Here is a 72,089-nt window from a genome sequence, read left to right as displayed (position 1 = left end):
CCTCATAATGTGCTATCAATTCTTCCGTAAAAATTGCCCAAGTGATAAATTGTTTACGAGAACAAAGCCATTGATACCATACAAACTGATTTGGTTCCAAATATAAAGTTGCCATACGTACCTTTTGTGTGTTTTGCACATTATTGAGATCGAAGAATTGCTCCATCTGTAATATCCATGTGGCGGGATCCTTGCCATCAAACTTCCTCATATCGATTTTTGGAACATGGTGAGTCTTCGATCCAACATTAGAGTCTATGGAATCATGATTAACATTTCTTTTGTTCTCATCATGAGTTTCCTTTAGTACTCTTTCACCTTAGTGACTATTTCTTGTAGCAACTTATCCATCTTATCATCCATGCCATCAATTTTAGCGTCCATGCCATTCACCTTAGCTTCCATGCCATCCATCTTAGCTTCTACACCTTTCTTTAAACCATCCATCTTAGCTTCTACATCTTTCCTTAAACCATCCATTTTAGATTCTGTTGCTTTTTGTGCAAGTGACACTCGTTGCACTTGTTCTTGTAATTTTGATATATCATATAGCATTTCTTCTTCTTCTTCATGAGTCATGCTAGAGCTTTCAGGCTCCTTACTAGGTGTTTGCATTTTCTTTCCTCGGGGCATCAGTTACCGATAATAATTCTCTAATATGCCCTTTGAATTCCTTCAAAATAAATTTTCAAACCAAGCTTAAGCAAAAATTAAAGAAAATCTACACACCTTTTTTCACTTTGTAGGAGCTCGATATTGCCTCCGATGTATCTCTGTACTTTCTAATTATCTAGTTCTGAATTTGTGACCTGTAGTATCCCTCTGTGTCCTCTTTCCAATGCCATAAGTCTGACCCAAATTGGATTCTCCAAGGAAGAGTCATGCGAAATCTCCCACAGTGACTTGATTATAGACTAGTTCAGTAGAGTGAACTTGTACGACGTGCCACGTGTCACTGTTTCAACCTTTGACTCTGAAAAATATATAAAAGAAAATTACAGTCCGTCCTCTTTCTGTACCTTCTTACGAAATTTCAATCCGATGCTCAGAAATAAAGTTATGACGATTTTCCCTAGGTCACCTGTTTTAAGTGTAATTCAGGAGTTTGCAAAAAGACCAACTTCCTCAGATCATATCTCCGAAAATATCGCGCGAAAAACTCTGACATTCGGACCCAAAGTTCAGCGCGATTTCTTCTAAAATGGGTTTTTTTTTCAACTTCTGAAACGTCACAGAAAAAAAGTTATAGCGAAAATGCCACGATGACCTATTTGGAGCAGCGAAACCCTAGAATCCAAAGCTCTAATACCAAATGTTATGAAACCAGCTCAAGAAAAGATAGAAAAGAAAGATCAACGCCTTAGAATTCAGCCTCTTCGAGGGGGCAACCTCCTTTACATTACATAAATGAACAATTCTTGGATGATACAAATGACAAAACCTCCTTTCTATATATAGGAGTCTAAGGAGTCACAATATAATCCAGCCGACCTAACAATAATAATATAAAGCCACAAAAATAATAATAGAGGGATTCTATGGGGCACAGAAATAACAATATGTGGGTAATAGGGGCACAACAATATAAATAAGGGGTATAACTACAATAGTAATGGGGTAATCACTAGTATTATAGGGACCCAACAGAACTATGGCACTTCTTTATCCCTTTCCTGTGGTAGTGTGGTCCATTTTATGTACTTGTCTTCATATCTCCTAATAGGGTAATATTTTTCGTAAGCAGCATCTCGGAAACAGTCCCAAGAAGGTGTGGATAAAAATAGTGAGGATTTCTCCTCCGCCCTTTACTAAAAATAAGTTTCCCACTAGTCCTTGACATGGGGGGTAGCCTTAAGGAGTACAAAAGTAATATTTTCTCTATCGGAAAAATTATGGATCGAAAAATATCCTTCCAACAGATTTAACCATTTATCTAGAGCATTTGCATCTATCTAGCCTTCAAATATAGGAATGTCAAAATTAACTTGTACCTTAAATGGGGGACCACCTCTGAAATGACTATTCGATGAAGATGTGTCACCCATTATAATCCGCTGAAGGATCTGGGAAAAATTATCCATCATCTCATTCCTTTGTTGCTCAAGGGCTTCTTCAAGCAACAATTTGATAGGATCTCCTTCTCCCTCATATTTATTTTCTTCTTCCATGGGAGGTTGTCGGGGTCAGCGAGGCCAGTCTTGCAAGGGCTTAAGCAATTTGAGTCCCAAATCCTTATACCCCGACCTCGTTAGGGACATGTACAAAGAAACAGAGAAAGAGAAGATGACTTTGATACCACTAATCCGGATTTATGAAGGACTGAAATGAAATACATATTTAAACAAAAACACCATGATATAGAAAAATAAAACTTCAATTAATACTTAGCAAATACTAAAAATTATCTACATGCAGAATGAAAGCAAACTAGCTCGGCTAATGGTAGCATATCTCTAAGAAGAGATGTGACGGCTACATGCCTTTTGAACTATGTCACAATGAGGCTCAGAGGTTATTTTATCATCAAGAAACAATAGGAAACCCTCAACATCCAAAAACCTTACCCTAGGAGATGAAGCGCCTAAAGTTTGTGGGCCCCGATGTGGTTAGTTGGAATGTCAACTTTCTGGGTTGTAAATTTGGCATACGATCTTTGCTTAGCATGCACAATAACCTGTTAGAAAGTTATATCCAAAGACAACAACTTTTGACTACAAATGTAGTATTTAGCTCATGTTTTCTTGTTCCCCAAAAAAATGCCATTTAGGGCCTCAAAACAGCTCTAGAAGTTCAAGGCATGAAAACTACAAAAAATAAAAAATTGTCCAAATAGGAAAATTGTGTTGAAAAATAAGAGACTAATGGGAAATAATGTTGGGGTTGCAAGTGGAATAGGTGGGTGGCCACCAATATCAACCTATATAAAGCTCCATTCAATGGTAGTTGATAAAACTAGGGGTAATAGCTCCATTTAGTGGTAGTTGATAAATTGAGGAGTGGTAGATTCCTTCAACTGACAGCCTAAGAACCTGCAAGTAGAATGTTGTAGGAAGTGATGTAATAGTAAGTTGTAGCTTGTCTTTGCAAAAGGAATAAAGAAGAATATCAGTGTCTTTATATGTTGCATATGTGCATGATTTACATGTTGATTTATGATGTTTCTTACATGAATGATTACTAAGTAGATTGAAAATCTTAATTTGTAAATAGTTGTATAATTTGATCACACTATTGATTCACCCCTCCCTCAGTAATGTCTTGGTTTCTAACAAACATAACACAAGATTTACCCTGGGAAAACCCACTTGGGGGAAAATCCAGCAGCCTTTTCCTTAGAGAAATTATTAACTTCAACAAGAGATACAATGTGATCCTTACAGTCAAAATAATGTCAACTTGACCAATAGAAAAACCCCAGGTCAAACCTGGTCAAACTACCTACCTAGAAATCCAGTCTGCCCAGAAACTCATCTTTCTGTGTTTGCTTCAGAAACTCGGCTTTCTGCCCAGAGATGTGGTTTCTTTAGAAACTCAACTTTTTATGTCTTATCTTCTTTGCTTAGATGAGAAAAAGATCTCTTGTCTTGTGAGATCTGATTTGTACCAAGAAGAGGAGGTTGAGTTCATGATATAGATACTTTTTGGGAAGTCGAATGAGCACCACTTTAACTAGGACCAACTTGGCTTAATGGAGGGCTGACTTGATCATCTTGGAGCCAAAAGTTCAAAAATTTCTCTTTTCGAAATTGACATGAAGAACATGTCTTATGTTTATTATTACATATATTTCAAGAGATAAAATATTAATTATGAAGATCGATCATAGCTACAAAATTCAACATCTCCCACCTTAAAGGACCTTTTGTTTTATGTTGATTATTCCTAGCCTTTTCTTTTTCCTTTGACTTCTAAAATGTCTCATGTGCTTGTAGATGGATCTAACTAATCTTCTCAACAATTTTTTTTACCCTTAAGGAATTCCCTATAAGATCCTCCCTCACTCCTCACTGCCCTGATATGCAATACCCAAATGTAAATATGGCAAATATCCAAAATGAGCTTCAAATGGGGACTTACTAGTAGAATTATAGATTACTCTATTATAAGAGTGTTGTATATATACCATATTTCCATCCCAAGTCTTTGGATGCTTCCTATTGTAACCCTTCAAAAGCTGCAAGAAATTCCTATTGATTACTTATGTTTTCCCATCTATCTATGGATGGAATGTTGTAGACCTCTTCAACTTTGTGTTCATATTCTCTCACAATGTTTTCCAAAATACATTGAGAAAACTTATTTCCCTTTTGTAAATGATGCTCCTCGGTATCCAAAAGTTCACCCAGACTTGTCTAAAGAACAAGTCTGCTACTTATTTCCCGATGATGGTCTTTTTACAAGGAATTATCACACATCTTACTAAACTTGTTAACTACCACAAATAGGTAGTCATGTCCCTTCCTAGATGTTGGTGAACCTCTCACAAATTCCATGTAAATGCTTTCCCAAGGATGAGTGGGAACAGGTAAGGGGCGATGTAGACCTTGTTTCCTATTACTAGGCTTCCTAGAACAACAAATCATGCATTCTCTTATGAACCTAGCTACATGTTTTTTCATCTTGGGCCAATACACATACCTTTGCAAGTTGGCCACTATCTTCCCCACACCAAATTTCCTTGCAACCTTGGAGGTATGAACCTCTTTAATCAGTTGCATTCACTCACCTTTAGGAACACGTAAATTATCCAGCCTATAGAGTAACATGTGCCAGAGATGGAAGTGAACTGATGTCACCATCATGCACATGACTCTAGCTCTGTAACTATTTAAACACCTCCTTGAAGCCCTCATCCTTTGAATATGCCTCTCTGTATGCATCATGGGTGAATGGGTCCATGTGCATCAAAGTTCCCAAAGCTATAATCTTTGATGTGGATGGCCTTGAAAGCATGTCATCCAACTCGTCTATGTTTCCCTTCTTGTACTTATCACTAAATGAAACTATTGTAGAAACTCCATCAACTTGTAATGTCTAGTTTGTTGTAGTTTACTTTAGGCTCGCAAGTACTATAGTTGTTGGTTATATATGTGGATTAATTTCTCCTTTCCCCTTAGATATTGTTTTCCACTTATTCATATCTTGCACCAGGGCGTAGAGCTCCTTGTTATAGGTAGGGTAGTTGAGAACCACCCCATGAAATACTTCAGAATGGTAGCATGCAATCCTTCCCCCTTGCATCAAGATCACTCCCATAGAATACCACTCACATCTGTCTCCACTTATAATGGTTGTTGCATGTTCAATAATGCTAGAAATAATGCTTAACCAATCTTCTTCTTTAATTGTTCAAAGGACCTCTACTAGTCCTTTTCCCATTGGAACCCCTCACTACTCATTGTTATGGCATGAAGTGGTGTTGTTATTGCTAAAAAAGAGGCTATGAATTTCCTCATGTATTGTGTTGCCCCATTGAAACTCTTGCCCTTAAAAACATTTGTAGGCATTGCCCACTTCATGATGGATTTCATCTTGATAATATCTATCTTTAGCTCTCCTCCACCTATCACATACAACAAATATTATTGTGAAAACTCACACTTCTTGATATATTCCAATAGGTCATGTTTTTTAATGTCTCTAACACTTGCATCAAATGTGAGATGTGCTCCCCCCAAGTAGAATTGTATGTAAGTATATCATCTAAATAATCAATAGTAAATGAACCTATAAAAGGTTGTAATATTGTTGGGTTGTGTTATATTCTTTCCACGACTAGTCGACCTAGTTAACCGGAGGTTTAGAGGGGGGGCGGAGCCCCCCCTTCGTTGCGCCAATTGTGCAGCGGGGGGGTCACAGGGGGTTTGAGGGCGTCAGGTAGCCCCCCCCTATGGGTTCTGGGGCAACACCCCATGGAAATGTTTTTTGGACCCTATATTAGGTTGGGTGGACCTACCTATGGTTTTGTGCATGGTTTTCGCACATGGTTTTGGGCGCGATGGTTTTCGGTCCATGGTATTGGATGCTTCGGCATGTATCTATATATATATTGTAACATTGAAAGGAAAATAATGAAAAATCAAGTTGGTAGTCTCTGTTTTTGGATCCAGGGGAAAATCTCTGTGTATATGTGTTTTATGTGTTATTCTCTTGCATTGTTTATTTTCTGTGTTTTAGAATTTGTATGCAGGTAATTTCTGTACGGGGTTAAAACCTACATTTGGTATCAGATATGTTTTGGCTTCAAGGGGATGCCTTTGTTTCTAAGGGATTTTTCTCGGGCCTGTGGTAGACCCTGTTCAGTGGGAGATCTGCGGGATCGATTCTGGTGGTGAAAGAAGATGGAAAGAAGTGGAAAAATAGAGATCAAGAAATTTAATGGTCAGAGTTTTGAGTTGTGGAAAATCAAGATGGAGGATCTATTGGTGGAAAAAGATCAATGGATCGTAGTAGATCCGGGTACTAAACCAACAGGAATGTTCGATTCAGTATTGTGTGTCTCAAATTCAATATTGTTGAATGTATTAGGGGAAGCTACGGCGAAGGATTTGTGGGACAAGATAGGGACTTTGTACCAATCTAAGTCTCTAGTGAATAAACTGTTCCTACGGAGAAAGTTTTTATAACCTGAGGATGAAAGATGGAGACTTAGTGACAGAGAAACTGAATGCATTTAATATTGTGGTAAGTCATTTATTATCTATTGATATTAAAATTTTCGGATGAAGATAAGTGCATCAGTTTGTTGTGTTCTCTACCAGATTCGTGGTATAGTCTCGTTATTGTAATAGGTAGCAATGCAACTGCCTTGAAGTTTGATGAAATTGTTGGGTTGTGTTATATTCTTTCCACGTAGTTAACAGGGGGTTTGAGGGGCACCTGTAAACCCACTTTATGGGGTTCGGGGCAACACCCCGGAAAATTTTGGTTTTGGACCCTATGTTAGGTTGGGCAGACCCACCTATGGTTTTGTGCATGATTTTCGCACATGTTTTTTGGATGCGATGGTTTTCAATCCATGGTATTAGATGCTTCGGCATGTATAATTATGTATCATAACATTGAAAGGAACATAATGAAAAATCAAGCTGGTAGTCTCGGTTTTGGGATCCAGGGGAAGATCTCTGTGTATATGTGTTTTATGTGTTATGATCTCACATTGTTTATTTTCTGTGTTTTAGAATTCGTATGCAGGTAATTTCTGTACGGGGTTAAAACCTACATTTGGTATCAGAGTTGTTTTGGCTTCAAGGGGACGCCTTTGTTGCTAAGGGGTTTCGCTCGGGCCTGTGGTAGACCCTGTTCAGTGGGAGATCTGTGAGATCGATTCTGGTGGTGAAAGAAGATGGCGAGAAGTGGAAAGATAGAGATCGAGAAATTTAATGGTCAGAGTTTTGAGTTGTGGAAACTCAAGATGGAGGATCTGTTGGTGGATAAAGACCAGTGAATCGTGGTAGATCCGGGTACTAAACCAACGGGAGTGTCTGATGAAGAATGGAAGAAGTTGGATCGGAAGGCAAAGAGCACAATATGATTGTGTGTCTCAGATTCAGTATTGTTGAATGTATCAGGGAAAGCTACGGTGAAGGCTTTGTGGGACAAGTTAGGGACTTTGTACCAATCCAAGTATCTAGTGAATAAATTGTTCTTGCGGAAAACGTTGTATAACCTAAGGATGAAAGATGGAGACTCAGTGACAAAGCATCTAAATGCATTTAATATTGTGGTAATTCAGTTAGCATCTGTTGATATTAAAATTTCAGATGAAGATGAGTGCATCAGTTTGTTGTGTTCTCTACCAGATTCGTCGGATAGTCTAGTTATTGCAATAGGTAGCGATGCAACTGCCTTGCATTTTGATGAAATAGTCTCATCCTTGCTGACGGAGGAGATGAGACGGAAAAATATGGAGAGCCAAAATGGTGATGCCTTATCTGTACGAGGGCGGACCTAGAAACGAAACAAAAATAAGTCATCGAGTGGGAGATCTAAATCTAAATGGAGATCTAAATATCCAGGAAAACCTGTAAAGGTGGTGTGTTCGAAATGTGAAAAGGAAGGGAACTACAGAAGGGACTGTAAATCTAAATCTCCTGACAAAGGAAAGGGATCTGATGAGGCTTCTTCTGCAGAGGCGAAAACCACCTCAGATGAAGGTGGGCATGTGTACTTGGCTTCTTCAAGTACACATGTAGATCATGAGGCATGGTCGATTGACTCAGGTGCATCCTTTCACTTCACTCCCCATAGAGAGTAGTTCTGTGAGTATGAGAAATATGATGATGGTGATGTCTTCTTGGGGGATGACAGGAAGGCTAGAATCATTGGTTGCGGAAAAATAAAGTTGAAGTTGCAAGGTGGAAGGATTAGAACGCTTCCAGGTGTTCTACATATTCCTGCATTAGCCAAAAATATGATTTTTGTAAGCAAGCTGGATGATGCAGATGTAAAAATAGTGTTCGAGAAGGATACCTACAAGATGGTTTGGGGAGCGTTGGTATTGATGCGGGAGTTCGGATTGGAACTCTGTACAAGCTGCAAGGTAGCACTATTGTTGATGGGTGCAATAGTTCTATGGTTCCTGAAAGTGGAGCAGAAAATCTAGTGGTCTCTGGAGAAAAGACCATGTTGTCGCATCAAAGGCTTGGACATATTGGAGAGAAGGGCCTTCGAATACTTCATGGTAAAGGTATGATAAACGGTATGAGTAATAGCTATCTGGATTTTGATTTCTATGAAAATTGTGTATACAGGAAGCAAAATTGGGTGAGTTTCCCCTCTGGTGGTAAGAGGGCGAAACATATATTAGAGCTTGTGCACAGTGATGTGTTTGGACCTGTGAAGGTTCCATCACTGGGTAAGTCTACGTACTATGTATCATTTATAGATGACTTCTCAAGGAATACATGGATATATTTCCTTAAGAAGAAATATGAAGTCTTTGATAGGTTTAAAGAATTTAAGGCTCTAGTGGAAAACCAGACAGAGAAGAAGATAAAGGTGTTGAGGACAGATAATGGTGGAGAGTTTTGCAGCAAGGAAGTTGAAGAATTCTGTAAGAAGTGTGGTATATCATGGCAGAAAACTACTCCATATACACCTCAGCAAAATGTAGTTGCAGAAAGAATGAACAAGACGTTGATGGAAAGGGCAAGAAGCATGCTCAGTGGTGCCGGGTTAGGACAGGAATTCTGGGCAGAGGCAGTGGATGTTTCATGTTACATGGTTAATAGGTCACCTTCATCAGCGTTGGAGGAAAAGACTCCACAAGAGGTATGGACTAGTAAAAAACCCTCTCTTTCACATCTGAGGGTATTTGGATGTGATGCATATGTACATTTTCCAAAGGAGAAACGAACCAAGTTGGATAGTAAATCTAAAAAGTGCATCTTTATTGGGTATAAGGATGGTTTAAAGGGTTATAAGCTTTGGAGCCCAGTCACATGAAAGGTTGTGTATAGTCGAGATGTGGTGTTTAGAGAGGTGAAAGATGTTGTTAAACATGAAGTCCAACAAAAGGAACCTGAGAAGATAGAGTTTGAGCTAAAGGAAGAAGAATCAGACTCTAAAACAGAGGAGGAATCAGAAGATGAAGAGCCACAAACTCTGGTTGTGAGAAGATCAATTCAAAAAAGAAGGCAGCCTGAAAGGTATAGTCCATCTGCTTTCTGTTCAAATTTTGCTTTATCTATTACTGACGATGATCCCAAAACTGTGAAGGAAGTAGTAGATTCAAAAGGATGGAAAACTCTGGAAGGAGGCCCTGGTTGATGAAATGGCATCTTTGCACAAAAATGAGGCTTGGAATCTAGTGGAGTTGCCGGCTGGAAGGAAACCCATTGGCAACAAATGTGTGTTCAAAAAGAAGACAAATGCAGAAGGAAAAGTGGAGAAATGCAAAGCTCGGTTGGTAGCAAAAGGTTATTCCCAAATGTCGGGAATTGATTTTGGTGATATTTTTTCTCCTGTTGCCAAGCTATTAGATTACTTTTATCTGTTGCTGCTACTTTTGATTTTGAGGTAGAACAGATGGATGTGAAGACAACATTTCTTCACGGCGATCTGGAAGAGGAAATCTACATGAAGCAACCTGAGGGCTTTGCAACGAAGGGTAAGAAAGAACTGGTATGCAAGTTAAAGAAGTCTTTGTATGGGTTAAAACAGTCACCAAGGATGTGGTATTAGAAATTTGATACATTTATACGGGGACTTCGCTTCACTAGAAGCAAAGCAGATCACTGTGTGTATTTTAAATTGATTGGTGACCGTGTTATTTATTTGGTCTTGTATGTGGATGACATGTTGTTGGTTGGAAATGACAAAGAAGTTATCCAGGATTTGAAGACCCAATTGTCCTCCAAATTCGACATGAAATATCTTGGTGCTGCAAACTATATTTTGGGCATGGAAATTAAAGGAGATCGGGCAAAGAGCAAGCTTTGGTTAAACCAGAGGAAGTATGTTGAGACAATACTGCAGAGGTTTAATATGCAGGATAGTAAATGGTGAAGGTTCCTATTCCTGTAGGTGTGAGGTTATCTGCTGAACAATGTCCCAAGACACAAGAAGAGGAAGAGGACATGTCCCATGTTCCATATGCAAGTGCAGTTGGTAGCCTGATGTATGCAATGGTCTGTACTAGACCAGATATTCCACATGCAGTGGGAGTATTGAGTAGGGTTATGTCAAAACCAGGGAAGGAGCACTGGACAGCAGTGAAGCGGGTTTTTAGGTATTTGCGTGGCACTAGTGATTATGGTTTGTGCTACCAAGGAAGACCATGATTGGACAGAGTGTTGGGTATTCATGGCTTTGTTGATGCAGACTGGGCTGGAGATCTAGATCAGAGAAGATCTACAAGTGGGTATGTGTTTAACCTATTTGGAGGTGTAGTCAGTTGGATGAGTAAGAAACAATCTGTAGTGGCACTGTCAACTGCAGAGGCAGAATACATGGAAGCCACTCATGCAAGCAAGGAAGCAGTTTGGTTGCAGAGATTGTGTTCAAGTATGGGGTTAGTACAGGAAACTATAAGGATAGACTGTGACAGCCAAAGTGCAATTTTCTTGGCAAAGAACCAAGCATATCATTCAAAGACAAAGCATATTGATGTTCAGTATCACTTTGTGAGGGATATGATAGAAGACAAAAAGTTGTTGCTGGTAAAGGTGGACACTTTGAAGAATACTGCAGATGCATTGACAAAATTTGTGAGCTTTGAGAAGTTCTCTTGGTGTAGAGAGACAATGGGCATTTCAGGGGTGGGAAAATGACTAAGCTCTCTTGCGGCCCACTGTGGAAAGAAAACAACAAGTGGGAGAATGTTGGGTTGTGTTATATTCTTTCCACGTAGTTAACAGGGGGTTTGAGGGGCACCCGTAACCTCACTTTATGGGGTTCGAGACAGCGCCCCGGAAAATTTTGGTTTTGGGCCCTATGTTAGGTTGGGCGGACCCACCTATGGTTTTGTGCATGATTTTCGCACATGTTTTTTGGACGTGATGGTTTTCGATCCATGGTATTGGACAAGATAGTTTTCAGTCCATGGTATTGGATTCTTCAGCATGTATAAATATGTATTATAACATTGAAAGGAACATAATGAAAAATCAAGCTGGTAGTCCCGGTTTTGGGATCCAGGGGAAAATCTTTGTGTATATGTGTTTTATGTGTTATGATCTCGCATTGTTTATTTTCTATGTTTTAGAATTCGTATGCAGGTAATTTCTGTGCCGTGTTAAAACCTACAGAAATAGTATCATCCTTGCTGACGGAGGAGATGAGTCGGAAAAATATGGAGATCCAAAATGGTGATGCCTTGTCTGTACGAGGATGGCCCCAGAACAGAAACAAAAATAAGTCATCAAGTGGGAGATCTAAATCTCTAGGAAAAACTGTAAAGGTGGTGTGCTGGAAATGCGGAAAGGAAGGGCACTACAAAAGGGACTGTAAATCTAAAGCTCCTGACAAAGGAAAGGGATCTGATGATGCTCCTTCTGTAGAGGTGAAAACCACCTCAGATGAAGGTGGAGATGTGTACTTGGATTCTTCAAGTACACGTGTATATCATGAGGCATGGTTGATTGACTCAGGTGCATCCTTTCACTTCACTCCCCATAGAGAGTGGTTTTGCAAGTATGAGAAATATGATGGTGGTGATGTCTTCTTGGGGGATGACAGGAAGGCTAGAATCGTTGGTCATGGAAAATTCAAGTTGAAGTTGCAAGGTGGAAGGATTAGAACACTTCCGGGTGTTCTGCATATTCCTGCATTAGCCAGAAATTTGATTTCTGTAAGCAAGTTGGATGATGCAGGTGTAAAAACAGTGTTCGAGAAAGATACCTACAAGATGGTTCGGGGAGCACTGATATTGATGTGGGGAGTTCAGATTGGAACTCTGTACAAGCTGCAAGGTAGCACTATTATTGATGGGTGCAACAGTTTATTGGTTCCTGAAAGTGGAGCAGAAAATCTGGTGGTCTCTGGAGAAAAGACCATGCTATGGCATCAAAGGCTTGGAAATATTGGAGAGAAGGGCCTTTGAATACTTCATGGTAAAGGTATGGTAGAAGGTATGACTAATAGCTCTCTATATTTCAATTTCTGTGAAAATTGTGTATATGGGAAGCAGAATCGAGTGAGTTTCCCCTCTGGTGGTAAGAGGGCGAAACAGATACTAGAGCTTGTGCACAGTGATGTGTTTGGACCTGTGAAGGTTCCATCACTGGGTAATTCTATGTACTATGTATCATTTATAGATGACTTATCAAGGAATACATGGATATATTTCCTCGAGAAGAAATCTAATCCAGGGATTGGAAAGCAAAGATTCGTTCATAAGTTGATCATGACAGGATCTGATGCAAGTGAAACGCCAGAAACTAAGATGAGCAATGAACAGTTTCAGCAAGCATTCTTGAATATGCAACAGATGTTGGGAGAACTTTACGAGCATAAGAAGGTGAGAGATGAAGATTCTTCTTCAAATACATCGAAGAAGGACAAAGGTAAAGGCAAGGCCGATAAACCACCTTCACCTCCATCATCTCCATCATCATCTTATTCTTCTTATTCTTATTCTTCTTCGAGTGCAAAATCTGAAACAAAAAAGAAACCTAATAAACGTCTCTTTTGAAACTTGATGTAAAATTTGAGTTACCTATTTAAGATGGTGAAATGAATCCCGAAAAGCTAGATATCTGGATTAAACGGTTAGAACTGTATTTTCGTATTCAGAACATTTTTTACGATAAAACAAAAATTTAGTTAGCTACACTTAGAATGGGGGGAACAACTGTAATCTGGTGGGAAATTAAAACTCAAATAGATGTAAATCGAAAAGGTAAAGTCATCTCTTCATGGACTAAGTTTTTAAAAGCTCTTAGGAAACAATTCTATCCTTTAGGATACAAGCAGGAAGTTGTTATTGATTGGAAGCATTTGAGGCAAGGTAAAGGGTAGAGTGTTCAGTTGTTTACTCAAGAGTTCAGAAAGAAAGCATTGGTGCTTGCTATTTCATTAGATACACGTGAAACTTTGTTAAAATACATCGGTAGTTTACATTCATATTTGCAGCATACATTATTGATGTTTAATCCTGATGATTTTTATGGAGTGTGTGTTCAAGCCATAGATATTGAATCAGGTGGCAGACCATTCAAGTTTTCACCGCAATCATCCAAATAGTTGGAAATCAAGGATTCCAATGACAGTAAAGGGAAGAACAATTCGAAGAGAAAGAAATCAGTGATAGCTCATAAGGAAAGACCTACTTGTTCTCATTGCCAGAGAATCGATCATGATGAGTATAAATGTTGGAAACTTCACCCAGAACTCAGAACAAAGAAGTTCCAGAAGTCATAAGGAAAGACCTACTTGTTCTCATTGCCAGAGAATCGATCATGATGAGTATAAATGTTGGAAACTTCACCCAGAACTCAGAACAAAGAAGTTCCAGAAGAAGAAAGGTGAAAATAAGGCCAATACAGCAATCCAACAAGATTTGGGCTCCAACTCAGGTGATGAAGGTAAAATAACTGCAATGGTTTCAATAGGTAAAACTTCTGATACTGGTTCAAGTTCTAGAACTTCTATACCTTCTTCAAACTGAAATCATCTAAATGAGGATAAAAGGGTTGAACTATTTCACATAAGGATAACTTCTAAGCACACAAATATAGATACATTATTTGATAGTAGATCACAAGAAAATTTAATATCTGAAGATTTAGTTAAGAAATTGGGTTTGGAGACACACAATCATCCAAGACCATACCCTCTAGGTTGGCTAAATAAAGAGACTCAGATTAATGTCACAAAGTAGTGTCAGTTAAAATTTTCCATTACAAATAACTACGTAGTTGGAGGTGGATGTTTAAAAATAGATCCATCTAAAATTGATGTGATTTTTAAGTGGCCAAGACCACAGAATGTGACTAAAGTTAGAATTTTATTAGGTGCAATTCAGTATTGGAGAAAATTTATTGCTCAGTTTTCTTTGATTGCTTCACGGTTACATGCTTTAACAAGTTCTAAAGTTCCCTTTCAGTGGGGAGGTAAACAAAAAAAATCTTTTGATACACTTAAGCATAAAATAGTCACAGCACCAATCTTAGCTTTACCAGATATTCAACAACCATTTGAAATTGAAACAGATGCTAGTGGTTATGCAATGGGTGCAGTCTTAATTCAAAAAGGGAAACTAATTTGTTTTCATTCAAAAACTTTTTCTAAGGCAGTAATGAATTATGCAACATATGATAAAGAACTATTTGCTTTGGTTGAAAGTGTTAAGAAGTGGAAACATTATTTAATGGGTAAGGAAACAGTGATTCACACAAATCATCAGCCACTTCAGTACCTTCAATCTCAAACTAAGTTGAAACAATCTCGTCATTACAGATGGATGGGATTTCTTCAGCAATTTCACTTAGTAATTAAGTACAATAAAGGTGTCACAAACAAAGTAGTTGATATGTCGTCTAGACCATCTTTGAATGCTTTAGTAGTGTTGCGTAGTAGTTCTTTAAAGCATGAAAGTTATATAGAACAATATAGTACAGATGTTGATTTCAAAGATATTTGTGAATCACTAACTCATGGTGATTAGGTGGAATAAATCAATTATCATGTTCATGATAGGTTGTTATATCATCTGGGTAAGTTATACATACCACGGATAGAAAGAGCGCATGTTGTCCGGGAAGCACATTCTTCTATCATTTAAGGACATTTTAGAGTAAGCAAAACAATGGCACAAGTTCAAAGGTATTGTTACTAGCCTCGTATGTATGAAATTGTTGCTAAATACATTAAAGGATGTGTGATGTGTTCGACCAGCAAACCAGGCAATCGAGAGATTGGTTTATACTTGCCACTTCCAGTTCCTTTGCAACCATGGGACAGTATTTCCATTGATTTTGTTGGAGGACTTCCTATGTCCAGGAGAGGACATGATTACCTGTATGTTGTGGTTGACCAATTATACAAGATGTGTATTCTTGTTCCATGAAAAAATCAAGTGACAGTTGAATGGACTGCAAATATGTTCTTCAATCAGGTATGGGTTCATTTTGGGTTACCTACTTCCATTATTTCTGATCGAGACACTCGTTTTGTAGGAGAATTTTGGTCCAATTTATGGGAACTCATGGACACAAAGCTGAAGAAGAGCACAACTTTTCATTCACAAACCGACAGACAAACTGAAGTGGTGAACAAGACAGTCATACATATTCTTCGAGGTTATTGTAGTAAACATACTAAGTTGTGGGATGAATCTTTATCTTATGTGCATCATGCTTACAACCGAGCCTTACATTCATCAACTAATCGATCACCATTCGAAACATGTTTTGGGTATCTACCGAAGTCACCGATGGATCTTATGTTTGGTGAAGAGTATAAAGTGGGTGAACATGATGATGCGAACAAAACAGTTAAGTTCATTCAACAGATACAATAGAGACATGCAGCAGTGCAGGATCAGTTAGAGAAGATTTAGGCCAAGTATAAAATGCACCATGACAAGCATCGAGTCGATCATCATTTTCAGGTTGGTGATCAGGTATGGTTGTATATCAGTAAAGACAGGTTGAAAGGAGAAGGTAGGAAACTGAAACCTATCAGGTATGGCCCTTTCAAGATTATGGAAAAGATTGGAAATAATGCATTTCGATTAAATTTACCTCCTTACATGCGAATTTACTCAGTTGTAAATGCGAAAAATCTGAAATTGTATGAACCTCCAATGATCATGGATCTTGAGGAAGATACACAGATTCTGACTATTGATGAAATTGTATGAACCTCCGATGATCATGGATCTCGAGGAAGATACACAGATTCCGACTATTGATGGTTTGGCACCTAAGTATATGAATGAGTTGCAGGAAGATATCATCTTGGACAGGAATATTCGATCTTTGAGGCGTGGAGATGTTGAATATCTTCGAGTAGGACTCAAGGGCATGAATCTGAGCAAGGCAAGGTGGATGGAAATCGGAAAAGTGAGGGAACTGTACCCTCACCTGATATCTGCTTAAAATCAAACTTTTGTGGTCCAAAAGCTTTCAAGTGGAGAGGATTGATCTAGGAGGATCTCGTCAGATCAGTTGCACAGGTTCAGTTCATCGTCAGCATCATTCTGTTGTCGTCAGTAATGTGTGGGTCAATGATGTGGTCGTTGGGTGATGTCACATTGTGACAATTTATTGTAAAAGGGTGTTGTAATTTGATGTTTCAAGTCATAAAAGACTTGTATTAATAAAACCTAAGGTGGACACCTAAGTCTACAAACCCTAAACCTAACCCTCGGACCTTTGTAAACATTATAAGCACATTACATAAACAAATACATTGCAAAAACATTATAATTACAACCCACAGTCCTAACCGTAGCGAAACCGTGCGGGGAGAAGACCGTGGGGACTGTTGTCATGTGAGTGGTGGAGTAGCAGTCGGAGTTTATATTATCGCCAAGAGTAACCGCCAGGTTGAAATCAGCATGTGAGCAGGGTAGTAACCGTAGCAGGGCAGTTAGTGGAACCATCGTGGGTCACCAGAACCGTCGAGGTACATGGCCGCAAGCAGTTACAACTGCACCTGTTCACATGGAAGGTCGCACTGCCATCCGAGACCATCGGGATGATGACCGCAGAGGTGGCAACCTATAGTTAGACCACAGAAATCACATGTTGGTCGTCCGCTTCTTCCACCCGATTAGCTAATGGCTAGCAGGTTTTCTCTTATCCAAAGTGCTAAAATGGGTTTTTTGGTTATTTTTCATTTAAAACTAATTCGATGACCATGGAACCTAACCCTAAGGTGTCATTTCATGACAAGACCGAGGGAAACAAACCCAAATTTCAGCCAGTTCATGCCAATCTTGGGCATAAGGAGTACGAATGCATTTGCAGGGTTATAAAAGGCAGTTTTCACTCATTGAAGAGAGGCGGAGTGGTTTTGAGTTTTGTATGCAGATTCTGGAGGATATAGGCTGTTTTTTTTTCAATCTAACAGGAGCATCGGGAGTCGGAATTAGGAACCGTGATAGGCATTGGAAAGCTGGTTTAAATAGATTTCTTATGACAGTGACCAAAATTGCCTATGTGAAAATTCAGTTTGGTCAATTTGTTGTGTAATCAACCTTCTCGGATTCAATCCTAATAAAGTAGATCCGAAGACGTAGTCCATCAAGGACAAACTCCATAATCAATCTTGTTGTCTAGTATCGTTGTGTATTTGTTTTTTTCACTTCTATTTTGCATCTTGCTTATGTTTATCATCTGTCGTAAAGTCTTTCTTCTCAAGCAGTTCTCATGGTTTCAGCACTTTAAGTTAACATTCATTTCACTATTGACATAATCAATTCTACTTCATTTTTAACATATGATCATTTCATATCAAAATATGGAGTCTTTGATAGGTTTAAAGAATTTAAGGCTTTGGTGGAAAACCAGACAAAGAAGAAGATAAAGGTGTTGAGGACAGATAACGGTGGAGAGTTTTGCAGCAAGGAATTTAAAGAATTCTGTAAGAAGTGTGGTATAGCACGACAGAAGACTACTTCATACACACCTGAAAAAGAATGGAGTTGCATAAAGAATGAACAAGACGTTGATGGAAAGGGCAAGAAGCATGCTCAGTGGTGTCGGGTTAGGATAGGAATTCTGGGCAGAGGTGGTGGAGATAGCATGTTACCTGGTCAAAAGATCACCTTCATCAGCATTGGAGGATAAGACTCCACAAGAGGTATGGACTGGTAAGAAACCCTCTCTTTCACATCTGAGGGGTATTTGGATGTGATGCATATGTACATGTTCCAAAGGAGAAAAGAACAAAGTTGGATAGTAAATCTGAAAAGTGCATCTTTATTGGGTATAAAGATGGTTTAAAGGGTTATAAGCTTTGGAACCCAATAACAAGGAAGGTTGTGTATAGCCGAGAAGTGGTGTTCAGAGAGGTGAAAAATGTTATTAAACATTGAATCCCATCAAAGGAACCTGAGAAGATAGAGTTTGAGCTAAAGGAGTAAGAATCAGACTCTACAGCAGAAGAGGAATCAGAAGATGAAGAGCCACAAACTCCGATTGTGAGAAGATCAGTTCAAGAAAGAAGGCAGCCAGAAAGGTATAGTCCATCTGCTTTCTGTTCAAATTTTTCTCTATCTATTGTTGATGATGATCCTAGAATTGTGAAGGAAGCAATAGATTCAAAGGATGGAAAACTCTAGAAAGAGGCCATGGTTGATGAAATGGCATCTTTGCACAAAAATGAGGCTTGGGATCTGGTGGAGTTGTCGGCCGGAAGGAAACCCATTGGTAGCAAATGGGTGTTCAAAAAGAAGAAAAATGCAGAAGGAAAGGTGGAGAAATACAAAGCTCAGTTGGTAGCAAAAGATTATTCCCAGGTGCCGGGAATTGATTTTGGTGATATTTTTTCTCCTATTGCCAAGGTAGCTTCTATTAGATTACTTTTATCTGTTGTTGTTGCTTTTGATTTTGAGGTAGAACAAATGGATGTAAAGACAACATTTCTCCATAGGGATCTGGAAGAGGAGATCTACATGAAGCAACTTGAAGGCTTTGCGGTGAAGGTTAAGAAAGAACTGGTATGAAAGTTAAAGAAGTCTATATATGGGCTAAAACAGTCACCAAGGATGTGGTATCATAAATTTGATACATTTATACAGGGACATGGCTTCACCAGAAGTAAAGCAGATCACTGTGTGTATTTTAAATTAATTGGTGACCGTGTTGTTTATCTAGTCTATGTTGTTTATCTGGTCTTGTATGTGGATGACATGTTGCTGGTTGGAAATGACAACGAAATTATCCAGGATTTGAAGACCCAATTGTCCTCCAAATTCGACATGAAAGATCTTGGTGCTGCAAACTATATTTTGGGCATGGAAATTAAAAGAGATCAGGCAAAGAGGAAGCTCTGGTTAAACCAGAGGAAGTATGTCGAGACAATATTGTGGAGGTTTAATATGCAGGATGGTAAATCGGTGAAGGTTCCTATTATTGTAGGTGTAAAGTTATCTGTTGAACACTGTCCCAAGACACAAGAAGAGGAAAAGGACATATCTCATGTTCCATATGCAAGTGCAGTCAGTAGCCTGATGTATGCGATGATCTGTACTAGACCAGACATTTCACATGCAGTGGGAGTGTTGAGCAGGTTTATGTCAAAACCAGGGAAGGAGCATTGGGCAGCAGTGAAGTGGGTTTTCAGGTATTTGCGTGGCACTAGTGATTATGGTTTGTGATGGAGATCTGGATCAGAGAAGATCTAAAAGTGGGTATGTGTTTAACCTATTTGGAGGTGCAGTCAGTTGGATGAGTAAGAAACAATCTATAGTGGCATTATCAACTACAGAGGCAGAATACATGGCAGCCACTCATGCAAGCAAGGAAGAAGTTTGGTTGCAGAGATTGTGTTCAAGTATGGGGTTAGTACAGGGAGCTATAAGGATAGACTATGGTAGCCAAAGTGAAATTTTCTTGGCAAAGAACCCTGCTTACCATTCAAATACAAAGCACATTGATGTTCAGTATCACTTTGTGAGGGATATGATAGAAGACAAAAAGGTGTTGTTGGTAAAGGTGGACACTTTGAAGAATATTGCAGATGCATTGACAAAATATGTGAGCTCTGAGAAGTTCTCTTGGTGTAGAGAAACAATGGGCGTTGCAGGGCTGGATAAATGACTAAGCTCTCATGTGGCCCCTTGTGGAAAGAATACAAAAAGTGGGAGAATGTTGGGTTGTGTTATATTCTTTCCAAGACTAGCCAACCTAGTTAACCAGGGGGTTAGAGGGGGGGTGGAGCCCCCCCTTCGTTACGCTGATTGTGCAGCGGGGGGTCACAGGGGGGGCGGAATCCCCCCCATCCAAGGGGTTTGAGGGGGGTGGGTAGCCCCCCTCTACGAGGTTCGAGCAGCGCCCCGAGGAAAAATATTTTGGACCCTATATTAGGTTGGGCGGACCTACCTATGGTTTGGTGCATGGTTTTCACACATGGTTTTGGGCACGATGTTTTTTGGTCCTTGGTATGGGATGCTTCAACATGTATATATATGTATTGTAATATTTAAAGGAAAATAATGAAAAATCAAGTTGGTAGTCCCAGTTTTGGATCCAGGGGAAAATCTCTATGTATATGTATTTTATGTGTTATGCTCTTGCATTGTTTATTTTATGTGTTTTAGAATTCGTATGCAGGTAATTTCTGTACAGGGTTAAACCTACAAATATATAATTCATTAACATCTTAAACATAGCTAATGCATTTCATATTCCAAATGGAATGACTAACCACTCAGACAAACCTTGCCTAGTTTTGAAGGCAGTCTTCAAGGTAGCTTCTTCTCTAACCCGAACTGGGTGATATTTGACTTTAAGTCCAGTTTGGTAAAGTATTTTTCTTGTTGAAACTAATCCAGCAAATCATATATTTTGGGCAAGGGGTGCCTATTATTGACCATAATTTTGTTTAATGACCTATAATCAGTACACATCTACCAATTCCCTTCCTTCTTTGTCATAATGATGATGGGATATCCACAAGGTGAGGTACTTGGTCAACTAACACCTTATTCCAATAGCTCCTACAACTACTTCACCTCACTTGCTTCTATAATGGATTTCGTGTATATCCCAATGTTCCACAATGGGGATTCTGGCAATAGTTGAATCTCATGCTCCCCTTCCCTCTTAGGCAATAGCCCTTTAAACTCATGGAACACATCCCTATATGCCTATAGAAACTATCATATTTGTTGTTTTCCTTTCATAGTACACCCCTCCAAGGATGAATTTTCTTTCACAAACTCTTCTACATACTTATTTTCTCTTAGAAACAATAAATAATAATTCTTGCTACAACTGATTAGTTTATTGGCTTGGTTGGCACTTATCACTAAAATTTTGGATTTTCCCTTATGTGCATTAATGACGAAGGATTTTTCATCATTGATGAGGTGACATTGGTTATATTTATACATGAGGATTGCATCCCACATATACATATAGGAACTTCCAAACACTATTCCACATACATCATGGGGAACTATATCTAGTTCTACTTCATCAATAAAATCAACATTGATAGCAAATCTGATTTTGCATTGTTTGGTTCCCTTTATTTTTTCATTCTTATTTACCCATCCCAATGAAGATGGCCTTGGATGGTCACGAACTTCTAATCTAAATTTGTTGACCAGCTCTACTGTAATGAGATTTTCCTATGATCTTGAGTCAAATAAAGCATCACAATCTTTGCCTTCTTGACCTGTATATTTATATGAAAGAGTATGGTCTTTTCATTATCTTCATGTTGTTGAAGGCTACTCAAATTCACCTCCTTATGCATTTATCTACAGGTGATATTCTCATCCACATCCGAGTTGCTTTCAACCTGGTTACTTGAATCAATGGCCATGAGGTTCTTCTTGTTATCATCTTTCCTTTCAATATTCTTTGGGTTAAGTTCTAGATGCAACTTCCAGCACTTCTTCTCTCTATGACTATTAATGTTATAGTGGTTGCTAGGATCTTTACACTAGTGTGTTGTGGTTGTTTTCTTTTTATCAGTTCCCCCTGTTTGCTTCTTATCCCCCCTTCCCTCCTTAGAATCATCCTATTTCTCCTTCTGCTTCGACCCACTTGATTGCTCTTTCTTTTGGCCTATGTTTTTTAAGTAGTGTGCCTATACATAAGCATTGTCCACTAATCTAGGTTTGAAAAACACCACCTGCTTTTACGGATGGTAGTGTAGACCCCCTAGATACTCATCAGAGGAAATTTCATCCTAAAAGTTCCCGTGAAATTTTCATGTACATAATATGTAAACCAATCAAATACTTTAAATTTAAAAAGATGTACATGTAAATATTTTGGAGGGAAAATAAATAAAAATAAAAAATAAAACTATTTTTTTAATTGTATTTTTTACTTATCTCCTTATAGGTTTTTTCAAATTTCAAGTATATACACTCATTGGATGTAGAATTAAATTCCATATCCAGCGAGTACCCATTATGCATACTTTTGAGAAGACCCACATTGATAAAAATTGAAGATACATTAAAAGAATGTGTTGATCACGCCTTTTTAATGTATCTTCAATTTTTATCAATGTGTGCCTTCTCAAAAGTATGCATAATAGGTACACGTTGGATGAAAAATGTAATTATGCATCCAATGAGTGTCTACACATGAAATTTGAGTAAAGATAAGCCAAAAATACAGCTTAAAAAAGTAGTTTTTTTCTTTTCCCTCCAAAATTCATAACTCTTATTTTACTGTTTTCCTATTATTTTATTATTTTCCCTTAGGAGACCACTTTTACATTGAAATTTCCTCTAATGTGAAGAATACATCTGGGTTCTTTGGGGAGATACCCAGTGTTATGGCCATCTTTCTAAATTTTGTGGTGTACTACTGTACACTCTAACCTTGATTATACATGAAGTAATGTCATCGAATCCATTGGTCCTCTAAATACCTGATAGGGTAAAATTTTGACTTTATGATGGTTTAAAAATCCTCCCACTTAGTCACTAGGGGATCTCCCTCTAACCTCAAGGTCTCTGTGTGGCTTTCTCACCAAGAGGGCGTGGACCACTAGTTTTAGCTAAGAAAGTGAAATATTATATTCTCCCTATATATGATGAACACTAAAATAAACTTCTAATTACTACAACCAATGATTTAGCTTCATAGAGTCAATATGACCTTGATATAGCTTGATGTCGACGTTTACTGCCATTTTGAATAGGGACTATGAATGGTTCACATCACTCGAACTGGGCTGGTCCTTTTTGGGTTCTTTCGTACGTATCTACTTTGGTTATTCGTGATTTGTTGATTTCCCCTCTAATCCAACCTACACATTCGAACCCCCATATTCTTTGAATATCCCATGTTTATTGGTCAAGACTTCCATTGGAAGCATCACATTATGGTTTATATATGCAACTTGTGCTTCCAGTGATGCAAACCTTTCTAGAATCACGATTTTCGTTGACCAAAACCCATAGGATTATTAAACTCGATGGCATTAGTCTCTACTACAATCACCAGAGTTAGGATCCACGAGAGGAAGTTAGTCCATGTTGTGAAACACACGGGGAGCCTTGAACCCAATGTCCAACAATCTCCCCTCAACACAAACCAGGTGAGTTTCAAAATCAATACATGTCACTCTGATATCACTTGTTGGAATCACGATTGTCATCAATATCACAAGATTCACCAAATTTGAAACTTGAGGTTCAAAATTCGACAAACCTCAATAATATCTTTAGATTCAGGTCAGATTCGTGTTAGGTTCGACAAAATTGGGTTCATGTTTTTTTCGGTTACTTTATGTTAACAGTGCACAGTGTTTTGGTTGGGCTCTCGAGGGTGTGGTGACTTTGGACTCTTGAAACTGCGGATGAAGGGTTTCCATTGCAGTCGATAAAATCATTTATGTTCAAATTTTATCAATCTATGGAAAACACGCACAAGGTTCCAGTGCATAATTATGTTGTATGAGCGTTATTGTGTCTCGAAGAGCCAACAAAGTAAATGCATGCTAAGAGACCATCGACAGAGTTGCACTCACAGGTGGCCTTTGACCCCTCGTTTTTTACTCGTGGCACTAGCATCTGTTGTCCAATGATTCTTTTATCTTTACTTGGATTTTAAAAAAACCAAGTGGAATCATGTTGTAAGCGTTGGGGCATGTATAGTAAACCGTAAATGCAGGATGCAATACGAGTTTAGAAAATTGAGATAGAATATATAGATATATATATATATATATATATATATATATATATATATATATATATATATATATATATATATATATATTCCAACCCTCAGACTTGTAGCCACTTAAGCCACGTTTAACATGGAAAACATGACCTGCCAACTCTGAAGGAATAACGCTTGTGTAGATAACCGCAATAAGCTTTATTCCTTTTTCATTTGATTCACATTAAATTACTTTTGTAATCGATCTCATGAAACTCTTCACAATATACTCAAATAAACCTATTGAATAGTAATATGATCTGTAAATTGTCGTGGATATTCCATTAGACAATTCATCACAACATTTCTACTAAAATATATTAGAAAATATGGAATCTACACTATAAGGGTTTATTTCTCCCTAGATTTCTAGATTTGTTAATTATTGTTTGTCGTGTATGCATTAAAATTATAATTAATAATGCAAAAAATAGAGAATATAAAAATAAAACTCACAAACAACAAATTAACACTAGATATAACCTAGGAAACCCTTTTGAGAGAAAATCCAGCTAGAAGGTGAGGTAGCTCTACTCTCTTTCTTTGAATGGAAATGTATGAAAGTACAAAGAAGTGAGTCTTGTGGCCTATGGGCTAATATAGTACACAAATCCTCTATGTTTACTCTCGCCCTATCCACTCATGGCTACTTTTCTCGTCTATGGAGCAAAATCCACTTGAATAGAATGGGGTCCCTTTTCCTCCTAATAGCCTGGTTATAACACAACCTAATAGTTTACTAATGGTTAGCTTGAGTCCTTCAACTATTAGCTAGAGTTAAAATGTGGACTCTTCTAGTGTATTCTTCATCATGATTGAGTGGATAGCCCCTTTTCCATGAGTAGTGGGGGTTGTCATAGGATCTTCTCAAATTATGGTGGTCAAAACAAGAATGTCAACTTTTGGATGGCATAACTTTTGCATACAGACTCTGATTAAGGTGATTCTAGTGTCATTGGAGAGGTGTTTATGTGTAGAATAGTGCCTTAAGTGGTAAGTCTTTATCTGCAAAACATGTCATTTTATGCCTTAAACTGCTCGCAAAAGGTTTCAAACTCTAATTTGCCAAACTGGGTCCCGTAAGTAAAAAATGGTCATATGAGATTATTCTTCCACGTATTTCACTCTAAAAGCTTCAAGATGAATGAAAAACAATATAATGATCCAATCTGAATCATCAAAACTACTTGGTTGTGACAGTTTTAGTAATCTTTATATGAATACATCACCATTGGCATGCATAATCCTCATTTCCATCTCCTTTCCACCATGATATGAACTCAAACTTGTTGGTATCAATACAATCAACCCCAAAATTTTACTAAAGATGGCCAGCGTAGATATACCCCAAAAAAGTGTGCATGGACAATGCAAATATTATGCCCAAAAGCTATGCTACCCCTTAAAATGACTAATTTTCATTGCTTCTAAACCTTGTCAATGTGCCTAATTGGTATAATGGGAGATTAGTTATATGTGGACCATCCAAAACCATAATTGTTTTGATTTTATCTTGATTCAATCATCTTTAACTACTAAAAGGAAGACCATGTCAAGATGATTTAGCCAATATATTGCATATCCATCCCCACAAGGTTATGATATTGAAATGTCACTAGGATCTCGAGGACTTCTTTCTCCTTATTGTACTTTTCTAACCTATGTACCTTGCTCACTAACAAAGGAGGGAGTCACAAGCACATCAAGGGAACCAAGGACTCATCCCAAGGAGGAGCTTTGGAGCACATTCAACTTCAACAAGATCAGTTACCAAGTGTAATATTTTGGCCTTCTCATCCCGACAATGGAATTACTTGCATTATTTGTGTTTATGTTTATTGAATAATTCATTGTTTTGCTTCTTTATTACATGAATAACTTAAGGTTTGAAGCATGCAAAGAAAATCTAAAATTTTATTATTTGATTCCTTAAACCATTTATTTGGAAATTAAAATACTATCATTAAGTTTAAGTGAATTTTGTTTACTTATAACAAAAACCCACAAACACCACCAATAATAATGTTGCCTTGAATGCAAATCCAAATTCCAAAGACATAGGAAAAGTTCACTAAAATGAAACCCACAAACACCACCAATACCAATAATAATGTTGCTTTGAATGCAAACCCAAATTCCAAAGACATGAAAATTTCACTAAAATGAGTTCACTAAATGATTCTCGAAGGTAAAGAAAATTTCTAAAATGCTAAACGATGTGAATTATTACATGCAAAATAAAATAAAAATTAGAAAATGCTGTGAATTTATCGATTTAAGAAAATGTTTATATCATAATAATTGAAACAATAAAGAATATTGTTAAGTAGCGATGTCGAAATTAGACCAAAGGTAGATCAGTCTAAAAATTATTTTTAATTAACGTAGATTAAAAAATATTCTTAATTAATATTGATTTATTTATTTGTTGAAAAAATATGGATTAGAAAAATAAATATATTTATATTTTATATAAATATATATATATATATATATTTAAATAATTTTTAATATAATAAATTTTAAAAATATTATAACAAATATTTATTATGAATTCAAGTAAAGATTATACAACATAAAAAGAATAATAATATTTTTCCAATCACATAAATTAGATTAAATTAACATATATTATATAACAAATAATTAAATTCAAATATTAAAAATCTCAAAAAAAAAAAATCATTAATTATATGTTAAGTGTTTTTTGGTAATTTCTTATTCTTCACCTTAATCTTCTATACAACAATGGTTTTTTTTACATTTTGTTTCATATCTAACTTACATTAAAAAAAAAGTTACAAATTAAAATTATGTATTTATATTTTGAAAACCCATATATCTTACCACATTTTTGCTAAGAGTTCAAAGTAGTGAATAGAGGTGGCCACCACTTACCGAAACTCGAATTGTGGAGCATCATGGTTCAGCGATGGCAAATTTGGGAGGTCAACCTCAAGAGGATGAACAAGTTAAAACAAATAGATTGTTGGCACAATTGCTTGAATCTGGAAAAGGACTATTGCACACCCTCCAATACAAAGGAGCAAGGGAAACTATATCAGTTTATGTCAGAAATTCGAATCAAGTTGACAGCTCTAGACATCAAGGTGGATGAGCTTGAGGAGGATGCCAGTGGTGGTGATCTATTCAGTGTAGGAGCAGTTGGTATTAGTGAGAAGAAGAAGCCCATGCACACCAAGGAGACCAAAATAGCGGGATGAGGTTGGGATAAAAATAAGTGTATAATTATTAAGTTCCTATGATCTGACTTGCAGGTGATTGATTCTGCTCTTAGTGTTATAGTGGCAGCTATAAGGTTCGATCTTGGGTTTCTCATAGATTAAGTCTGGCAGTAACCGATTCACCATGTGGTTAAAAAAAAAATAAGTGTATAATTATATGTATGTTTTATTATTTATTGAGTTGAGGTTTGCATATTTTGATTATTGATTTATTTTTTATTATTATTTTGATTTTTTTAAAATTATAATTATTTTTTCTTAATATATTTTTCTAATTTTTTATAAAATATATTAAGAATAAAGTGATCATAGAAATGAATGAATCATACCATATAAATTAAGTATAAAATATATTAGGAATAAAGTGATTATATAAATGAATGAATTATACCATATAAATTAAGTATAAAATATATTATGAATAAAGTGATTATATAAATGAATGAATCATACAATATAAATTAAGTATAAGAGGTATATTATAAAATTAGATGTGTCATAATTTTTAGTAAGCGTTGTGATGAAATTTGATATTTTAAATATTTTAAAATTGAAATTCTAGATTTTTTTTATTTTTTAGTAGTAGGAAAATTTATCATAATCCAGTTGTCAAGTTTGCAGTGGAACAATTATTAATGGTTTTTATTCGCTAATATAGGTTTACTCATCACTGTTACTCAAAAAAATTGTGCCACATGGAATGACTTGTTGATGGTTCGTAAGGGGACAAGCTTTCACTCCTATCATATGTCTCTAGGTCTTGTGTCATTAACTTGTTTCCTTAAGTAGGAGGAAGATGAGCTCTTAACCAAGCAAAAGTATTTTTAGGGCATACTATAGGCTCAATTTTGTTATACAATAAAAAACAATTTTGTAAATTTAGATTATATTTATTTTATTTTATTTTTAATATCATTTAATATATTAAATTTCTTTTTAGTATAACTTTATCCTTATAAAATTCTAAAACTATTAATAAATAGCTTTTGTGTGCAATTTTTTTTGTGAATTGAAAAATGTTTTACCTTTTGATCAATCAATCACATATAAACTAAGAAATTGGCTTGGTCAACCCCGGGAGGGTACTCACCAGATCCAGAATCAAGTTTCCTGAGATTACATGAGAACTAATGGATTTGGGTTGATCGGCCCTTAACGAAACCAACCAAAAGCAAAAGCTGAAGACTAGAACCCTAAAAATTGACATAACACATATCGTTACTTACATCCTGGGTAATGAACGCGGGAATGATCAAAGATCGTTTCGAATATACTTTTTGCCTTCTTTTCTTGTGAAAATCTATCCACCCAAGGAATTGTCAAGAATAGATGAAGAGGGTACAATGATTGTGTTTCCTTGAGTCAAATCCAATTCTGGTGGGTCTACAATTGTAGTAGCTTCTTTATCACTAAGTATTCTAATTCATGGAAAGATTCGTTCCCACTCATTGACGAAACTAAGGCAATAGTTGTGTCTATTGTTGCTCCATCTAGAGGATGAGACAGCATTTCTTATGGCTGAGTTGAGGCTAAAGGACTCAATTTATCTAAAGAGGTTTTTTGGTGTTGAGAGTTTTTTTGGCTAGTTCGTTGTAGATTTCTTAGATTGCATTGAAACTTTTGGGTCCTTCAATCCTTGATATTTATTCTTGGCATCCAGAGGAGAGTGACCTTGAGAAGAGGAGCATACATTCTGAATATGACCTGGTTTTTGAAAAATATTGCAACAAAAATTTGTATTTTCATAGTCTAATCACTACGAAAAATCAAGTCATTCCAGTGGAAAAGGATTTCATGTAGCAACGCTCTAGTAAGATTTATTTCAACACATGATACAAGAAAATGTGACAATACCCTTCTCCAATGTGTCTATGTCTACCTTAATGAAACGACCAATAGAGTTACCCACGTCAATTAAGATATCTTGATGCATCAAATGAAAGGGCATATTCGGGAGACTAACAACAAGCGTGGGCAGAGATGACAAAGAAAGAGGGTTAAAAGAATTTAAAAATGGCTTCATGCGAAGCCCAGCTCGACCCCAAAACCAAGGTCCTTGTTCAAAAACCCTATTATAATCTTGTATATCCTTAAATTTCACCATAAAGAAACCCTTTGATCAAAAGAACAGATCTACATTCAGTGTCTAGTTTTGATGCATCCAATCCCGAAGTGCAATTACTAATGGCCAAAGCCCATTAAAACAGGAAATAATAACATGAAAAAAATCCATGCTAGATTTGTAAGAGAAGGGGTGATTCACTTTAATAGCAGGGATATCCTCCACCTAATCCACAATGAAGGCAAGCCCTAAGAGCCATTTATGTGTCGGATGAATGGACACTAGCTTGAGGGCATCTTTGAAGGACTTGGAAGCACAAGGGGCACCCCCAACTATGGCACCACCATTTAAACTAGAAATGAGTGTTGGATAGTGTTGTCATTAATGTCAATCCATAGAGTTGACTATGTTTGACTTTGACTAAAAACACCAGAATGGCAAATGGTTAATGAACACTTCTTAGTAATTTTCGGATTACATCAAGATGGTAGCTACACTGTTGGATGGTTCAAAACCCCAAGTCTTAGAGTTTGGGTTCCCTGGACTGAGGATGTACCCTGACTTTGTCGAGGGTTTTTGAAGGGCCAAAACATTGATTTTGGATTGGAGATCCACGTCATTGAATTATCCTATTCGATATCTTTCTGATGGTATGTAGAACGCCACATAAGTCCTCCTGGTTTGAGAGAAAATTGAGTTTGAAGTTGGTGATCCCGGTGTTTGGGCTAAAACCTCGGGGGTAGTGACATGACACCTCCTCCCACAGTTGTCCATATATGACATTGTTTATCACAGTTTTCTCACCACGTATAAGTTACATAACTCGAAGAACCAAAGACAATAAATCAATCACTGACTTCACAACCTAGGTAGGACCATATGTACTAAGTCAATGATTGATTTCATATTTCTAGTGGAATTGAAAAATTTTCTAGACAAATATTAATAAGGGTTAGTGTACAATTACTTAGAGTTTAAATAAACAAGTTATTAACAATTACTAAATTAAATTAAATTTATTAAACATAAAAGTGTTTTTAAGACACCTAACGTTCACCTAAATGAAGCCCTTTTATCCTCAACAAGACACCCCTCCCTAACCTATAAAATAACACAAACTATCACTCCTCATCACTTCAAAAACTCAACGAATCTTTTGCACATAGTTCTACAATTGTCTATAACCTTCGGACCTACTGCAGCAAGTTTTTTTTGGCATTTTGAAGACTTCTAAGGCAGAGAGATTTGATTCCTTCTGAGGCAGATAGGATAGTGAATCAAAGGTAAGGGTCCTGTCTTATTTTGTTTGGTTTTGGGATTTGTTTGGACAAGCACAATTGTAGGTGGAAATATGAGGTTTTGAAGAAGTAGCACCCTAAGGATCAAACCTGCAGCCTCATTTCTAAAGGGTTGTTCAAGGGCAATGAAGGCTCTATTTGGCCTCTTGAATAACAGTGAGGCACTCAAAAGGGGCAGTGAGGTTTTTCCCTAAGGTATTTGACATTTATTGACTTGACCTATGACATATTTATCATGTTGTAGCATCTTTCTTGATAATTGTCAAGTGACTTGACTTGACATTGACTTGATATGTCCTAGACATTATCACACTAATCTGACTTGTGACTTTAAGATTGACTTGACTTGTTAATAAATGTATCCTTGTGAGTATCCTAAGAAAACGAGTTGTTGTAGTGACTTTCTTTTTATGATTGTTAATTGACTCAAAACACCTTGACAATTCAGTGAGGTGACAGAGACACTATGCTGATATGATAAGACAACAATGCTATAACAAACAACTGAGATAGTGACAACTGTATGCTTAGAAAGTTCACTGATATTGTATGCTTACAATACTGTGATAAGTGATGAAGCTATCTATTAGCATGACTTGTTGATTTACTTAACCTAACTTGACCATAAGTTGACATCTCAATTACCTTAATGACATTTTTTTGGCATAGCAAGTATGATGACAATTATTGTGACCTTGACTCATTAAGAATTGTTATGCAACATGACAATTAGGAAGTATTGTATTGACTTATAATTTTCAAATGGCTTGGTACATGGAAAGGTCCTAATAACTCATCATTGATTTGACTTGACTTGATTTGATAACAATTAAGTTGGCTTATGACTGTTGACTTTGAGTGGATTTGATATCTAGACACAAACAGTATGATTAGAATGCTTGACATTGAACTTGATTGTTGACTCTGACTCATTGATAGCAAATGACATTTTTCCTTGACTTTGACTTTGTAATAATAGATCTTATAGACATAACACACATGTTGACAATTTGAATTTGACTAGAACTGACATGCTACATGCAAAATTATGGTTAAGTGACGTAACAAGTTACTAATATGTTGACTTTGACTAGTAGAGCGTTGAGTTGACAATGACTATGATAACTTAAGTAACATAATTATGACCTTACAGGGTAACAGGTTTCTGAGGATAATCACCTTGTTGTATAGCTTATAGAAGTAACAATGGATAGTTGTGTATGAGCAGTGCTTAGCAGTGAAGGAACATATGCTAGTAGCTCTCTGTGGGCAGAGCTTGAGAGTAGTGGTAGCAAGTCATAGGGATGACCTGTGGCATCTGGGATTGTGTCATTCTCAAACACTTGTATTCGACACTTGCAGTAGTACAGTGTGATTGGTTCAGTGATGTGGAAGTCTTCTTATGCACTTATGACAATTACTCATTAATGAGTAGTGCATTGACAGTATCAATTTGAGCAGCAATAGTTATGTATAGTTGTCAGTGATGTGCAATTGGCAATGATGTGTAGTGATCAGTGATGAGCAGTGTTCAATGTTATGTAGTGATTTGCAATAACAGTAATGACAGTTGTGCAATAACAGTGATATGCAGTGTGTAGTGACAGTGATGTGCAGTTGTATAGTGATAGCTTCATGTGTAGCATCTTGCAACGACCAGTTTGTGAGAACAGTGATCAGCAGCTACCAGGTTTCAATATTTGTTCTACAGCTATTCTGCATTGATTCAGAGTAGAGGGGATCTAATCTGAAAATTGTGAAATGTGGTCCTCTGGCTCATCAGGGTGGCAGGGTGGTGCAAGGCATGCGATTGGAGTCACCTTCAGGTTGTGGCCTAAGAAACTTCAAGGTAGCATGGTGCTGCTAGGGCAGTTCGTAACATGCACATGGCGTTGGAGCATCCTTTCATGGCATACTAAACAATACCCCTAATTTGACTACATATTGGAAAATACCTTTAAAAATCACATTATTTAACCCCCTACTAATATGAACCCAATACATCTTCCCAATTTAGAAAAACCCCTACTTTCACTAGATATTGTAGGTATCCATTTTTTCATTAACATTTTTTTATACCCCTTTATATTTTTTCATTAACTTTGAGCTCCATCTTTTATACCTACCAATATAAAAACCCTTTACCCCCTATATATCCCAATATAGCATGTCATTTTTCCTCAATATATATCCCCCGATATGAATGCACGTGGTATGGTATTGCTCCCCAGTAAAGCCCCCATAAGAAATTGCCAAAAAACTAGAGCAACAACTTCAGCTTTGGGACAGAAAGAACCTTGCTGCAAAAGAAATTTCCCTTTATTCACTAGATCTACACCAAGAACAGTACAATGAGGAGGATTCCAGCAAATGGCATAGTCCTAAAGCAAAAAACATCTCAAAGCTCCGAAATAGAAATATATAATGTTAAATATATGATTTAAAAAATATTATACAAACATGATATATTTATAATATAAACTATACTTTCTATTATTTTCTAAACTGATAATTAATATTTTAATATTATTTCACACGCATTCAGGTTTGCAATGGATTTCTTTATATGGTTTAATATAAAATGAAAACATAAAATATAAACATAACTTTTCAAAGCTTTTGATTAAATATGAAAATATAAATATAACTTTTCAAAGCTCGTGATTAACAATAACATTGATTCTCACTTACAATTTATTAACCCTTTTATCCCTTTTATTGATGAAGACCCTCAAACATTTCCTTGGTTTATTTATATCATAAGTCTTCATGCCCGCCATGGACATGAGCATTCTCCTTTCCAAAGCTTGAGATATATCCTTAATTCCACCTCCAAACATCTTTCCTTTTGTCACTAATGGCATGCCCCAACACCCCGAGAGCAAGGCAATCCCAACCTCACCCAATGCATTCTTGTCTAGTTGGGAAAATATAATACGCCTAACTCCAACAATTTTGGCATTTATGGCTTGAAATATTATTGCCTATACGGTAGTAAACACAGTTTAGGCTAGTGAGTGCTCAATTCCAAGGTTTTATTAGCCCTATAAGCATATTGCTAAAAATAATATCTTATATTATGGATGGATGTGTCTATTTCTGGCAATGTCCTACCTGAAAGTGGTAAATAAGAAAGTGACAAAATGCCTTATTCAAAATAATTCTTACTAAAATTTGACCCAAAAAAAAATTATGGTTTTAATCAATTTAGTGGGTTTCGAGCTTTATTTTAGGATGGATTGATTCTGATGCCCTATTTTTGGGACATTATATGTATATTAAAATTCTAAATGGATTTATGATTAAGATTTCAATTCCAATTGAAAGACTCTAAATTATATGTAAATTAAAATTCTAGGTGGATTTATGATTAAGATTTCAATTCCAATTGAAATCATGTTCTAAAATAGGGATTTTTGTTTCTTATTTATTTACATCATATTTTCTCAAGTAAAAATAAGGATAAATTCAATTTTTTTAAGAAATTAGAGTCAAGGATTCATGCGTTTTAACCTAGCAACCATATTTTAATTTATATGGTGCATATGATGTCTATGGAAAATTTTAGGGGCTAATATTTGCAAGTGGACTAATTTTCCATATTTTCTAAAAAAACAATTCACCAATTTCTAATTTTTTAAAATGATTTACCCAAATTTTATGATATGAAATTATTTTACCTTCAAGATCACCAAAATTTTATAGAAAATGTATAAAATCATTAGAAATTTGAATATTTTTATTAAAAAAAGTGACAAACGTTTTAAAATTTGCATATTAAGAACTAATAAGATTTGTCAAAGTTTCTAAACTTAAAAATAAATTCTCATACTTAAAAAGTATCCCAGATGATTCCAAAAAGTGCAGATGAAAACACAGAACAATGTGCTTCAAGTTATAAAATTCACATCTCAAACATTGTTAGAGAATGTTTGGTTAAGATCCCTTATTCACATAAAAGGTAGTAAAAGAGTAAAATCGATGTTTTCACCCATGCATCTTTGTGTTCTTATCTAACCCAACTTCCCTTTCACTCAATCTGTCTATGTCAAAACTCAAGCAATTATGCTTGGCTTGTAACATGTATTTTGTTCTCTAAAATACTTAAAACCTTGCAACAATTAGTGGTGAATTAGAAGGTTTGAACAGTTTTAAGACCAAATGTCGCATCTGGAGAACAAAGATATGCTATGTGGATTTCTACCATACTAGTTTGCATATCAGTATAGGAGTCACAAATTTATCCAAGACACAATAGGGCTAATGGAACTAGCTCCTCAATGGTCAATTGGTTGACTTGGAATTATATGTGAGAGGGAATGTGCCAGATTCTACCATTATGTGTAAAGAGTTATGCTTTAAAAAATATCTAAAATAGGGCAAAAGTGTTCATTCTAATTCTGATAGAGGTTCAATTTGAAGATCAATATCAATAGCAACACCTCGTTGCCCAAGTAGCTAGTTAGACTAAATCTCTTAGTCACAAACCATATACCCAACTTGGGGAAGTGATCAAGGAATGCATAGTTTAGATAGTGACCACAAAGAAATTACCTTTCTTGTGGATATTATCCAAATTGAAAGATAGTGACCACAGGGAAATTACCTTTCTTGTGGATATTATTCAAATAGCGACCACAAGGAAATTACATTTCTTGTGAATACCATCCAAATTGAAATTACCTTTCAATCCTCAAATAAAACCTAAAAATTTTAATTAGATTGAGTGGAAGTCTAACGTCATTTCAAATCTCAAATCACATAGCAAGTCGTTTCAAATAATATAGAGTTCTTTAAATGTCAATAATAAGTCAACTCACACTCACAAATGATGATCAATAATGGCTACCCTACAATTAAATATGTTTTATAAATATAATGACATCAAATTCCTTAACATAATAATTGAAAAATCAGTTCACACAAATCCATAATAATTAATGATTTTTATTCGTAATATTTTCAAATAATAGACTTCTTTAAATGTCAATAATAAATCAACTCACACTCACAAATAATAATCAAATATGACTACCCTACAATTAAATTATATGTTTCATAATTATAATGACATCAATTGAATTATATGTTTTGTAATTATAATAACATCAAATAATAATCAATAATGGCTACCCTACAATTAAATTATATATTTTATAATTATAATGACATCAAATTCCTTAAAATAATAATTGAAAAATCAGTCCACACAAATTCATAATAATTAGTGATTTTTATTCTTAATATTATTGAATTATGATATATTTTATGTCTTAATATTAATATTTAATTTGAAAAATTATTAATATTAATATTAATATTTAATTTAAAAAATTAAATAAAATTACTTCGTATATTTCTCTTTAACAAAGTATCAAAATATTGTATCCCACTTTAACAAAATAACAGTAACAAAATAGGTAGTGTCTCAATCCCTCAAATCCTTTAAAATTTAAAAAAAACTACCATTTTAATTTTTTTATTGGTCTATTTTACCTTATCATTTTAATTTTTAATATTTTTGTTTTATATTGATCTATTTTAATTTTATATTTTATATTTTTATTATTTTTTTATAAAAAACATACTTATTCTACTTTTTTACCCTTTATAATTTAATTTTTTATATTTTTTATAAAGACATACTTACTCTACTTTTTTTTGCCCTTAAAAATTTAATTTTTTATATTTTTTTATAAAGACATACTCTACTTTTTTGCCCTTAAAGACATATTTACTCTACCTTTTTTTTCATTGGTTACCTTCATAATTTTAATTGGTTACCTTCATAATTTTAATTTTTAATAATTTTTAATATTTTTGTTTTATAGTGGTCTAATTTAGTTTTATATTTTTAATTTTTTATATTTTTTATAAAAACATTACTTACTCTACCTTTTTTACCCTTTATAATTTTTATAAAGACATACTTACTCTACCTTGTTTTTACCCTTTATAATTTTTTTATAAAGACATACTTACTCTACCTTTTTTACCCTTTATAATTTTAATTTTTTTACTTTTATAATTTTAATTTTATAGTTTTAATTTTTTCCTTTATTTTTTTATAAAGACATACTTACTCTAACCCTTTTAAATTTTTACCTTTTATAATTTTAATTTTATAGTTTTGATTTTTTCCTTTAGTTTTTTAAAGACATACTTACTCTAACCCTTTTCTTTACGATAAAATTTTAATTTTTTATATTTTTTTATAAAGATACTTTTAATTTTTTATATTTTTTTATAAAGATACTTACTCTTAGTTGTCGCAAGATCCATCAGCTGATCCACGAACTTTGAATAACGCAGACAAGAATTATTCATTTGTCTCAACATCCCCGCAAAAGAAACAGATCCCAACACAATGATGCGGTTTACTTTTCTAATCACATAAAAAGCTAACTAAACTTTCCCAAACAGAACAAATTAATATTCAAATCAGCATTTTCCAGTACAAAGTTGGTAACTAGATGTTCGGATGTTAGCAACAGTATCAGGTACCCAGGTCCCACCCAACAGCTGTGCAGATAGTTTATAGCGTGTGTAACACGCTGAGCAATACTGAGGCTGTAGACTAGATTAGACAATGGTCGTGTAAGTATTTACAACGGGGCATGCATGGTAGATCGTAACAAACTGAGCTATAATTAGGCTATGGACTATATTAGTGAATGGTAGTAGCAAGCATGCATTTCGAACGAAACATGCATGGCAGATGTAATATATGTTTATGTTTTTTTATCGAACTAGCTTGAGTTTAGGCTAGGGCTGGCCTTAATATTGGATGGAAGAATAACCTGTGCACCAGTGAAATGCTATCACAAGGATTGTGCGAAGCTCGATCAAACTCGAACAACTTTTGAAATAATATGATAACACCTTTTGAAATAATATGGTTTCCCCAAAAGTGGCTCTCATCCTCAACCCGCGTCCCCATGAGATTTAAACCTATAACTTGGTAGAGACTAAACCCCACACAAACCAATTAATCTACAACTCATATATAGATGTAATATATGCTTATTTTACAGCTATTGCACTCATGAAGTACTCTTCAATCATCGAAGAAATTCTGGAAGTAGATAACAAATGGCCATCTATATTACGCAGTGAAATATAACTTTTGTAATAAATTGAAAATAGAATCTACGTAGTAGCTACCTCGTGAAAGTTAGAACTGGGTAATCTAATCAATAGTCTGAAAATAAAATACTACAACCATTCCCCCATAAAAAGATGAAAAACATGTAAAATGATGCAATTCACATTGACAAAGATATTACCATTAGACTATCAAATTTACAATAACACCCAAATATAGAAGTTTGCAATATCATGCAACAGGAAGAATATCATTAGGGTTGCTTAAGATATCACATCTTTGAATTTTTCAAATAACTGTACATCCGAGGCAGCAAAATGCAAGGCTGTCAAGCAATAGCCTTTCAATTTGGCATTATCAGTAACAAGGACAAAAGGCTAATAACTCAAATGAGCTTTCAGTGATATTGGCAGAGATTGTTACAAATTACAATAGCAATCACTTTGAACCAAATGATATAGAAAGTTTTGGGCGAGAATTGTTCTTCCCTAAGAGCAGCATCTGTTTTGCACGTTCTTGCTCTTCTTCCTGCTTTTTACGCCTCAAGGCCTCCTCTTTCTGGCGTTGTAGAGCCTCTAGTTCACGATAACGCTCTTCCTCCTTCCGCTGCTGTTCAAGCGCTTCTCTCCTCTGAGCCTCCTCAATTTTACGCCTGTTCTCCTCTAGCATTCTATCTAATTCTTCTCTTTCTTTCCGTGCTTGCTCCTACAAATTGAGAAGTATATGAGCTATAATGTGCTATAAGAAAAATGAAAATTAACAAAATAATGTATCAAGTAGGAGCATTACTAGTCCAACTTACTTCCTTCTTTCTTTCTTCGGAAAGAAGTTCTTCCTTCTCGTTCTCAAGCTGAAGTGCGACTTCTTCCAATAATTTCTTCCGCCCTTCTTCTATTCTTCTTTGTATTTCGGACTTAACTGCATCTGAATTTAGTGCTTCCTCAACTCTCTTACGAATCGCCTCCTCAACCCTCCTGGTTGTTTCTTCTTCTAAAAGCTTCAACTCTGCTTCACGTTGGCGTCTGTAAAAATAAATATCATGTTAAAACAGGAACAAGTCATTGCTGCATATGACCATAGTATTCAAGATTGCATGCCCTTCAAAAACATACACCCTCTTATATCAAAATCTGACAAGTCAGACACAATCTTGAACGTTTGGTTCCATTGTGAGCATAAATCCTAACCTTTTCCACCCAGTAATCTGAATACAAGCTTATGCTTTTAAGGCATACCTCTAACAGATTCCTGAGCCAAACAAATGGTTTTTCAAACTCGTGAACAGTAGATAAACGGGGCAGCAATTGGATCATCAAATATAACAACTTGGAACTTAAGCAGTACCTTCCTTCAGAAAAACGCCTGCGGAGAAGCATGTCAAGTAACTTGTCGGAGGTATTTAGATGTAAAGAACGAAACATTTCAATTCTGACATATGTAGACTGCTGTGACATGAAATATGCTCACACTACGATACATAAACAAAAACTGGCTGCCATAGGTTATTAAAGGGAATATATATATCAGTCATACTCTTTCCCAATTTTTGGGAAACCATACTTTGAAGTTTGAAGTTCAAAATAATCCTAAACAAGAGAACTGACTGGAATTCAACACCACCAATTGAGATCTATACACCCAAGGCATTTTACTGAACGCTGACAAGCAAGCGTACTTCCAATAGGAGTAGCAGACCTATAAAATGTTGTGCAGATCCACCTCTACTGCAAGTAATAAAAATAAAAGTAAACCATCTGACACTGCAAGATCTTTTTGACTTCGGATATTTCCTGACATCTTGTTGGCATTGCTACTCTGCATACGACAGCTTTGGCTTCTTAGGTATGAATTTCTGCAATATAGCAAGAAGTGCCATGCAGCTTGTTGAACAACTTCAACCAGAGTACTGGATACAAGAGTTTTCTCAACTACTGGAGGAAAAATGTGAGAAATAGTATATTCCATTCCAAACCACCAACTGGGTTTGCTTTGACACATACCAATAGCAAAAGAGTAAAAGTAAATCTTCAGAGATGATGACCCTGAGATTGCCCAGAAGGAATTCAGCCCAAAGGCAAAGCTATCACAGAACACCTTATATCACTTTAACCAAGTTAAAAACGTACAATGCTCTGTATATAATCCAAGGTACCACACCAAAAGTTTGGACAGCAGCACGGTAACACAACTCGGATATAGTCTCAATATGTCTACACTGCACACAGATCCCAGATTAAATAAAAGATGGAAATCACTAAAAAGCCTGCAGAAGTAAGGGAAAAAAGGAACAGCTAAAAAACAACTATATAATGAGCACTTCACTTTAAAGCATGAGAAACAAACTTCCCTATAACCCCAAGGCCGAGTCATCACATTACAAAGAAGGCAATAGCAAGCTTTACACACATTACAATTAAAGCATAATGAATCACAGGAAAAGTGCAAGAGTTCTCACTTACTTCAATCTTAATTTCAATGCTTTATAGGAGATTCTCAATATACCATTTCTCCAACAGGAACCAAATTAACTTTTGAACGTAATAAGCAAAAAAGCACCTTAAGAAAATAAATTAAGGTCTCCACGCTATAGGTACACGGTCATCTTCAAACTTCATAAAGCAAGTTTAAGAAACACATAATAATATGGGAGTGATTGACTGCAATATGAACACAAACAGCACAATTTAAGAGAGAAACATTTATACCTTTTTTTTTCTTCTTCTTCTTGCCGGAGCTTATCAAGAGCTAGCTTCTGCTCAGATAATCCAATGCTTGAACTTTTAGACTTACGAATAGGGGACCTTGAAGTGCTCCTAGTTCTGTGTCTTTTGTGTCGCCTTGGGGAAGGAGAACGACTTTTACGTCGTCTGACAGGAGGTGAAGGGCTTCTGTGCCTGCCAAAGACAAAAACATCAGCTATATAAGAAAAAGGATGAGTCGGGACACAACAAACAATTTACTTCATCTTCAGCCCATCTATTGTTACCTCCACTCTGGATGCTATGCTAACACCTGTGTGCTCCATCTTTATCACGTCATATCTGGCCTTTCTTGATCAATTCATCTGCACCCATGACCCGCTCCTTCCCATATGGGGATATTTAGATTTGTTTGTTGACCTACGGAAATTCTGCTCACTTTTAAGCTCCCTTTTATATTTTGTATAGCTGAGTTAAGTCAGTTTTTTGGCCCTGACATTTGCTTCTGTGGCGACAACTAACTTGATATCTAGTGCAACGTCAGGGAGTTGGGTGGAAGACACACAACATGTGGAACTAAAAGATATCATAGCTTTCTAGGGGAGAGTTCACGGTTTATACTGTTTTACTCCTAGAAATTGTCTATGAGTTTTCATTATTAAATCTTGTTGTGCTGAAATGTTCAGCTTCGGCAAGTGAGATGTAGACAAGTCCCATAATGTGTTGGTGTGAAGGCAAATGTAGATTTGGAAATTGTACTAGAGGTTTAATTCCATGGTTTTCAGTCCATCGTTTGTCTGAATGTAGCATGTTCCTTCATATTCTCAATCATCTCTAAGCTAACATTTATCAAAATTCAGAAGAGATTCCAGTGATGACCTTTGAAAATATTTTCATAGATCTAGGTTTCAATAATGTTCCAATATTTAGCTTCTTCTATTAAACAGTTCTTGAGATAGCAACAAACAATAAGTTCTTTCGAAAAGAGAAACATTGAATCGGCACCAAATATTTAACAAACAAAAAACCCCAATCTTGGAGAAGCACTTCTGATTTACACCATCCCCACATATTTATTGGCAACAATCGATGTCTATATAATAATTATCCCAACCAACCTTTCATCAAACACATTAATTTTTATAATAGTGGGGAGGGGGAGGGCCAGCCATGTGATATTTCAAATTCACTGAATCTTTGCTGAAAACAACATGGCACATATAAAATGAGACTGGTAATGATGTGCCAATATTAAGTAAAACGAATATAGAGTGAGAGTTGTGGGTGTGGCATAAGTTGCCCACTGCGAGACACACACCTGTTATGAGAACGTGAGTAAGGAGAACGATCTCTATCGCGCCTACTTCTCCTGCTATGCCTGTGGCTCACAGGCGACGGAGAACGCCTTCTCTTATATGATGGTGATCGTGACAACGACCGAGGCATCTTTCTTCCCAATGTGAAAAATCTACCTCCTCCCTTAGCCCAAAGCTAAATAAACAACCCTAGGGCCTTCGCAAACGACAAATCAATCCTGCACAACATACAATTAAGCATCACTTCAGCAAGAATGAACCAATGATATTCTGACTAACCATGAGACATACAAAATCAACAAAATCAAACCATCCTCACCTTCTACCATAACATAATAGTGCAAAAATATCATTAAGATTACACAGAACTGTACTAATAAAGCCCTCCTCGCCTTCTACCTAAAGTTAGTAAGAACCCTGCCAAAAAGACATCTTTCAGACGAAAGCAAAGCTCAAAAGTGCTTTAAAATCAAACCCTAACGCAGCTAGATAATAAAAAACAGAAAACCCTTGTCCCTTCTATCGAGAACCCTAAGAGCACTGTTTTGGCCTGAGGGTATTTATCAAACACTGTTCTTAAAATCATAAAAACCCAACGAAAATTTTTCCAACCGACTTCTAGCGAGATTTATTTTCATAACTGAAATGCTTAAATCGGACGAGAATACCTAATAACAGAAAAACATATTCAATCTTCAGAAACCAGATTGATCTAAACATTAAATCCCACAAAAAAAAACAAAAAGAAACCCAAATATGAAAACCCTAAATGCCCTGGAGTTTCAGAGCTTTGAAATAGCAGAAAAGAAGCGATCAGTTATTGAAAATACCTTTTACAGTAGCAGAATTTGTGCCTGCGACCATAAATACGATAATTGAAGTTTGTACACAAATTGGATCCCACAGATCTGCCTGTTGTCTGTCAATCTTGAGAACGGAGAAGATGAATCCTGTGTTACATTATGTATCTCTCACAAATCGCTATGTGTGGACTCATCTTATCGAGAAAGCAAACCAACCATAAATAATAAAAAAAAGGATGCTTCCACCCTTACTCAAGGTCGGTAGCACCATGGTCTGACAGGAACCCCATATATAGATTTGAGTCGAGGTTAACTCTAGTTTATTCTCCCTGTGCTTGAAGCCCTCGCTATCACCCTGGTCAATAAGAGACACTACTATAATGTGAAATGAGGTTAAATGTACTTTATTTTATCCTGAATTGTGGGAAATTCTTACCATATAAATATCTATAAATTTGTAAATTTATTTTATATATTAAGAAATCAATTCTTACCATATAAATATATATAATTGTGTAAATTTATTTTAATTTTAAATTTATATATATTAAGAAATGAAATGGATGGGGATGAATTTTTTTATAAAAAATGTATTTGAGAAAATTTAGTATTTATTTATATTATATGTGAACATTTTTCTTATACATGGAGAAAAAATATTATAATACAATTGTCAAATCATCAAGACACTTATTATTGATTTTTATTTACAAATGCACAATGACTCATTACTATTATTTATGAATTTTATGTTATTTAGAATTTTCACCATAATTCATAAAAAAGTGGGTTTTCAATTCTGCCACATGTTTACAGATTTTGGACCATTAACATGTTTAATTACTTTTCACCGAAACAAGCTCTTATCCACCAAAAAACAATTTTAAAACATATTCTAGAGTGAATTATATATTAAACATAATAACACACTATTAAAATTTAAAATAAAATAATATAATTATTAAACTTTTAAAATAATTTATTATTAATTTTTTTAAATAATTTAAAACTCAATTAAATAATATAATATTGAATTTTTAAAATAATTAAATAATTTAAGGGTTTATATTTTATAAGATGCCAATTAACTTTGACTGAAAAAGTATTACTCAAACAAAACTTGAATTAATATATATTTTTTAAAATGAATATTTTTTTGGGTTGCTTTCCAAGGGATTTGAGATATAGAATTGCTTTATTCTAGATTTTTAGGTAAACATAAATAATGCATCGAACATGTTTAGAGGTCATTAAATTTGTGATACTTAAGATATCTAAAGTATTTATTAGTTACTTTTAACTTAACTTCATGAAGTTTGAAGACACCATTTAGGGGGTGATTTTAAACTTGCGACCTCATGAATTACAATAAAAAGCTTAATAACCAATTTAGTTATTAGTAGCATACATTATTTATTATATCTAAAATAACAAGGTATATGATAGAGATAATATTACATTTATTTATGTTCCAAGGGGGTGGAAGAACAGGCAGCAGTAGAGCTCGAGCGGGGGACGGAAGGGAGGTGGCGCATCCACCACCCCACCAACTCTCGAGATCATTAAAGAGGGGGGTGGTGTAGCCTACCCCCCATGCATGATACATGTGGCGAGTTTATTTCTTGAAGAGATGGATCCCTAGGTTCTAGCACCATCTTCATCAGTGCCTCTACTGCAAAATGGGTTTGTGTCAGACGAGTTGCATCCATTAGATGCAGGTGGGATTAACAGTCATCCCTACAAGTTTGGGTTTATAGAATTGTGTTTTTGTTTGGAAAAAGGTGTTGGAAATGGAATGTCGGTTTATGTATTAAGTCCACGCACTGTAATGGCAGTATCCTTCAATTTCTTGGAGTACAAAGGAACAGTGGATGCTTTAGAGATGTAAGGAATGGTGGGTTTCCTGGCTAGAAAGTAGCACAAGGTAATTCGGTAGCTCCTAAATCTAGCTAGCATAATCAGGGGGTGTCACACATTGGCTTTGGTTCTCAGATGTGTTTCACTTAAGATCTTCCTCGGTGACACAATAAGGTAATTTTGGGATCCTAGCTCCATATGTATTGCTTTTCAGTGCAAGGTTATTATTGTTTGTTATATGTTATTTTCTTCAATTTTTGGCGAGATTGTGGCTACTTTGGTTGATTTGCACTTAGGGGCTCTTTTATTCAGGGAATTGGCTTCACCTCTTAGGTTAAAACATATTCGACAATGCAGCCCATTCATTGAATTCTTAAGGAACAAGTTCTTGTGCCCTCGCCCCACTTTGTTCCTTTATCAATTGATTGCTAGTGTAGATTGGGTTATTGTTGATTCTTAGCTTGGGGAGGGTGGTGTGTGTATAGTTATTTTCCATTTTCTAAACTACCTATTTATGCCCAAAGGACTAGCTTTGGTTTGGCATCCAGGGAATGATTTTTGTTGTCATCTTGGGGACTATGTGGTATTAGTGTTAGCTCGATTGAATATGTTGCGTCAACGTGGGCATAGTTGACATGGGGCTGAGGAACATCGATAACCTAGCTAGTATCGTACTAAGATTACGGCTCAGGAGGTAGTTGTGGCATACCATATAGTGACTTATCAACCATATAGACAAAAATCTAGCAGTTAGAAAGACATGTTCATTGAGATAGACAGGCCTTCTTTGATAATGAACTTATGGATGAAGTTTCTCACTAGCTCCCTGACCCTAGACATACCAGAGGCAGGAGAAAATAGTACATGCATGTTATTACTTTTCTTTAGCAACTGAAGACTCTTTTGGGGTGCATCTTAAAATAAATGCATGAGGACATAAATGATATAATTCATTCCTTAACGACATCTAATGGAACCAAGGGAAAATGCAAGATAGTCTTCACATGCTAGAATCTCACTTGACTCATATCGAAAAGCACATCTAGTGCAAACTCAAGATTCCAATACCCCTTGACTCTAACCAGAAAGATCTAACTCATTTAACATCTTCATATTCTTGAGATGGTTACTTGCTTCAGCTTGCTTATAGTTATTTTTCTAGACCTCTGGTTATATGATGTTTTATGTATTGTAGTTATTTTTGTTCTTTGTAGAAACTTCATTATATCACATACCAGCAAACAAATTTGGTCAGAGTGAGGTTGGTATAACTTTGTAAAAGCACTATCACACCGTAATATGTTTATCATCGAATACTTTTAACTTAAAAAAAGAAAGTATTACATTTATTTCTTAAATAATATTTATATATTGATTTTTTTAAATATAATATTTTACATAAATACCAATAATAATAATAATATTAATATGATATAGCGTCGATGAGGTATAGAACAAATGGGGATAGGGTATACTTTTAAGTCATTCTTTGTGTTAAGGCTCCAAGTTCTCAACCCCGTTGAAACAAATTAAACCATGTTATGGGTTGTTGTGATCCAAGTCGAGTGCAATCCAAGAGTGATTTTGATGGCTTAGATTCCATTGGGTTGCGGCTTCTTAGCCACAGGCTAGTCCTGCAGGTCACAAACAAACTAACAAATAAAATAATAATAATAATACTATATATCTTAACGAGATACAAATACAAATACAAATATCTCATGTATAAAAGAGAGAGATTTGATATTTACACCTAATATAAAAATGTTATATAAAAAGAGAGGAATGCAAATATCAATATTTACATTTATATATTTAAAAGATAAAAAAAATGTATATGTACACTTAATATATATTTTTATGTGGTGAGAAAATCTATCATAACTTAGTGTTCAAACTAGTTGTTATTTGCGAATGTACATTGACTCATCACCGTTATTCAAGAAAAACCATGTCACCTAGAATGACTTAGGAGGTCTTTTGTCATTAACATGTTTCTTTATGTATGAGGAAGACAAACTTGTAATTAAGAAAAAACAATTTCTAGGTCATTCTCCAAAACCAATATGTACACCTAATATAAAAACTATTATATAAAGAGGTTAAAATAAATATCACATTACATATAAATATAAATATTTTATGTATGATATTTACATAAGAATAGGGATATTTCTCTTATTACATGAGAATAATTCTATTTACATAATCAAACATTTTACATCATAAGATATTTTATCATTTTAGTTGTTTAATAAAACCAAAATTAAATCGTGCATCAGGTGATAGGGATGTATGATCTCTCAAGCAAAGAGAAGATGCCACCCTCGCCCCTCTCGCTCTATGAGGGGACACATGGCATAGGAATGTTAATGTTGGGTTGTGTTATATTCTTTCCACGACTAGCCCACGTAGTTAACCGAGGGGTTAGAAGGGGGGCGGAGCCCCTCCTTCTTTGTGCCGATTGCGTAGCAAGGGGGAGTCACAGGGGGTTTGAGGGATGCAGGCAACCTGGAAAATTTTGGTTTTGGACCCTATGTTAGGTTGGGCGGACCTACCTATGGTTTTGTGTATGATTTTCGCACATGGTTTTTGACGTGATGGTTTTTGGTCCATGGTTTTGGATGCGATGGTTTTCGATCCATGGTATTGGATGCTTCGGCATGTATAAATATGTATTGTAACATTGAAAGGAACATAATGAAAAATCAATCTGGTAGTCCTGGTTTTGGGATCCAGGGGAAATCTCTGTGTATATGTGTTTTATGTGTTAACTCTAGCATTGTTTATTTTCTGTGTTTTAGAATTCATATGCAGGTTATTTCTGTATGGGGTTAAAACCTACATTTGGTATCAGAGTTGTTTTGGCTTCAAGGGGACGCCTTTGCTGTTGAGGGGTTTCGCTCGAGCCTGTAGTAGACCCTATTCAGTGGGAGTTCTGCGGGATCGATTCTGGTGGTGAAAGAGGATGGCGAGCAATGGAAAGATAAAGATCAAGAAATTTAATGGTCAGAGTTTTGAGTTGTGGAAAATCAAGATGGAGGATTTGTTGGTGGATAAAGATCAATGGATCACGATAGATCCAGGTACTAAACCAACGGGAGTGTTCGATGAAGAATGCAAGAATTTAGATCGGAAGGCAAAGAGCACAATACGATTGTGTGTCTCAAATTCAGTATTGCTAAATTATTAGGGGAAGCTACGGCTAGGGCTTTGTGGAACAAGTTAGGGACTTTGTACCAATCTAAGTCTCTGGTGAATAAACTGTTCCTGTGGAAAAAGTTGTATAACCTGAGGATGAAAGATGGAGACTCAGTGACAAAGCATCTGAACGCATTTAATATTGTGGTAAGTCAGTTATTATCTATTGATATTAAAATTTCAAATGAAGATAAGTGCATCAGTTTGTTGTGTTCTCTACCAGATTCACGGGATAGTCTGGTTATTGCAATAGGTAGTAATACAACTGCCTTGCATTTTGATGAAATAGTCTCATCCTTGCTGACGGAGGAAATGAGACAGAAAAATATGGAGAGCCAGAATGGTGATGCCTTGTCTGTACGATGACGGTCCCAGAACAGAAACAAAAATAAGTCATCGAGTGGGAGATCTAAGTCATCGAGTGGGAGATCTAAATCTAGAGGGAGATCTAAATCTCCAGGAAAACCTGTAAAGGTGGTGTGCTGGAAATGCGGAAAGGAAGGGCATTGCAAAAGGGACTGTAAATCTAAAGCTCCTGATAAAGGAAAGGGATCTGATGATGCTCCTTGTGCAGAGGCGAAAACCACCTCAGATGAAGGTGGGGATGTGTACTTGGCTTATTCAAGTACACATGTAGATCATGAGGCATGGTTGATTGACTCAGGTGCATCCTTTCACTTCACTCCCCATAGAGAGTGGTTCTGCGAGTATGAGAAATATGATGGTGGTGATGTCTTCTTGGGGGATGACAGGAAGGTTAGAATAATTGGTCGCGGAAAAGTAAAGTTGAAGTTGCAAGGTGGAAGGGTTAGAACACTTCTGAGTGTTCTGCATATTCCTGCATTAGCCAGAAATCTGATTTCTGTAAGCAAGCTGGATGATGCAGGTGTAAAAATAGTGTTCGAGAAGGACACCTGCAAGATGGTTCAAGGATCACTGGTATTGATGCGGGGAGTTCGGATTGGAACTTTCTACAAGCTGCAAGGTAGCATTGTTGTTGATGGGTGCAACAGTTCTTTGGTTCCTGAAAGTGGAGCAGAAAATCTAGTGGTCTTTGGAGAGAAGACCATGTTGTGGCATCAAAGGCTTGGACATATTGGAGAGAAGGGCCTTCGAATACTTCATGGTAAAGGTATGGTAGAAGGTATGAGTAATAGCTCTCCGTATTTTGATTTCTGTGAAAATTGTGTATATGGGAAGCAGAATCGTGTGAGTTTTCCCTCTGGTGGTAAGAGGGCGAAACAGATATTAGAGCTTGTGCACAGTGATGTGTTTGGACCTGTGAAGGTTCCATCACTAGGTAAGTCTGTGTACTATGTATCATTTATAGATGACTTCTCAAGAAATATATGGATATATTTCCTTAAGAAGAAATTTGAAGTCTTTGACAGGTTTAAAGAATTTAAGCCTCTGGTGGAAAACCAGACAGAGAAGAAGATAGAGGTGCTGAGGACAGATAACGGTGGAGAGTTTTGCAGTAAGGAATTTGAAGAATTCTGTAAGAAGTGTGGTATAGTACAGCAGAAGACTACTCCATATACACCTCAGCAAAATGGAGTTGCAGAAAGAATGAACAAGACGTTGATGGAAAGGGCAAGAAGCATGCTCGGTGGTGCCAGGTTAGGACAGGAATTCTGGGCAGAGGCGGTGGAGACAACATGTTACCTGGTCAATAGATCACCTTCATCAGCGTTGGAGGATAAGAATCCACAAGAGGCATGGACTGGTAAGAAACCCTCTCTTTGACATCTGAGGGTATTTGGATGTGATGCATATGTACATGTTCCAGAGGAGAAACAAACCAAGTTGGATAGTAAGTCTGAAAAGTGCATCTTTATTGGGTATAAGGATGGTTTAAAGGGTTATAAGCTTTGGAACCCAGTAACAAGGAAGGTTGTGTACAGCCGAGATGTAAAGGAGGAAGAATCAGACTCTACAGCAGAGGAGGAATCAGAAGATGAAGAGCCACAAACTCCGGGTGTGAGAAGATCAGTTCGAGAAAGAAGGCAGTCAGAAAGGTATAGTCCATCTGATTTCTATTCAAATTTTGCTTTATCTATTATTGATGATGATCCCAGAACTGTGAAGGAAGTAGTAGATTTAGAGGATGGAAAACTCTGGAAAGAGGCCATGGTTGATGAAATGGCATCTTTGCACAAAAATGAGGCTTGGGATCTAGTAGAGTTGTCGGCTGGAAGGAAACCCATTGGTAGCAAATGGCTGTTCAAAAAGAAGACAAATACAGAAGGAAAGGTGGAGAAATACAAAGCTCATTTGGTAGCAAAAGGTTATTCCCAAGTGTCGGGAATTGATTTTGGTGATATTTTTTCTCCTGTTGCCAAGGTAACTTCTATTAGATCGATTTTATCTTTTGTTTTTGCTTTTGATTTTGAGGTATAACAGATAGATGTGAAGACAACATTTCTTCTCGAGGATCTAGAAGAGGAGATCTACATGAAGCAACCTAAAGGCTTTGCGGTGAAGGGTAAGAAAGAATTGGTATGCAAGTTAAAGAAGTCTCTGTATGGGTTAAAATAGTCACCAAGGATGTGGTATCAGAAATTTGATACATTTATACGGGGACTTGGCTTCACCAGAAGCAAAGCAAATCACTATGTGTATTTTAAATTAATTGGTGACCGTGTTATTTATCTGGTCTTGTATGTGGAGTTGGAAATGACAAAGAAATTATCCAGGATTTGAAGACCCATTTGTCCTCCAAATTCAACATGAAAGATCTTCGTGCTGCAAACTATATTTTGGGCATGGAAATTAAAAGAGATCGGACAAAGAGGAAGCTTTGGTTAAACCAGAGGAAGTATGTCGAGACAATATTGCAGAGGTTTAATATGCAGGATAGTAAATCGGTGAAGGTTCATATTCTTGTAGGTGTAAATTTATCTGTTGAACAGTGTCCCAAGACACAAGAAGAGGAAGAGGACAAGTCTCATATTCCATATGCAAGTGTAGTCGGTAGCTTGATGTATGTGATGGTCTATACTAGACCAGACATTGCACATGCAGTGGGAGTATTAAGCAGGTTTATGTCAAAACTAGGGAAGGAGCACTAGACAACAATGAAGCGGGTTTTCAGGTATTTGCGTGGCAATAGTGATTATGGTTTGTGCTACCATGGAAGACCAGGATTAGACAGAGTGTTGGATATTCGTGGCTTTGTTGATGCAGACTGGGCTGGAGATCTAGATCAAAGAAGATCTACAAGTGGGTATGTGTTTAGCCTATTTGGAGGTGAAGTTAATTGGATGAGTAAGAAACAATCTATAGTGGCACTATCAACTACAGAGGCAAAATACATGGCAGCGACTCATGCAAGCAAGGAAGCAGTTTGGTTGCAGAGATTGTGTTCAAATATGGGGTTAGTACAGGGAGCTGTAAGGATAGACTGTGACAGCCAAAGTGCAATTTTCTTGGCAAAGAACCCTGCATATCATTCAAAGACAAAGCACATTGATGTTCAGTATCACTTTGTGAGGGATATGATAGAAGACAAAAAGGTGTTGCTAGTAAAGGTGGACACTTTGAAGAAAACTGCAGATGCATTAACAAAATCTGTGAGCTCTACGAAGTTCTGTTGGTGTAGAGAAACAATGGGTGTTGCAGGGCTGGATAAATGAATAAGCTCTCTTGTGGCCCCCTGTGGAAAGAAAAAAACAAGTTGGAGAATGTTGGGTTGTGTTATATTCTTTCCACGACTAGCCCACATAGTTAACTGGGGGGTTAAAAGGGGGGTAGAGCCCCCCCCCCTTCGTTGCACCGATTGCGTAGAAGGGGGAGTCACAGGGGGTTTGAGGGGTGTAGGTAACCCCACTCTATGGTGTCCAGGGCAGCACCTCGAAAAATTTTGGTTTTGGATCCTATGTTAGGTTGGGCGGACCTACCTATAGCTTTGTGCATGATTTTTGCACATGGTTTTGGATGCGATGGTTTTCGGTCCATGGTTTTGGACACGATGGCTTTCGGTCCATGGTATTGGATGCTTCGGCATGTATAAATATGTATTGTAACATTGAAAGGAACATAATGAAAAATGAAGCTGGTCATCCCGGTTTTGGGATCCAGGGGAAAATCTCTGTGTATATGTGTTTTATGTGTTATCTCTCACATTGTTTATTTTCTATGTTTTAGAATTTGTATGCAGGTTATTTCTGTACGGGGTTAAAACCTACTGTTAACTCTATAACACACACTCTTCATGCAATGAATGTTCATTGCTGGTTTGATATACCATTATGGCACTAACAATTATGGTTACATGCTTAACTTCAACCAACTTCTAGAGAATTCAATCATTATGCCTATCCATGAATGTTGGGGTTTATGATGAACCTTTCACATGGTGGTCTCATGTGTTTCACTAGTTACTGATTAGGATTTTTCCAGGTGTTGACCTTATTCTCACTAGGACATGGCTTGATAACTCCTCTTTCTTTCAAATTCCTTTGCTTTGGTTCTTATTGGATTTCATCTATGGATCTTTGTTGTGGTGGTTTCTAGAGATGCTTTCTCTATCAAGTTATTATGGTACAAGACAAATGCAATTATAGTCAATGAGGCCTTCATTGTTGACCCCTCATACATGCCTAGCCCAAGGTCTACTCTTTCAAGTCCATCTTTAATTGACGCACCCCTCCTATAGTTAGGACATCCATTGAATTTGTTGAAGTTGAAGCTCGCTTGGAATTAGGTTTTCTCCATGACAAGGAAGTCCTTGAGTATGTTGCACCATGGCTTCCATATACAGGCACCTCTAGAACCCATGATACCAAGTATTTCTAGACTTATATTGGGATGTTAAAACAACTTTGAGTAAGCTTATGATTGAAACAAGTGAGGAATATTAGACCATTATGCTCCAATTGGATGACCTCCAACTGCAGGTCGAAGAATTATATCACAAGGTCTCTACTCAAGCACCAAAGAAGATGGACATCAAACCTCTAACATTTGAAGTTACATTTATCCAGGTTACTAACTTTGGTGATAATACTCCTCCAATTTGGGCCTTGACATGCACAATTTGTTAAGTCTTTTTTATACTTTTCTCATGTTATAAAGCATTGTTTCTTCTATCACTAGGCATAGCCTATTAGAACCTTTTTCATATAGTGTACAATTTCTCTCAATTATGCTTTTTGGACTAATAATGTCATTCAAACATTATGGATAAAACAATTTTTCTTCTATTGCTACTCTAGTTTCCCTAGTGGTAGACCAACAACACAACCTACATATTATTTACTTTTCTATAGTTAATACAAAAACTTCTCTCTAACTTATAAAATAAATAAATAAATGAATTTTTTCTTATTATAAAATCACATTCGAACATATTAAAGAACAATGTTACAAATAATTAAAAATTATATAAATAATAGACAATGTAAATATTTATTCAAAATTTAGGTAAAATAAATAAATAAATAAATTAGTGGTGGAAATACTAAGAGGGGGATGAATCTGTATTTCTCTTCAATTAGATAATTTTAACTTCACAGAGCATTAATTATCATTAGTGTTAGATTAAAAACATAAGTTAGCATCACATCACATGAACATATAACAACACCATTCAACAATGCACAACATCCAAGATAATAGACAAGATATTTCTAGGTGGAAACCCTTATGGGAGAAAAAACATCGAATGCATCTTAATATAAATTTACCTCAATAGGAAGCCCTGACTTCCATTATTTTCAACATCAACCTAAGGAGGCTCCAATGCCCTAACTTTATTAGCTCCAACTGGAAGGATGCTCCAACATAGGGTATATTGTAGGGGCTAGCTCTATTTTGGAACTTCTTAGACATTGGATCTTCCAACTAATGCAATCTACGACGTAAATTAAGAGTGTTCAAAGGTCGATGTTGGCATCAATGACAACAACATTCAACATTTAGAAGAAATATATACAAATATAACATGTGATCAATTTTAAAATAATGATTAACAATTAAATCAATAAAATCATAAATTTCCTAGCTCGATGGGTTAACTCCAGAGGTTTGAGTGTTGTGAATTACAAGTAGGAGGTCAAAAAGTCAAGTCTCCAATTTGGATGCCTATGTGTTGGCTCAAAATGTTAATAGAGTTAGACCTGTGGTTTAGACACAGGGCGCTAACAAAGTATTTCGTCATAGTCTAGGATTATGTCACCATTTTCACCTCACTTAATGAGAAAGGGAGGCATCTCACCTGAGGCGTGTCAAGACTCAACAATATAAGGTATCGTGGAGAGGCATCAAAGGACAACACAATAGAGAACCCATCCCATGCAATCACAACATAAGTTCCTTATCAAAAGACATATACATCATGCAAGAAGAACATATATGCGACTTAAATAAAGAGAGCAAAGAACATTCTGACTTATACTATAAGAAATTTTTTTAAAGGGCCTAGTCATTTCATCACATCTCATGGACACAAAGAATTCCAATGACTCCATTTTATAAATAATATACAAGCTCATCATTACATCATGGCAGCATAGTCATTACAACAAGAACATCAATCTCCATGGATCACATTACTTGATGGAGCTTAGAGAGGAAAAATGTATAGAAAGAGAACTCAATTGACACAGTTGAAACATCCCAACATGGACGGTCTCTGTGAACCCCACTTTAACTTCTCTTTCCTTTTCATTTTGCATGCCTTTCTCCCGTCATCTTTGACACCTGGGTTTTCTTGACTTATTCCTTTCCTTTTCTTCGATGGTGTTCTATGCAATCGATTTCTAGTCAAACCCAGTCAAAATTTGCCAAAATTTTGTTCCCCAAAAACGACGGACCCAATAGGCCCCGACTACAATCTATTGACTCGCCCTCGAGTCAATCTCATGTTGGCGCTTTTGCTTCTACTTTTTGTTATGGCACCTCTTCCTATGTCGTCGGTTCACCTTCAAACGAAGGATCCAACTCAGGCACTGAATGTATAACATCGACTTTGAACTAAGAGTAGTAATTTATTACGCACCTCTAGGAATCCAACAAAAGTGTATCTAGATAGAGAAAGTGTGTAGTGAGTTTGACTATGGGGTGCTCAGGTCTTCGTGACACCTATCAAGATCCTAGATGAGCTACATAATTTGATTCGTTGAAAGGTTTGTGCCAGATTTCGAAGGCTATGTATCTGATGTAGGTATAAAGGTAGTAGAAATAGGGATGATATGTATACCTAAGACATCATGGTTTTTTTCAAAAATATCATGAATGATGGAATCAACTTCCATCTCGGTCTCAACAATAAGAGGATTTCCAGTTTGCGGAATTTCAAAGATGGTGGCAGAGGGGGATGTTGTATATGGTGATGGATTATGAGATAGGGGAGAACTAACAGGTGTGGAATGAGGGGTTTCTTCATTTACCTGAGTACCAACAATAACTCCCTGGGGTGTTATAGACATTTTTGTGCCCTGCAACCACAAGCATGAAATGTCCATAAACCAAAGGCTCCTAAGTCCCTAAAAGTGTTGTTCTAACCCCTAAAGGAACAAGGTCAACAAATTACAGCTTCTCCCAGAAGTTCTCCACTAGAAACTGCTCAGAATTGGTCAAAACAGGATCATTGCAGCTGCTCCATTGGCTAAGTGCGTTGCATCTCACCTAAATACACTGTGAGGGTGCGTTGCATTTCAAAAGTCCCTTCTATGGGGTGCGATGGGCGAGAAATGACAAATGGCAGTGTCATTCCGCGAGGTGGAGAGGCAATGGAAGCTTCCAGAATCTTCTCCTGTGACACTTGCCTCACTGAATTCGACCAAGGATGAGTAAGAGGCCCTCAGTCTCCAAGTGGAAGCAAGAACTGACAAAGAGAAGACACTAATCAAATCACAAGTTGACTCATCCCCCTTACAGATATCTATATATGGATCCCTCATCCCAGAGATCCAGAGGCTGGAATTTTGCATATTGTAAGGAATTGTTGTTGGTTTCTAGAGACAAACATCAGATTTTTGGGTGATCTATGCTTTGTTTGAGGTGAAGAGGGCTTCTTTGCTGGGAGGTTGATGCTGGGTCAAAACAACTGGTTGTAACTCCTCCTGGATCTTTTCTCGTTTATCAATAAAAGCTATTTGAGTTTTCCTCCATGCTTTTGTATCATTGATGCTTGTTACATTTGTATGGTCAATTTAAATCTGATCCTAAGTTGTTTATGAATATAGATCCATGTCTTTGTATAGTGCTATGCTTCTGTGATCTTACAGGTACTTTGTGAAGCTGGGCATGCAAGGGAGCAGGTAGTTGTGGACTATCGAAGAAGAGAGGGATCGAATCAAAGGATTAGCGCAAGACAGAGGTTAGTCTTTCTATTCCTCTCTATCTATAATTCATAAAGGAAAAACATAAGTAGCTTTTCTCTGTTTGTTTCTAAGGCAGTTGTCACACCTTAGTGGGATAGAGCAGTTCTAAATAGACACTTTTCCCTGTAACAAAATGGCGACTCCACTGGGGAGCTAATTAGTTTGTTTGTTTATCATTCTTTGTTGTTTGTTTCATAAACTTACAAGTAGCATTCGAACTGCATTTGCCATAACAAATGCAAAGTAGATAACTGCTACTTCAATCCATCTATTGGATCTGTTTATGATTTAAACAACTGATTCACAAACTATCTGATTTCCCTTGTGATAGCTCTTAGATCCTCCTTAGATCTACCCCTGATTGTTGCATTACTAATTGCTTTTTACTCGGCCAAAAACCAAGAACTAAACTGCAAACTGTGACCCAGAACCCGAACAGAGTCTCGTTTTTGGCCCAGTGCAGGTATTGTTCAGAGATTCTGAATTTCAGCGCACTTCCCGAGTGGACAACCTGCGCTGCATTTCAGATTCTCTGTGTTACAGGTGCGCTGATTAGACTAGCTCTGTGCAGCTGTGGCTTCTGTGCTTCATTCTTTCCAGTTCTATTCCTGAATTTTGCTACCTGTGATCAGTATATGTCTGTTTGAAACTCCTTTTCCTTGTTGTTATTCCGCCTCCTTTTTACAAAAGAACTGTAGATGTTTTTGTGTGTTTGTTGAGTCATTTACAGTTCTCCTTTGCAAAAGTAGCATAGTCGTACTGTCGTCCTTTGATTTGAATCTGTCGCAAGTGTCGATTTCAATCGTAGGAAAGAGTTTGATTGTTGTTGATGGTCGATTATCCTGTTACTATTGCTTTTGGTCTGAATTTGTAATTTTCTAGTGTCAAGAACAAGCATTCATTTCAAAATCATAAGGTGTCGTAATCATCTCTATTTTTTATTTCGAAAAGAAGCTTGTTTATATTTGTCGCTTGAAAAGAATTTCAGATTTGTACATCAAATTTATTTTTAGCATCCATATACTAAGAAAGTCGAAAACAAATACATGCATGTGCATTTGCATATAGACAGTCTGTTTGGCTTGATTTAGGAAAGTGCATTTACAGTGTGCTCTTTGCTCTTTGTGAAAAGGTTCTGTCTTTATTTTCCCTAGTAGCTAGGATTTTCATTGCATAAAAGAGATAAAAAGTTTGTTTATCATCTTTAGATTGCATTGTAGGAGTTACATCTACATCTCGTGGTGAACCCGAAAGGCAAACTTCATAAGCAAGATCAACTTAAAATAAATTCAATGAATCTAACAACGTTTTGGAACTTAACGCACAACATTTAGAGGTCTAGGCTAGAGACGTATTCCAGTGTCGTAAAGCCTGGTAACTGTTGTTCTCACTGATGGTTGGGTGATTCCTCCACTTTGAGACGATAAGTGCCAGTACGGACTTGTGCTCCCACGTACCGTCGAGTATATTTTGGGAGACCCCTATAGGCTTAAATCCTTTATCCATAGGAAGCTGTGTCTGCCACCCTATCGATCGCAATGCACTGAACACAGCATTCGGGAAGATTGACTGCCGTACCGTAAAAAGTATTCTGCAGTTTTGCGATTGGTTTGGTACTCCCTCTACCTAGACTTCCAGAGCAGTCCCTTTCGTTCCTTTTCAGACTCCTTAACGGAAAAGGTCCATCTGAGCACTTGTCACTTCAGGCTCATTAAAAATCGAAGGAGACTAGAGTCATCTTTTGTTTTTTCTCGACTCTTAAAAACTGAAAAAACAAGTTGTGTCAAAGCGTCTAAATTTTATTTTAAACGGAATATTCATTACCCCTTTCCTACGTTGATCTTGGGTTGAGAAAATGGAGTCCACCAACCAAGGAATTCCCCTTGGAGGAAATCCTAGTCCCTTCTCCTCTTGGGGAGATGTTGGTGCACCCCATATGGCCACATTGTCGCTTCCAGGACTGACAATTGGTTTGCCTGTATGGCTCTTCTCAACCTCTGTCGTTCAGAACACCACTATTCCTGAACAATCAAATCAGCAAATAGACAAGTTCAGAGTTACCCACCAACCTTCTACTTCCTCTAATTCTTCCTCTCCCCCTTCCTCTTTGCTTGATGGGACTGGTAAAGCCAAAAGTCAAGTACCTAAGGAGAAGAAGGAAAAGAAGAAGAAAGAGAAGAAGAAGGAGCCAAAAGCGAATGGGGGCAAACGAGTGTCGTCTAACAAAAATCCACACACTGCACCGACCAGGCCTAAATCGCCATGTGTCATTTGCAAGGGAGACCACTATCACAGAGATTGTCCTTGCATCCCTCGGATCTTAAGGGACTGGTCTCCATGTTTGCACAACCCGGTGTCGTCAACCTCTGATGATCATGTTGAAAACACACCGTCAACTAGTGAAAGTGAAGCCCCAGGAAAAAAAGGAAAATATAGATTTCCTTGTAAACTGTGTGAAGGCGATCACGCCGTCCACCGTTGTCCCTTCTTAAACGAAGCTAAAAGAGTTTTGGATGATCGTCCGGTTTCACCGTTACGACTCCCTCCTGGATATAAAAAACTCTTGCCGAGTCCGTCACCAGTTGAAAATCCGGCTGGCCCGCTCAGGTGGTCGGCTGAAGCATCTATCATTGAAGAAAAACCATCTGAATCCATATCAGACGAAAGTCAAAAGGTCGAGGCGGCAGTTGACCCGGTCTTGCCTTCAGAGGTTCCATCTTTAGATGATACAGTCACTGAAGAGAACAAGGATGACACTGCCCAAATTCTCTTCATAAGCACAGACTCCAACGAACATGGGGGCAATTTACCCATTCCTTTACCGCAGGAAGGAAGTTCGTCAGAGTCGTACCCGGTCGTCTATTCGGTCCCACCTCCAAGCAACCTAGTTGTCTCCTTCGACTGGAATCAACTAGGCAGACCCGGTTTACCAGCTAGTATACCATTCCGAATTATTGTTCAAATATATAGAATGGTTATGGCTGGTACCATCATAGATGAAGGGGCTTCTGTGAGTATCCTTTCCTCAACTGCTTGGAAAGCTCTTGGCTCGCCATCGCTTTTGCCTAAGATGAGAAATTTGACAGGCTTCGATAAAGGAACCAGTCGACTGTTAGGGATCCTTCCCAATGTGCCCATAACATTGAGAGGGAAAACCGTTCACATGAACGTAATGGTAGTTCAAGGACCCCTGGATTACAATCTACTCCTTGGACGAGACTATATTTATTGCATGAGAGCCATTGTCTCATCACTCTTTAGAGTAATGTGTTTTCCGCACGAAGGAAGAGTGGTCAAGCTCGTAGACCAACTTTCATTTCCCGGATCATACAGAGCAAATAGTCATATACCATCTCTGAATGGTCTTTTCACGCAAGAAATGTCTCAATCTCCAGTCCATCCACCCGATGAGCGCGAGTGATTCGGGGGGACATGACTGAAACCCAGGGGGCATGCACCCTGGCCTGCTTCGGCAGGAAAACTTCGGGTATAGGGTAGGTTTCCGCGAGAGAATATGACTAGTCTGTACCCCCGTCCGTGATTGGAAGAGGGGGTTATTCTAGAACAAGATTCTCTTGTCAAAGTTATGTGAGTTGGCGGGCATCGCCGCTCACCTTTGTTTATTTCAGTAGACATCACTAGAGAAGTGTTTTATTTACGAGCTAAATAGAACAATCTTTGGGTAGCCTGAAAGAGGTATACCCTTCCTGATAGAACAAATTTTTTGTCAGCTCGAATAGAGGGTGACCTTGAAACTCTGTTTTATACCTGGGGGCATGCAAACCTTTTGGAGTGCAAGCGAAGAACGACTATTTATTTTTTTAAATTTTTAGGTCCTCTAACCCTTTAAACTCGTAGGATTAATCGTTTCCTAACTTGCATAAAGAAAGGATGTGGGGCAAATCTCTAAAAATTGTCGTTTTATATGAGACATTCTTATCACACGACTAGATTAATCGAGCAGTTTTAGCACATAGTTCAAGCTCGTTAAAAAATAAACATAAGACATGAGCAAATGTTTCCACCCGCATTTAAGCTCGTTAAAAAATGAACTATTCCCCGGTAAATAACCATCGTGAATGTAGTACTTCAGCGATTAAAGCCTTGGTCGTGTTTGCACCATCACCTCCACTTTTTCATTGGCCGATCATTCACCTCCATTTGATTGTTTACCCATTTTGAGGAACAGCTGCAAAGAGTGATTTCACTAGCCATCCTTGTGACACTGCCGTGATTGGAAAATTCCAAACCTTACCTGGAATCAGCTGCTACCCATTTTATCACTCGTTCCTCAAAAGACGAGTCTCCTTTAAGCTCTTTTCAACTGACTCGTAAAATATGAAAAGATTGCCGAGCCATTGGCCTTTCCAGCTCGTTAAAGGGACAGGAAGTGCTATCCCTCCTCTAGATTTTAATCTTTTTGGACATGAGGGATTATTACACAAAAAGATCGAGCGCTTGTTTTGTTAGGCTCGTTAAAAGTATCGAAAATTCATCCCTTCTGTATTGTTTTATACTTTTTCGAACTTAAGGGATTAGATGACGAAAAAGGAATTTTGGAGTTACCTTTACGTTCCTTTTCAGACTCTCTAAAATTGAAAAGGACCGAGTTATCTTTGTCGTTAAACTCGTTAAAAAGATTAATAGCGACAAACTTGTCTATAGACGAGAACGAGTTTCACTATCGCTAGGCTCGTTAAAACATAGCGATGGGTTTGCCCGAAGGGAAAATTATAGAACAAGCATATGTTATCCTCCTCAAGCTTGACAAAAATAGAGAGGTACTGGTCAGCAATGACTGGGGAAAATTGGGAAGAAAACTCAAAGAAACTTTATTAGTAGCAAGTCACTCTTGAGCATGACACTTCCACTCCGTGTCCGAGTCGGGTTGGGTTGTTTCATTCACCGGTCACATCGCCATGGTCACGCCATACCATCCACATTTGGGGTTAATGCTACCAATCCATCACATCAGTGTCGCCGATATGTTCAAGAGAAGTCATTCAGAGAATTCACCTGTGTCTCACCCACTACCATACATTATACTCCATTCTTTCATGACCGCCACCCTGAACCTTATATCACCAGATCGTTTTCACCTCCATTAAAAATCATTTGCTCCGTTCCGTGTCACTGATGTGGCATTCATTAAGGCCCTCCTGTGACGGATCACTTCTTGTCGACATCAGCTCATTATCCAAGAATTTGATCTAGGAACACCCCATTCATTACTTTGAAGCTTGCATGCCTCAATGGCAAGTTTCTCACTTTTGGCGACAGGTTTACATCAATGGCCTTCGACCGAAAGATTTTGCGTGGTGTTCAACACCAAGTCCTTTATTCACACCACGTGAATTGTACTGTAGTACCTTGAGGGTCATTATCATTATCGGTGATTCCTCTCGCGCTTGTTAACAGTTTACATCATTGACTGGTAATCAAGCGATGTCTTTCCGTGTTCGACTTCAGAACATTTCTCACATGGATCGACTTGTACTTCGAGTGAAGATCGGACGAGATTGAAGACCCCGGATCTAGTTTCATCCATCCGGGCTGTGATATATATTCAGGGAAAATAAAGACATTAAATGTACATCATTGCTGCACAGATAATCATCCACTCAAAAGGATGATGGCTCTATCAGAATCATCAGTCTACACTCAGACGATTGTCTGTCCTATGTACATGAAAATGAATTTATAAAGCTGAGCATGGGAATGCCCGCCTCAGCTAGATCATGTTAACAATATGAAAATAATGTATTGTATTTTATCTTATTACAGGTCTCCTCCCAGCATTGAAAGAACTTCGGATCCTCATAATAAAGCATTTCACCCAACACCAAAAGGTTAACGGCCTCATACTTTAGGGGGCAATTGTTATAGACATTTTTGTGCCCTGCAACCGCAAGCATGAAATGTCCATAAACCAAAGGCTCCTAAGTCCCTAAAAGTGTTGTTCTAACCCCTAAAGGGACAAGGTCAACAAATTACAGCTTCTCCCAGAAGTTCTCCACCAGAAACTGCTCAGAATTGGTCAAAATAGGATCATTGCAGCTGCTCCATTGGCTAAGTGCGTTGCATCTCACCTAAATACACTATGAGGGTGCGTTGCATTTCAAAAGTCCCTTCTGTGGGGTGTGATGGGCGAGAAATGACAAATGGCAGTGTCATTCCGCGAGGTGGAGAGGCAATGGAAGCTTCCAGAATCTTCTCCTGTGACACTTGCCTCACTGAATTCGACCAAGGATGAGTAAGAGGCCCTCAGTCTCCAAGTGGAAGCAAGAACTGACAGAGAGAAGACACTAATCAAATCACAAGCTGACTCATCCCCCTTACAGATATCTATATATGGATCCCTCATCCCAGAGATCCAGAGGCTGGAATTTTGCATATTGTAAGGAATTGTTGTTGGTTTCTAGAGACAAACATCAGATTGTTGGGTGATCTATGCTTTGTTTGAGGTGAAGAGGGGCTTCTTTGCTGGGAGGTTGATGCTGGGTCAGAACAACTGGTTGTAACTCCTCCTGGATCTTTTCTTGTTTATCGATAAAATCTATTTGAGTTTTCCTCCATGCTTTTGTATCATTGATGCTTGTTACATTTGTATGGTCAATTTAAATCTGATCCTAAGTTGTTTATGAATATAGATCCATGTCTTTGTATAGTGCTATGCTTCTGTGATCTTACAGGTACTTTGTGAAGCTGGGCATGCAAGGGAGCAGGTAGCTGTGGACTATCGAAGAAGAGAGGGATCGAATCAAAGGATTAGCGCAAGACAGAGGTTAGTCTTTCTATTCCTCTCTATCTATAATTCATAAAGGAAAAACATAAGTAGCTTTTCTCTGTTTGTTTCTAAGGCAGCTGTCACACCTTAGTGGGATAGAGCAGTTCTAAATAGACACTTTTCCCTGTAACATGAGGCTCTTCATCTGTGAGGTTGACAATCTAAGACTCACGATGGGGCAGATTATTTTGAGCCATTGATGGAAACAGGGTAACAAGGCTAAGGGTATTAAGTATTGTTAGTTGGGTGATAGAAGTAGTGTCGATGGTAGCAAAGGATACAGGTAGCGTCTAAATATCTGAGGGTTAATGGGACTACCAACATGAACATCAAAGGAGGAGGGAATGGAACTTACTAAAGGATTGTGTTGACTATGCTAGACCCACAAACATTTAGGGGATCTCCCCAATATGAAGTCCCAAATAGACCTCACACTGTTTGGAGTAGGAGTCGCAACAGTTGGTGGTCACGTTATGCCTTGACTGCAAAAATAAGCAGAGTGAAGTACGTTAACTTTGGTGAGAGCAAGTGTGTGACCCTACGGAAATTCAAGTACGATGCATGAATGTTCCAACGCATGAAGGGAAAAGGAAGTGCGCCCCTTAGAAGCCTATAATAGTACACAACTTGAAAGGAACACACGAGCATAATGACATCATCAGCTAACATGTGGAATAGTCCACAAGTTAAGGTGACGAATTAATACAACAACACATATTCAACAAGATTTATACAAATGAAATAATTCATAAGCATAAGCGTAAGTTAAATAACATACATTGCAAATACAACAAGAATAATCTTACTATATTCACATCATATGCATGAAATCGTGTCAGCTCTAAGTTTTATTACAAGTGAAATTTCCATTCATACATACACTATTGACGGACCACTAGCCCCAATAATGGAACATTAAAGTCAAGAACGCTTGCTCCTCCAAAGAAGTATACTCACTCTATGCTACAGAGAAGCCAAGGCTCTTCACAACTGATCTGAACTTAAACAGGAACACAACAACTTATAGATGTAATCATAAACACATAGATGCAACAGAAAAACACTTAATTTCATTAATTGAAAAATATTGAACTATGCTTACAAACATAATGGAAATAAGATAGCTCGAGCGATGGTAGCTTATCTCTGAGAAGAGATGTGGTTGCTACATGCCTCTGAACTATGTTACAATGAGGCTCCAGGGCCCATTTATTATTGGAAAACATGAGAAAACCCTAACCCTAGGAGATGTAACACCAAGAGTTTGTGGGCCCCGTTGGGGTTAGTTGGGCAGCCAACTTCGTCGGGTCGTAACTTGGTCATATTATCTCTGTTTGGCACTTACGATACCTTGTTGGAAAGGTCTCTTTGAGTACTACAGGATTTGCCAGAGGCCCTATTGTGGGCCCCAAAAAACTTTGTTTAGGGGGTCAAAATTGCTCCGGAAGTTCAAGACCCGAAAAACTGCTAAAAATAGTAAATGATTAAATGAACAAGGAAACATATGAAACTAACTAGGGAGTCTAGGTGGAATAGGAAAGTGGACACCAATATCCACCTGGATAATTCCTCCCACCTTACGAAGAAATGGTCCCCATTGCGTGCAGAGCCTCCATGAGGTGAGGAAATTTCTATTGAACCTGGTACCTGGTGAACCACTTGCCCTGGTGAAGGAGTTGGCCTGCTTTGACAACTTGATAGAGTTGTATCCTCTCTTGGCGAGTGTTCTTGATATGCGTGTCCATGATCTGATCAGTTGTGGCATGTTCCATGCAGTTCGAGTCGAGCTCTATTGGTGTGAGTTGTTTTGCAATGTCAAATGTGTCCAACAATGGTGGAAAGTATGGCTGAAGGCGGTCTACATTGAACACTGGGTGCAGACCAAGGAATGGTGGGATGTTGAGATCGAAGGCATTGTCACCAATGGCCTTGGTGATGGTGTATGGCCCATATCGGAGCAGTTGAAGCTTGCAGTGGGGTCCAGCAAGGCGCTCCTTCTGCAAATGTAGCCAAACTTTGTCTCCCACCTGGAATTTGTGCAACACTCGATGTTGATCATGGCATTGCTTGTACTTAGCATTGGCTCTGTCCAATATATCATGGACCTATTAGCGGATGTGTTGAATGCGCTCAATGAAGTTGTTAGCCCTTTCAGCTTCAAATTGAACGTGATCCGAATCTACCTGAGTGGCTGCAAATGGTATGGCCACATCAATGGGGCATAATGGCCAAAATCCCAACCCTACTTGAAAGGGGTTGTGGCCTATTGAGTTGTGAAGAGCTCTGTTGTAGCTGTGTTGGACATAGGGGAGAATTTCATCCTATGTGCATGGATGCTTCGAGTTGTACATGTGCATAATGTGTACGATCATCCTGTTGATAACCTTTGTTTGGCCATCAGTTTGGGGATGGAAAGTCATGGACTTAGTAAGTTTTGTATCCAACATCGACCAGAAACTTGACCAAAATGCGCTCAGGAATTTGTTGTCCCGATTTGAGATAATGGACTATGGGATCCCAAAGTGTACCCACACTCGCTAAAAGAAGAGCTTAGCAGTGGACTCTATTGTGATACTCTTCTTGTAGGCCGCCATGATGGCCATCTTAGAGAATATGTCGGCGACCATGAAAATGCAATTGTTGTAGTGCTTAGTAGAAGGAAGGCCTGACATGTAATCCATGGAGACAAATTCCCAAGGCCGGCTAGGAGTAGGTATAGGAGTATACAAGCCTTGCTTCTTGATGGTTGGTTTGGAAATGGCGTAGGTGGTGCAGGATCTAATGTACTTCCCAACATCCTGACAAAGTTTCGGCCAATAAAAATACTTCTGCAATACTGCCATTGTTTTCTCTACTCTGAAATGTCCAGCAACCCGACTGTAGTGTGCCTCCCAAATCATCTTGGCACGCTCACTTGAAGGAACACAGATGTGTCCTAGGTGGCATAACAGTGCATCCTAAAGGTGAAAATTTGGAACTTGCTTCCCTTCTAGGAGTTTCTGGTATATGTTGCCAAATTCTGGATCGCTCTTGTAAAGATGCGGCCACCTCGATGTCTCGTGCCCATAGGAGTCGAGCATAGTGATCAGCACCATGACCGGTGGTCAGCTGAGGCAATCAATGACCTTATGGGGTTTCCCTTCTTATACTTAGTGTTCAAATGGAACTATTGCAGATAGGTGGACCATTTTAGATGGCGATCATTATACAACTTCCCTTGTGTTTGTATGAAATGTAGAGGTCGGTGGTCTGTGTGGATGATCGTTTCCTTCCCCAGAATGTAATGCTTCCATTAACGACAAGCTTGCACAATGGAATACATTTCTTTGTCATATGTGGGGTGCTTTCAGACTTTGTCTAAAAGTGTCTCACTGTGGTAAGCCACTAGATGTCTATGTTGAGTGAGAACCACACCAATAGCATAGTCGGAGGCATCTGTCTCAATCTCAAATGTTGCAGGTTTGGTAATGTGAGCACCAGTGCAGAACAAAGGCTATTCTTCAACTCGAAGAACGCTTGTTGTTGGGTTTCTGACCAAAAAAACTTTTCTTTCACTCTGCCCTTGGTGACTTGACTTAAAGGCTAAGTGATATGAGAGAACCCCAACACGAACCTATAGTAGAAATTGGCAAGACCCAAAAGTTGCGGTGCTCTATTAGAGTGGTTGGGGTTGGCCAATCCCCAATGACTTGTATCTTGGATGGGTCCACATGTACACCCTCCTCATCAATGATGTACCCCAGATATTGAACCTAGTTCAGACCAAAGGTGCATTTCTCCAAGTTAGCACACAACCTGTGTTATCGCGGGGTTTGAAGGATCTGTCGAATATGGTGGAGGTGGTCTTCCCAACTCTGGCTAAAGATCAAGATGTCATCTAAATACATCAGCAGGAATGCATTGGTGAAGGGTCGCAAGATTTCGTCCATCAGTCTCATGAAGGTTGTAGGGGTGTTCGTCAATCCGAATGGCATGACCAACCATTCGAAAAGACCCTCCTTGGATTTGAAGACAGTCTTCCACACATCAGAGGGTTCGATAGGCACCTGGTGATAACATGACTTCAAGTCAACCTTGCTGAAATATTTGGCCCCCTTGAGATGATCTAGAAGCTCATCAATTCGCAGGATTGGGTACCTATTCCGAACAATGATCTTGTTCAGCTCCCGATAGTCAATATAGAGCCTCCAAGTCCAATCCATCTTCTGTACCAATACAATCAGGCTCCCACAAGGTGATGAGGTTGGCTTGATGTGCCCTTTCTGCGATAGTTCTTGAATTTGTCTCTTGATATCATCGTTCTCCATAGCAAAGCGTCGATAGATCAATCAATTGGGAAACGACATGCTCGAGGTCAGATCGATGGAGTGCTTGACTTGACAGTGCAAAGGTACCCATGTGGGTGAGGCAAAGTATCCCTGTACTCCTCCATGACCTTGTCCATCTGTTGTTGTTGTGCAGAGGAGCCTTGCCTAGAAGTTGTGGCCACAACCTTCTTCTGACCTTGGGGTCGAATCATAAGGAAAAAAATATCCCTGGTCTGAGAAATGATCTTATTGCATTGCTTTGCAGTGATCAAAGAGATGGTGGTACGTGGGGCTACCTCCGGTATCATGTACAACTTATTATCTAAAGTAATAATCATAGAGCGAGGTCTAGACTCATATACAACATATCGCTTTCACAAGTATGGTTGTCCTAACAATACATCACAAACTTCAAGAGGAGCAACGTCACATAACACTTCATTTGTGAAGGGCTTGAACATGTAGGGAATGCGACACTGCTGGCTGATGCGAAGATCTCATCCTTGGTGAAGCCACTCAATGGTGTACAATTGTGAATGTGTTGTAGTATTTAGGCCCAACCACTTCATGAACTCTGCTGAAATGAGGTTCTTTTGGCTCCTGCTATTGACAATGAACTGCAGCGGAGAACTTTTCACCTGCATTTGTGAGTGGAAGAGGCATTAGCTCTCCTCTAGATCTTTAGGCTCAATCTTCTGGATCTTGGTGGTGGCCACAGTGGCACTGGGCTCTACATCAATGATTTGCTTCCCTTTGTCAGTTCCCTTATCAGGTTCTGATTCAGAGTCGAAACCTGCATTTGCTTCGGAAGCCTTCAACTCGGCCACCAGTGACTGCTTGGCTCGACACTCACTTGTATTGTGAGTGGAGCTTTTATGGAACTACACCATTTTCCCATGTCCTTCTTCGTCTTTGTGGTGTTGTTAAATGCTTGTGGCTTCGGCGGGCTGTCCTGGGTAGCCCCGCCTTGGCTTGGTCCTTTGTTTTGTGGTTTGGGGATGCCTTTTCCTTGCTTTGGATTCATAGATCCAAAGTCTCGCTTCTTCTGTTTAAACTTATGTTCAATCTTGACACCGTACCGATATGGCGTACTAAGTGAGGAAATGTCCAAGAAATCCATCTCATCCTGGATGTACTTGTGTAGACAGTCATGCTACTTGAGCACCGAATGCCGCTTAGTATCCTTGATACCCAGCTTCATTCTAAGGGTATGGAAAATATTTGTGAACTCTGGCACATCTTGGTCCCCTCCCTGCCGTAATGTGGTCCACTTTATGTATTTGTCTTCATAGCTCCCGTCAGGGTAATATTGTTCCTTGATGGCGTCTCAAAAATAATTCCAAGTGGGTGCGACTGAAAATAGTGAGGGTTCACTCTCGTCCTTTTGTCACAGTAGGTTTCCCACCAGTCCTTGATGTGTGGGGTGGCTTTGAGAAGTGAAAAATTAATCTTTTCCTGATTGGAAAAGTCATGAATTGAAAAATATCCTTCCAACAAATTTAACCATTTATCTACAACGTCTACATCTATCAGGCCTTTGAATATGGGAATATTGAAGTTAACGTGTACCGTAAAAGGAGTGGTGCCTCCAAAGTGGCTGCTGGATGAAGATGCATTGCCTGTGGGTAGTTGTCGAAGGATCTGGGAAAATTTATCTATTATCGCGTCCCTCTATCACTCAAGGACTTCCTCAAGCAACATTTTGAAAGGATCTCCTACCCCCTCGTCTTTCTTTTCTTCTGCCATGAGAGGCCGTCAGGTTTTGCGAGGCTGATCTTGCAATTGTTCAACCAGATCAAGCCCTAACTCCTTATACCTTGACCTCGTTGGGGACATGCAAACAAAAAACAGAGAAAAAGAATACTGCTCTGATACCATTGATCCGAACTTAAACAAGAATGAAACAACTTATAGATATAATCATAAACACAGAGATGCAACAAAAAAACACTTCATTACATTAATAGAAAAATATTGAATTATGCTTACAAACAAAATGGAAATAAGATAGCTCGGGTGATGGTAGCTTATCTCTGAGAAGAGATGTGGCTGCTACATGCCTTTGAACTATGTTACAATGTGGCTCCAGGGCCTATATATTATTGGAAAACATGAGAAAACCCTAACCCTAGGAGATGTAACACCAAGAGTTTGTGGGCCCTGTTGGGGTTAGTTGGGCAACCAACTTCATGGGGTCATAACTTGGTCATATTATCTCCATTTGGCACGTATGATACCTTGGAAAGGTCTCTCTGAATAATACAGGTTTTGCCATAGGCCCTTGCCTATGGCTATGGGCCTGCTGCGGACCCCAAAAAAACGTCGTTTAGGGGGTCAAAACTACTCCAGAAGTTTAGGACCTGAAAAACTGCTAAAAATAGTAAATGTTGAAATGAACAAGGAAACATATGAAACTAACTCAGGGGTCTAGGTGGAATAGGCGCATGGCCACCAATATCCACCTAGATCAACAATACTCCCAAGCTCCTTCTCAGCCTAATCCTAGCAAAAAGCTTAGCTCCTAAAATCCCTTTACATGAGTTATGAGATTCTATTTATAACAAGAGGGGTGACTCTTCAACTCCCCTTTGTGACCTTTGGACTACCCTCATGACTCTTCAACTTCTTTCAAATGGCTCATTACATTACATGATGACTCTTCACATTCCAATATTGAGACTCAGAATTTCACTTTACAAAATAATTACAAATAATATTACGATTTACACTTGTACCCATATAAGAAAAAATAGGGTAGAGACAACTTGACAACCTAATAAGACAAAACACTATGATGCTTGAGTTTGGGAGAACTCTAGCTCAACAACTTTCATGTGACATTTCTAGGTCACATATTGGTTCCAAGCTTGGTATTGTGCGATGACATCCCCAAACTGTGTGATGGTGTCTAGCTCGAAGTGGACTCTAGCCTGCATGGAATCTGAGTACAATGACTTGGAACCAGTTCCAACTTCCCTCTAAAGCATGAGAAATATTGTTCTTATTTGGACATGATCATCGATGTAGTTCTGCATGTTTTGTCTGTTTAGCTCCAAATCTTCTTTGGTGGAAATCTGTCGCCGTTGCTCCAAGTACTCTTCGATCTCCTATCAGACCTGGTTCTTGGGTTTGGATTTGGTGAGCAAACCAGCTGATGGGATCTTATGTGTTTTCACCAAGACATCCAAACTACTGAACAACCATACATATTGATGAGCCTCATAAATGGGTAATTATGTGGGCTCATTTTACCTCCTAACTTAGTCAAATCAACCATTCTCTTAGCTTATTGTATGATTTTCTAATTATATTTATGCTTATAGAGTGAATTGAGTTAGCTATGATTCCATGTGGTCTAATATGTGTTTAATTCAGATTATTGATGAATTTTGTGGTCAAAGTCAAGGATCCAGTGGACAAATGGTGGAAATAGCTTGAAGTGGAAAAAGGAGAGTACTTATAGGAGGGAGTCCCCCTCATTTATTACTCCTCACTTCGAATTCCCCTTCATTCAGCTCGGAGCACAAGCAGCCAAGTCATGCATTAGCAAGCAGTCGAGCAAGTGGAGGATGATTGATGACTATCTCGAGTTTTGGGAGCCAAGCGTCCCTGATTTTAAGGAAGTTGTTGGTAGCTTCATTTTTATAAGTAGAGAGACCTAAGGCCTCACTAAGGTCAGATTTTTGTTGGATTTTTGTTGTACTTTTGCTTATGTAAACTCTGCTCAACTTCAAGCTTATTATTTTGACAGTTTCATGTAATCTTGTTATTATTTTGGAAATAAAGATGGAATCATTTTTGAGTTAGCACTGAGTTACCTTAGAGGGCTGAAGCTCTTGGGTTAGGGCCCAATCCAAGTAGCCAAGCTCCTCTTTACTTGTATTTGTATGTTTTATTTCAGTTGTAGATTAGATTGTTGTTAGATGTATTTCTTTCATGGTTAAGAATAGGTTGCTTTTGATGATTCAGTAGTTTGCTTCCATTTGTGCTTTCTATAGCAGGATAAGCAATGGTAAAGAAAAGATTCAAAAGGCTAGCAACAATGCCTTGGCCTCTCTTCCTCCCTTTGGGACCATGATCTGAGGCAAAGACCCTCTTGCTGCCCCAAAAACACAGATTTTCCTCATTCATAGGACTTCTAGTGTTTACAGCTTTTTAGTTGGTTAATAGTCTAGTTTTGCTTTGCTTCAGAACTTCTTCATCATGCTCACTTCTTCATTTACAATATTCCTCTTTCATGCTTTCCTTTCTTGCAGCATTTCTCAACATTTCCTTTCATAGATCACAGTTTAGATTAGTTTGATGCAAAACTCTGTTTTTCTAGATGCACTTATTTCATCGCTTACTTCATCTCATTGGTTGACTGTCAGTTGTCTATGTAGCAGATATCTTCTAACAGTAGGTCAGCTTATCAGCCATCCCATCCTCCATCTGATCCATGCCCTATAGGTCACCCAAGTCTCCCCTCAATTCTGCCTTAGTTTCCTACATTTTCCATAGAATTCCTTCCTCTATCCTTGAGCAAATCCAATCATCTTTCTCTCTCCTAATGATTCTTGGTAGACACTAGGTGCCCTAAAACCTCATTCCAACCTTCTTCCACCTTTTCCACCCACTCTCACACCCTCAAAATAGCCAAAACTGCTCTCGCCCTCCTCCTGTAGGCGTCTTGTAGAACGTTGTTTTTCCTCCTGTAGATTTCTTGTGTCCTCTTGTAGATTTTCCTGTAGGCTTTCTTTTGAAGGCTGAGTGTGGGAAAAGCCTCCAGAAGGCC

The 72,089-nt window shown here is 37.6% G+C and overlaps 1 protein-coding gene across 4 annotated transcripts; it reads right to left on the bottom strand.

The window, feature by feature from the left end:
• Positions 1-38,232: 38,232 nt before the first annotated feature.
• Positions 38,233-43,122, bottom strand: LOC149263917 (arginine/glutamate-rich 1 protein). 4 transcript variants are annotated; one of them, XM_089426843.1, is made up of 7 exons: positions 42,864-43,122; positions 42,353-42,450; positions 42,036-42,251; positions 40,724-40,912; positions 39,363-39,380; positions 38,821-39,040; positions 38,233-38,723 (listed from the first exon to the last, which is right to left on the bottom strand). In XM_089426843.1, the coding sequence occupies exons 3-7, from the start codon at positions 42,161-42,163 to the stop codon at positions 38,457-38,459; spliced, it is 822 nt and encodes a 273-aa protein (XP_089282969.1). In that variant the 5' UTR covers positions 42,164-42,251; positions 42,353-42,450; positions 42,864-43,122; the 3' UTR covers positions 38,233-38,456. The 4 variants fall into 4 exon arrangements, with proteins under 4 accessions (XP_089282969.1, XP_089282975.1, XP_089282977.1 ...); XM_089426849.1 differs by lacking the exon at positions 42,353-42,450 and having other exon boundaries at positions 42,864-43,121; XM_089426851.1 differs by lacking the exon at positions 39,363-39,380 and having other exon boundaries at positions 42,864-43,117.
• Between the last annotated feature and the right edge of the window lie 28,967 nt (positions 43,123-72,089).

Source organism: Pinus tabuliformis, chromosome 6, assembly GCF_031772625.1.
Source record: "Pinus tabuliformis cultivar Carrire ecotype Pingquan chromosome 6, CPIR1, whole genome shotgun sequence".
NCBI lineage: Eukaryota > Viridiplantae > Streptophyta > Pinopsida > Pinales > Pinaceae > Pinus > Pinus tabuliformis.
The sequence above is the reverse complement of the archived record's forward strand: the minus strand, read 5'-3'. Positions and strand labels throughout refer to the sequence as shown.

What these genes read in the sequence shown, in the direction of transcription:
- LOC149263917 (XM_089426854.1), bottom strand. Translation starts at nt 42,163, where the DNA reads ATGCCTCGGTCGTTGTCACGATCACCATCATATAAGAGAAGGCGTTCT. An exon ending in GAAGAAGAAGAAAAAAAAAG is followed by an intron (nt 39,041 to 40,723) that starts GTATAAATGTTT and finishes TTATTTTTACAG; the next exon opens with ACGCCAACGTGAAGCAGAGT. An exon ending in CCGAAGAAAGAAAGAAGGAA is followed by an intron (nt 38,724 to 38,820) that starts GTAAGTTGGACT and finishes CTCAATTTGTAG; the next exon opens with GAGCAAGCACGGAAAGAAAG.